The sequence below is a fragment of the Cannabis sativa genome, chromosome 2 (assembly GCF_029168945.1).
Source record: "Cannabis sativa cultivar Pink pepper isolate KNU-18-1 chromosome 2, ASM2916894v1, whole genome shotgun sequence".
Taxonomy (NCBI): domain Eukaryota; kingdom Viridiplantae; phylum Streptophyta; class Magnoliopsida; order Rosales; family Cannabaceae; genus Cannabis; species Cannabis sativa.
In genome coordinates, this window is record NC_083602.1 from 81,662,481 (window position 1) to 81,728,841 (window position 66,361).

General features: G+C 34.4%; 2 protein-coding genes across 2 annotated transcripts; one reads left to right on the forward strand and one right to left on the reverse strand.

Annotated features, from left to right (window-relative positions):
* Positions 1 to 7,851: 7,851 nt before the first annotated feature.
* LOC115720932 (AT-hook motif nuclear-localized protein 23-like) lies at positions 7,852 to 10,523 on the reverse strand. Its single transcript, XM_030650144.2, has one exon. The coding sequence runs from the start codon at positions 9,021 to 9,023 to the stop codon at positions 8,145 to 8,147; it is 879 nt and encodes a 292-aa protein (XP_030506004.1). The 5' UTR covers positions 9,024 to 10,523; the 3' UTR covers positions 7,852 to 8,144.
* A 14,571-nt stretch (positions 10,524 to 25,094) lies between these two features.
* LOC133034545 (uncharacterized) lies at positions 25,095 to 47,942 on the forward strand. The gene is made up of 4 exons (XM_061109649.1): positions 25,095 to 25,380; positions 25,504 to 25,910; positions 26,063 to 26,441; positions 47,389 to 47,942. Exons 1-4 carry the CDS (start codon positions 25,095 to 25,097, stop codon positions 47,940 to 47,942), a joined length of 1,626 nt encoding a protein of 541 aa, XP_060965632.1.
* Positions 47,943 to 66,361: the final 18,419 nt, after the last annotated feature.

The window sequence follows — 66,361 nt, forward strand, 5'->3', positions numbered from 1 at the left end:
TAGTCATTTTATTTTTGGCAATCCCTTTTCTTTATTTATTTATTTTATGGCTGCAAAGGAAAAAAAAAAAAAAACAAACAAAACCCTTATTTAAATAAGTTGCCTTCCAAGGCAAGAAATCACTTTTCTTTTCAAAAAAAAAAACACAACTCCAAGTTTTCTCTTCTTCTCCTTCTGCCGATCACTGTAGGAGCTGGAACCAGGGGAAAAATTCACTTCTTTCCCATCAAATTCTTGAGCTAATCCTAACCCTAGGAGCTAGCTAAGTGGAGGTAAGGTTTCTACTCTTTTCTTGGTTGATTTTCATGAGTTTAGATTAGGTTTTGGTGAGGGTTTTCATATAATTCAGAGCTGGGGTATAAACTGATGATAGGTTAGGTTCTTAGGGTGATTTGGAACTTGTGTGAATAAAGATTGAGGGAGATTAAGGGCTGTGCAACAAAGAGGTGTGAAAAGTGATGTTTTTAATGAAAATTGACAAGTGAGATGTTGATTTTGAGTTACATGATGAATTGTGATTGAATGATATGTTGAATGCATTGTATTTAGTATGTTGAACTGTTCTGGAAGTGCAAATTAGGTATGATTTGGTTTTGGTTCGAGCTGGAGGAGAAAAAACCAGAATTGTTCTGGTCTGGCAGCAACCGGTCGACCGGTTGGTTCTGCTGTATCAGAACCGGTCGACCGGTTACAGCAGGGGAACAATTCTCGGGTTTTTCTCTGATCCGTGTTTAGCTCGGGGTTGAACCTAGTACCTGCCTTTGAATAATTTTGAGTCATTTGAATTATTATATTGATGGTGAAGGCTAAGTCTAATCGGTTTAGAATTAGGGTTTTAATCCGGAATATTATGTTAAGGTATTTATTTGTGTTTCTCAATTGTCGTGACATAGGACCGGGAATTGCCTAGCTTGTTTTTCCACCCAGGTCGGCCATATTCTTGACTTCTGAATTAAGGTAAGAAAAGTGGTAAGCACCGTATGTGGTAAAAAAAATCAATGAATGAATGGAGGTGATTTTGGTTATTAACATGATGTTGCTTAAAGCTTATTAAGCCTAGGTTATTACCTAGGGTTGGAAACGGTTATTACCGTTATGAGTAATTACTCTTGAGACCGCGGTTAGGTCTCTTACTTATCGTTTGCGTTATCGGGCAACGATAGTGACATATTCAGCTCGTATGTAACGAGTGGTAAAAGTGGTACTTTATTAAGTACCAGGAATGTATGATGTTTAAGGAAATGCTTATTATTATTATCGAATAGTGAGTAAACATAATGGCATGAGAATAAGTTGAAAGTTATTTTCTTTCGATTACTGTTTTGATCACTTTCTTGCTGAGTCTCTGTGACTCACTGGTGCTTTATGGTGCAGGTAAAGGAAAAGCTAAAGTCGAACAACCATGAGTTATGGTCGCAGCAGCAATGTACATACCAGCCGCAGGCAGCCCAGTTTACAGGATGCTCTATTTTGATTGTATTTTGGAAAATATAAAGTTTATGTTGTAAAATACTTTGAAATCAGTTTGTAAATATTTTGAAAACAGGGGGACCCCATAAATCATGTTACTTATCTTTTGTTAAATAGTTTAAAGGTTGAGTTTTAACTGTCAAAATTTTTAATTACCCACACTTTTAGTATAATTACATCTTATATAATTATTGGTATTTTAAATAAAGTGCACACACGTGGCGTCCCTGTTGGTCAGGGCGTTACATAGTAGATATGCAGTTCAAAGATCATTAAATTGATTTTTTGAATTATATCCAAACTTACCTCCCCAGAAATTTCGAGTTGCATATTGATGATTAGTTACTAGTCGTTGCCTAATTCCTTCTATGGTAATACAATTTCAGAATGATGTAATGGTTGTATACTTAATGTAAATCATTACTAGATTCATGGATGACCTAATCAAAATCTTAAGAAAAGCTAGAACTGTTAACCATGGTTTGTTAGCTATTCTAAGTGATTAGGGGTGGACTATCCCATAGTCAATAGATAAGAAAGTGTTTGTTCAAACAAATACTACTTTTCTAAGATAATGACTAAGTCTAAAAATCAAGTAGCAAATAAAGGAGATATTTAATTCTTGATTCTAAAAGTGTTCTATCATCTTATATGACATATGATGATTCCACTTCCTCTGTTGTCTTGTCACAACTGAAGAGATCAATACCATTTAGTTTTCTTAGACATAATTCACGGTACCCTGTCGTAGTGGGAGAGTTTCTAAGAACTCACCTTCTTATGACTTGGGAGACACTAGTGATTTAAAATCCATTGCGAGTTTAAACAAGTAATGGATTGTCAAGATAGGAAACTAAGAAGAAAGCCAAGAGAACTATAGTTTGATCCATTCACATGGAATAACCTAAAGTTTTCTATTACAAGGACATAAAAGGAAATTTTTGTTTATAAGTCTATTCAATAAACTTAACAAAACTTCCTGTTCCTAGTATTATAGGTTTGAGTTTATCTAAACCTATGGCTTATGGTATACCTGGTAATTACTTACTCTAATGCAAGCAACTTACTTTAGTAAGATGCTGAAGCATTTTCTTTCTAATGGCAATCTACAGAAGCTTCACAACTTCTTAGGCATAGATTTTATTTATCTAAGGAAAAGTCTCAACTATTCCAGAAAAGATAAAGCCATGAAAGAATTTCTTAAATCAACAGTGAGAGGTCTTAGATATGCTTTTGTATGCCTTAGACTAGACACCTGCTGTTGAGTGGGAGTAATGAGTAAGTATCAGATCAATCTAGGAGAAGAACATTGGAAGACAATCAAGTAAATCTTAAGATTAAGAAGAGGAACTGTATGTTAGTCTATAAGAGTGTGTTTAAAACTCTTAGACTACACCACATCAAATTTCGAAATTTGCCTTTGTGCTAGAAAATCTTTCTGATAAGATGGTGGTTACTCTGGGGGTGAAATAGTTATATTGGAGAAGTGTAAAAACCTATCTGAAGTCTTTAGGTCTACCAGGAAGGGACTGAATGTTAAAGTTACAGGAAAGGTACTTATTCAGTCTAAGGAAAGTTCTATGCATTTTTGGCACCATTCCAAATTCCCTAAACTACTAGTGTTATTTCTCTATTAACTAAAAGTAGTTGCCAAAAGTATCAAAATCCAGTATCCCAAGAGAGTAGACATATAGAGAGGAATTTCACATTATCAATAATTTTGTGTTAAGGAAGAGTAATGGTGGAGAAAAGGTTGTGGTTAATTCAACCTTTCAGATCCTATTACGAGGAGTTTACTACTGCTACACTTGATTTGTATATCGAGGTGTTGAGATTATTTGAAACGCACTTTTTGTTTTATATTAGTGCAAGTGGGAGTTTGTTGGGTTTTATGCCCTAAATAAAACTCATTTCAATATAATCAGATTTACTTATTAATATAGATCAGAAATAACATTTAATGTTGCATGGTTCACATGATTTATTTCATGATTATATGTACATAATATATGAATTCATCTGAAACCCTTTTCACATACTTGATCCTGTTTATTGCGCTGTCAACACATTGGAAAGTAAAGATGACTATGTGAATAAAGTTTCCTAGATTTATCAGACATAGGGTTTTACTGATATGATAATCTACAACAAGAGTTTACTTGCATTTGGAGAAATGCTATGTTCTTTCCAGAGCATTGGTTAAAGTAAAGCTCAGGTTGGATGCATGGAGTATGCATCGAAAGGGACCGATATTGAACTTTGACTTAGATTTATTAAACTTACTGTAATATCTATTCAAGTCAATATCGCCTAGTTGATCCTAGATCAAATGATCTTAATCCTGTTATGATTAGGCTCAATCTCAAGAGGCTATTCGTGTTCTTCGATTTGTTAGTTAAGCCTACTTTTAGGTCAGGGTGATACGTACATTTTGCGAACACGGCAGTGCAATTGAGTGGGAGCGCTAACATAAACATGGAATCTATAGCTTCTATCTGGCGAATAGTAAGTGAAGGATGATCTCCTTCGAGCTTGACCAAACGAAAATAAATGGTGGAGATCTCATTTCACATAAGCTGAAATATCATTTATACGGGGTTAAGTGTTTTAAGGATTAAATACACTGTAGGGTGTAACGGTAATCTAATCCCTTTACAGTGTAAATCATTCATATAGAGGATCATTGATCAAATTAGGATTATAACAATGGATAACTAATGATGTGTCTATATGGTGGAACATATAGAGCATTCTATATACTGAGTCTATGCGTGGATTCAACGAAGAATTAATAAGTTAGTGAATTTTAGTAATAAATTCTTGATCTACGTATTGGAAGCTCGGTTATATAGACCCATGGTCCCCGCACTAGTTGAGATAATATTGCTTGTAAGACTCATGTAATTGGTTTTGATTAATCAATTATAATTCTCAAATTAGACTATGTCTATTTGTGAATTTTTCACTAAGTAAGGGCGAAATTGTAAAGAAAGAGTTTTAGGGGCATATTTGTTAATTATGATACTTTGTATGGTTCAATTAATAAATATGATAAATGACAATATTATTTAATAATTATTTATAGTTATTAAATAGTTAGAATTGGCATTTAAATGGTTGAATTAGAAAATTAGCGTTTTTGAGAAAATCAGATGCAGAAAAGATAAAACTGCAAAATTGCAAAAAGTGAGGCCCAAATCCACTTGTATAGGGCCGGCCACTTTTGTAGGGAATTTAAACTGATATTTTCATTATTTTAATGCCAAATAATTCAAACCTAACCCTAGTGGAATGCTATAAATAGATAGTGAAGGCTTGAGGAAAATTACACTTAAATTTTGTATTTTTCCTTCAGAGAAAAACTTGAGCCTTTCTCTCTCCCTATCTTTAGCCGCCACTTCTTCTTTCTCTTCCCTCTTGAATTTCGAAATTCTTAGTGTGAGAATAGTGCCCACACACAGCAAGTGATTCCTCAATCATAATTTCCAACAAAATTTGTCCACTTAAGTGTACGGCCATGAAGTTTATTTTGCCCAATATTTTATTCTTTTTTAATCCATATAATTCAGCCATAAGCCCTAGTTGAAACACTATAAAAGGAACATGATACTCTCACTCATCCAACTAATGTCAACCTGACTATTCAACCAACCTAGATGAGAGAGTTCCTTCCTTAGTGATTTCACCTCCTTCAATTTTCTTCCTATTTTGACCCATAGTGAAAGAGTGTCATGCCCACACATAGCAAGTTAAGTACTCGATCATAGTGAGTAAGATGGTGGTAACCAAACCCGAAGGAGAAAAAGAGATCCAGGTCCAGATCTTGATAATGCTCTGCTACATAAAGGAATTAAGGGCTAGAGATCTTGAACGGAAGGAGTCATTATATTCTGCTGCAATCAATGTAAGGTTTTCTTAAACCCTTATGTGTTTAATTTCATTATTTTAGAGAATTCATATTTAGGATGTTAATTCAACATACTTGTTAGTAAATCTAGATACGGTAAAATATTCCCAACAGAAGTCACACCATGACCCACAGTAGGTGGCAGTGTATTGGCCTGTTCGGGATTTGTCCCTGGTGGTCCTCTCGTATTCCCAGGTGTTTGTACGTTAGGATCTGTCACCATTGGGTCACTTTGATCGACCAGGCCTCTGCGAGTTTGCAACACCATTCTGTATGCCTATTAAGACATAAGACAAAGAACAAAATTGGGTTTTTGCTCTCAATGAAAGCACCAAAATATTGACCTCGCTTTTACTCTACGACAATGAGTTAATTATTAACCGATTAAGAAATATAATTGAAATAGAGCAAAAATGAATAAGTAATAAAGAACACCAGATTTTAAAGAGGTTCAGCCCCGTTGGTATGATAATAGCCTACTCCCCTTAGATTGTATTAACTCGAGAACAAAGAACAAAGTTTTTTTCTCTCTCAAAGCTCTTACAATGAAATCTCTGAGTAATTCTCTTAGATCTCTTTCTGAAGCAATTCTTTTGATCCCTTTTACAGTGAAGCTAAATCACTATTTATAGGGCCTTAATGCATGAGGGAAGGTTTTTCTTTTGATTACAATATATAAAATAGGAAGGAATATTCATTGCATAATTATGATGCACTAAATAGGAAATTGGAACAAGTTTCCATATTCTTCTGACTCAATCCCACGATTATAGGGATTGTCTTCGTGCTTGGACTTCACGAGATCATTCTAAAGGGAAAGTCAAACTTGCTCCTGCTCGAATAATCCACCTTCCACCTTGCTCGGGTAACAAGCAAATGTATATTATGAAGTCTATTTGGGACATCCATCTCCCTCCAGATGCGAAGAATGTAGGACATGTGTAACTTGTATATTGTGCCACGTTATAGTGTAAAAGCAGGATAACAATATGCTTCTAATAATAATTTGTGCACTTTATTATAACTACACCGTTCTAACTACAAATTAAGAATATTGTATCTATCACTATTATTATTTTTTTGAAATATATGTTTGGACATAATATATTAAATATATTTTGTCAAAATATTTTCTAATATAATCCTTATATAGAGAGATCAATATAAAATACATATAACAATGAAATTCATTTTTCATCGTACATATAAAATATGTATATTTATACAATCATATCTAAAGAGCACATCAATGTAACTGTAATAGCTAAAAAAAAATTCAAAGATCAAAATCTCAAACCTTATTTCAAAAATTAAAAAATAAAATACATTACCTAATTAAAAAAATTGAACATACATGTATTATACGTGCATTGCCTAGTATCTATATATTGTTAATGTTACGTGCAATGCACGTATAATTAGTTTTTTTTAATTAGGTTTAAATAGATGATATTAAGTGCAATATATATATGTTTAATATTTTTAATTAAATAATGTATTTTTTTAATTTTTGAAATGAGATTTAAGATGATAATTTTTTAGATTTTTTTTTACTATTGTGGCAATATTAGTGTATATATGCACCCTATCAATAATTAGTACTTTATATAATCATGATATATCAAGTTTGACTTACCTTACAAATATAGTTTGATTTAAAATACTTTTGAGTTTGATATTAGAAAATAATATTTATATAAATTATATTGTAAGATCATGTGCCTTTAAAAATCATGTGAAATATATCGATTGATTAAATCATAAAAATTATTAAATAATATAAGCACATTAAATAACCAGAAGACAGTTTCAAAAAAAAAAAATATATAACCAGAAGACTTTTTTTTTTTTTTGAAAGAAATATAACGAAGACTAATATAAAATATTTATGATTAAAAATTTCATATATAAAATATCTACAATATTTGAAGTATTTTAAATTTAAATTAAAATTTTCTTAGTACTTTTTTATTTATGAAATTCTACATAAAAATTCTCATTCAAGCAAGTTAAATCGCAACTACTTTAAAAACACAAACAGTAAATTTAAATAAAAATATAAAAAAATAATATATGCAATAATTCTCCTAACTTTTATCTACATACTAATATAAAATTTATAAAAAATATTCATTATATAATAAACAAAAAAAATACAATTAAACTAAAAAATTATGTTTCATAGTCACATCAACTGGGTAATAATTTGATATTCTCGCATTAACTGGTCGTAATTTGATCTTCTCGCGAGTCATAGCTCCGGGTCTGAGATGGCAAAATGGACCCTTCCCGAGGGCTCTCAGTGACCCAACAGCAAAATAACATTAGTAGCTATTTACTACCATCAACGTCCCAATCCTGTCGCTTTCCAGGAAGTAAGAACGAAAGAAGACGCAGGCCTTGGAACCATCAAACGACAACACCAACAAAATATTCACACTAAAACATTCTCTCATATAAAAGAATAATTCAACTATTTATAAGAACATAATAATATAAAGAATATAATGTCATAACTCGAACTATATATTTAAAGAAGCCTAGCCGACGTTTGAAGTTACACTAAATAAACGGTAGTCGACTGTTTGATTGAAATTGTCATTGAGGCAGTACAACCCTAATTCATGAGAAAAGCCCAACTATGAGGAATCTGTGCTTTGTAACGCTAAATTAATCATACCTAAAACGACAAGAAATTTAGTAAGCATAATCAGAAGGACTAATAATAATAATAATAATAATAATATCATTTATTAGTGTTTCTTCTTTAATATGGAGAGCGAGAATTAGGTCCCCAAGGCATGACATCTGGTGAAAGTTGGCAGTTGATTGGAGTTGGGCTAGCCACACCATAGACAGACCCCTCATTAACGGCAACAACTCCAGTACCGACGATGGAACTCTTCACATCCTCATCTCCTTCTTCGTCTTCTTCCGACGGAATCTTGTAAAGGGTAGGTTTAACGAACGTAGCCGCCACAACAACTACAAGACTCGCTGCCACTACCTTCCCACCGATGATGCCTCCGAATACTTGGCCTTGACCTCCAGCAAGGCAAATTCCGAAAGAAGAGGAAGAATACGGCGGAGGCTGTGACGACAACATGGGCTTCGAGCCAGAAGTTCCCATTGCCATGGGAGAAGAAAAAGTACTCAAGAATGTGCCTGACAGCGAGAGCAGACTAAAAGGTCCTTGGAGTGAAAATACCGCCGGAGAGTGAGAAAGGGAGTGGCGGAGGGTGACGCTTGAAATAGAGCCAGATCCGCTGAGAACCGTGATGCCCATTCGGCGCTTTCGGGCGAACTGGACAATCGTGTCCACGACATCGCAACCGGCTTTAATCTCGAGAACAACGGGCTTCATAGCGAAATCGCTGTCTTTGGTTATAACGATTGGGGCCTTAGGCTTATTCTTAGAACCGGGTGGTCTTCCTCTGGGCTTCTTGGATTGCTCGACCGGTGAAGAGAAATCGCCAGCCCCTGAGAACCTCCGGGGCTTAGACGAGGTGGCTGAGCCTCCTCCTCCTGCGCCGCCAGAGAGCGTTCGAATGCTCCCGGGACTGTGGCCGGATGATTCGTCGTCGTCGGAGGTGCGAGAATGAGAGAGGTCTCCGGGTTGGGCAAGTGTCATTGTCGGATTAGCCATGTGTTTGAGGTTTGGGTTGGGAGGCTGAGTGAATAGTGAATAGTGAATTGTGTGAGTGAGGAAGTAGAGTATATAACAAAGGCCAATCCTTATGGGCCCGGCCTTAGTGGGATGGGACCCATAGAAGGTTTCCTAACATATGTCAATCAACACAAATATTCTTGGATTGTGATCCAAAGGCTTAGAAAACTCAAACTTAATTTTTTCACATTGAGTAATTTGCGGCATAAATACTTAAGTTTTATGTCGAGTAGCAGATAAATACCTAAGTCCTATTTTTGGCGGTAAAAATACCTTCCGTCACTACTCTAGAATTTCCGTAGGTACCTCTCCGTTATGTGCCAAGTTAGTGTCCACATATCACATTGTGATTGGTCTAGATAGATTTATTTTTATTTTTTATTTTAAATAATTATTTAATATTTTAAAAATTAATTTTAAAAAATAAAAAAATATTTTTTTTTCCTTTTACTCTCTCTCTCTCTCTCTCTCTCTCTCTCTCTCTCTCTCTCTCTCTCTCTCTCTCTCTCTCTCTCTCGTCTTCTTCCTTCCTTCTTCATCTTCAGTGCTCTCTCTCTCTCATCAAAATCAAAATGAAACCCTCTGCCTTCTCCCTCTCGCCCATGTCTTCTCCCTCAATAGCAGCAAAAATAACAAACAAACTCCCTCACTACACAGACACACTTTTGAATCTAACAACTCCCTTCCACACACAACCAAATAATTTTTTTTTTTTTCATTACACACAACCAAATAAATTTTACAGAAAAACCAACTCAAGAATCCACACAAGCCAGGTCCTTCTTCAAATCCCATAAACCAAAACCCATCATAGAAAACTTATAAGCTTACTCCATGCAAACCTTAAAACTAGTTAAAAACTAAAATCAATTCATACCCACATAACCAAAAAAACCCTAGAACCACAATCCCCCCCCCCCCCACAAAAAAAAAAAAACTTACATATCAGCAGATTCTTGAACCTCCTCTGCAGCAAAGAAGAAAGCATCTTTCTGCCATAGATCAAAGCTATTGGCCACCAACATCTTAAACACAACAGAAGAGAATAGAAACCCAATAAAAATTTCTCCCCAAACGTAGGCAAAAATAGACAAAAGTCGGAAACTTTTTTCACTCAATAACCGTGTTAAATTGTTTATATAACAATCAATGAATGAATCAATAATAACAATAAGCAGATCGGTATGTTGTTAGTCTTAGGAAAGGGGTTTCCTTTTTCGTTGGGTTCGGTGTCTTTCTCTCCCCTCTTTCCCTTCTGAGCCAAGCAATTAGCAAAGAAGGAAAAGGGTTTGAAGAAAGAAAGAAAAAAAAAACTTCACCAGAGAAGAAAGAGAGAAAGACGTAATAGCGATTTTCTTCTTCTTCTTCTTCTCTCTCTGGTTTTTTTTTTCTTTTTTTTTGGTTAAGGCAGAGAAGGCAGGGGCGAGAGGGAGAAGACATGGGCGAGAGGGAGAAGGCAGAGGGTTTCATTTTGATTTTGATGAGAGAGAGAGAGAGCACTGAAGATGAAGAAGGAAGGAAGAAGACGAGAGAGAGAGAGAGAGAGTAAAAGGAAAAAAAAATATTTTTTTAATTTTTAAAATATTAAATAATTATTTAAAATAAAAAATAAAAATAAATCTATCTGGACCAATCACAATGTGCCATGTGCACACTAACTTGGCACATAACGGAGAGGTACCTACGGAAGTTCCAGAGTAGTGACGGAAGGTATTTTTACCGCCAAAAATAGGACTTAGGTATTTATCTGCTACTCGTCATAAAACTTAGGTATTTATGCCGCAAATTACTCTTTCACATTTAACATTTTGTATGATATTTGATATGCCATATTTAAATTTATTAGAGGAAATTGCACTTTATACCCTTTTTATATTATCTTCTTTTATTTTTACCATCTTTTTTAAAATTTATCATTTTTATCTCTTTTTTAAATATTGTACCAATTTTACCTCTGTCACTTGAAGATACTCTCCATGTGACACTCTTATTATGTCAGGGTATTTTAGGTACAATACATAAAAAAAGAGGTATGTTTTAATTAAATATAAAATTAGAGGTAAATTTGATCAATTGATTAAAAAATGTGGTATTTTTCAACTTACTCCAACTTATTATCCATACTCATATTTCATGTTTTTGTTTCTAACTTAATTAGTTTTATTTTTTTTTTTAAGTTTATTTTACATTTACATTTTAAAGTTTTTTTTTTTATTTGGAGAATTTACACCAAATACTAATTTTTTTTTCCAAACATTACATTTATAATTTGAGTTGCTGACTTTTTTCTTTCTTTCTTTCTCTTCTCTCTTTCTAATTTTCTTTTTTATTTTTTTTTTCTCTTTATATATATAAATATATATAATTAGTGTACATTTTTTGTATCTCATTTTTTACAGAAATTAAACTTGTTTTTTTTTTTTATTTAAACTACTATTTGTTTTTTTTTTTGGTTAAAAACTAATTATTTTATCAAAAACAGCAGAAAAAATAAGTTTCATCAACATCATCATGAAAAAAAAACAATATAAAAAATCATAATCTGAAATGAATACAAACTTTAAAAACTAGTTTCATCAACATTGAAAGAAACTAATAATTTCATTAAAAGAATAAAAAAAATAGTTTTTCATCAACAAGATAATGAAAAAAATTACAATCTAAAAATGATACTAACTTTAAAAATCAATTTTATCAATATTAAAATAAACTAATTATTTCATTAAAAGAGGCAAAAAAAAAATAGTTTCATCAATAACATAATGAAAAATACACAATGCCTAATAACTAAACTTTTACAAATAATACTAAATTTAAAAACCAGTTTTGAACATATAAATTTTATATCAATACCTAATAACCAAACTTCTAACTTCATTCTTTATTTTGGCATTTAATTTTTATTTGCTTGCTCAAAAAATAGAATTGATTTAAACATATATTATGTAGCAAATATAACAAAGAAAAACAGAAATTAAAACCAAAGTGAAAAAAAAGAAACAAAGAAAATTAAATAGACAAAAATGCAATAAAAATCACAAAAGAATAACAAAAAAAATAGTGGAATGTGAGAAACCAGTTAGTAAAACAACCAAAATAAAAACAAACAAATAAAAACCATTTTCTTGAAATAATCAAATAAAAAATTGAAACTTAAAACTCTATTATGAACAATAATAAAAAAAATCAGTTACGAACACTAGTTATTTAAAAAAAAAAAAAAACCAGTTATGAAAATAATATGTGTGTCAGAAACTGATTATTTAAAATAAAATAAAACTTGTTGTTTAAATATTATACAATATAATAAAACTGGTTTTATACAAACTAAAAAAAATACAATAATATCATAAAAATAGAGCAACCTCATTACAGAAAAGTTAAAACCTGTGAAAACAGTTTTGACGCTATAAAAAATCATAACAAAATATAAATGTTAATTATAAAGTTAACTGAAACCAGTTTCATTAGACAATCAATTTAAAAAAATACACACACACAAAAATACAAAAAATAAATACTAATCACAAATGTAATAAAAACAACACACCATGCATACCAATATTAAAACAAAATATAAGTGTAAGTTTCGAATCTAGAAACAAAATAATAAAAAAGTAACTTAAAATAAAAATTTTGTAATAACATAATGAAACTATTTTTTATTCTTTTAATGAAATTATTAGTTTCTTTCACTGTTGATGAAACTGATTTTTAAAATTTGTATTATTTTTAGATTATATTTTTTATATTTTTTTTTTCATGATGATGTTGATGAAACTGGTTTTTTTTTTCTGCTGCTTTTAATGAAATAATTAGTTTTTAACAAAAAAACATAGAAAAAAAAAACAAACAGTAGTTTTAATAAAAAACAACTTTAATTTCTTAAAAAAAACATCTACAGTTGAGATCATTTTTTTTTATTTATTTTAGTGTTTTATTTTTCAAAAAAAAAAGAAAAAAAAAATAATAAGAAACACAAATTTAAAGTTTTTTATGGCATTCCTCATGACTTTTTCCCATATTTGTAAGTTTTTTTAAAAAAATGTAATATTTAAGGTAATTAAGTTTTTATGCCATATATATCAAAACATATCTTCATTTTCTCATATTTTTGTAAATAGCCCATTTTTCTTTCTTTTCATCTATGCCAAATTTCTTTCTCTCCTTCTTGAACCTCACTAGGGATATCCAAGCACAAAAAGTCATTCTCACATAGGGTTCTCGTGGAATCTCAGAGAAAAATTCTATTTCTTAATTTCTTTAATTTTATGTTTCCTTATCCCACACCAATAAGGAACACAATATCTCCATGCATGGACCATATTATAATTGATGTTATTTTTGTTAAACAAACTATATATGATCTCGCGTGAAGGAATTGATGAGAAAAATTGATGACGTTAGGGAGTACTAATGTGAAGTGCATCAATAAGTCATGTCCTTTGACATGTTTGTTTTCTCTCTTTTGTAGAGTGTTGATTTGATCAGTTGGGGTTGTTTGTTTTTGTTCTTTGTGATGGCATCAAGTAGTCGTGCTATGGCAGATTTAGAACATAGATGGGATACTATTTGTCTTGAAGAAGAAGAAGAAAGTGAGGAGATTCTGGAGGATGTGGGAGAAGAAAGTCCTGAGTTTGATGTACGGTGGAGTCTTGCAGGGAAACAACACACAGGGAGAATATCTGATTATAAGGTTTTCCAAAATATGATGGCAGATTTATGGAAGCCAGGAAAGGGAATGACGGTGAAAATTCTCGAGCAAAATCGGTTCTTGTTTCAATTCTATCACGAGATCGATATTCAGCGAGTTCTTAATGGTAGTCCTTGGATTTTTGATCGAAAGCACTTGATTTTGAAGAGACTGAAAGCAGGGGATAATCCAAAAACGGTTGAACTCAATACCATTGACATGTAGGTTCAAATCCACGACTTACAATCTCGATTTAAGACAGAACAAGTGGTACATAAAGCTGGAAACTATATTTGTTCATTTCTTAGTTCGGATCCTAATAATGTTCAAAGCATTTGGCGTGACTATCTTCGGGTAAGAGTTTCTATTCCTCTCGACAAACCTTTAAAGAGAAGGATGAATTTAGGAACGTGACGGTGAAGCCTTTTGGGCTAATTTCAAATATGAGAAAGTCCCCACATTTTGTTTCATATGTGGTGTTATGGGACATTCCGAGAATTTCTGTGGTAAGTTATATGTGTTGGAAATTATTTTACCAGGATCTTAGATCTACTCACAAGTATGTTTATTAACATCCTAAATATGAACTTTCTAAAACGATAAATTAAACACATATAAAGTTTAAGAAACCTTACATTAGGTGCAGCGGAATATAATGACTCCTTCCGTTCAGATATCTAGCCCTTGATTCCTTTCTGTAGCAGAGCATTATCAATATCTGAACCTGGATCTCTTTCTCTGAATCTTTGATGCTGAAACTCCTTTGCTGATGATCTTTCTTCACGATCTTCCTCACTATGATTGAGGTATCACTTGATGTGTGTGGGCACTACTCATACACTAAGGAATTTCGAAATTCTAAGAAAGAAGAGAGAGAGTGGTCAGCTAAAGATAGGGAGAGAGAAGGCTCAGTTTTTTCTGATTCAGAAAGTCTGAAGAAAAGTGTAATTTTCATGAAGCCTTCACTATCTATTTATAGCATTCCACTAGGGTTAGATTTGAATTATATGGCATTAAAATAATGAAAAAATCAATCTAAAAAGCTACAAAGGTGGCCGGCCATACCTTTAATGGATTGGGCCTTGGGCTTTGCAATTTTACAATTTTAACACCTTTTGTATCTGATTTTCTCAAAAATGCCAATTTCCTAATTCAATCATTTAAATGCCAATTCTAACTATTTAATAACTATAAATAATTATTAAATAATATTGTCATTTATCATATTTATTAATTGAACCATACAAAGTATCATAATTAACAAATATGCCCCTATAAACTCTTTCTTTACAATTTCGCCCTTACTTAGTGAAAATTTCACAAATAGACATAGTCTAATTTGTGAATTATAATTGATTAATCAAAACCAATTACATGAGTCTTACAAGCAATATTATCTCAACTTGGGGGGGGACCATGGGTCTATATAACCGAGCTTCCAATAAGTAGATCAAGAATTTAGCACTAAAATTCACTAACTTATTAATTCTTCGTTGAATCCACGCATAGAACTCAGAATTGCACTCTCAGTATATAGAATGCTCTATATGTTCCACCATATAGGCACATCATTAGTTATCCATTGTTATAATCCTAATGTGATCAATGATCCTCTATATGAATGATCTACACTGTAAAGGGATTAAATTACCGTTACACCCTACAATGTATTTATTCCTTAAAACACTTGACCCCGTATAAATGATATTTCAGCTTATGTGAAATGAGTACTCCACCATTTATGTTCGTTTGGTCAAGCTCGAAGGAGATCATCCTTTGCTTACTATTCGCCAGATAGAAGCTATAGATTCCATGTTTATGCTAGCGCTCCCACTCAATTGCACTACCGTGTTCCCAAAAAGTACGTATCACCCTGACCAAAAGGTAGGCTTAACTAACAATTCAAGGAACACGAATAGCCTTTCAAGATTGAGCCTAATCATAACAGGATTAAGATCATTTGATCTAGGATCAACTAGGCGATATTGACTTGAATAGATTTTACGGTAAGTTTAATTAAATCTAAGTCAAAGTTCAATATCGGTCCCTTCCGATGCATACTCCATGCATCCAACCTGAGCTTTACTTTAACCAATGCTCTGTAAAGAACATAACACTTCTCCAAATGCAAGTAAACTCTGTTGTAGATTATCATATCAGTAAAACCCTATGTCTGATAAATCTAGGAAACTTTATTCACATAGTCATGTTTACTTTCCAATGTGTTGACGGCACAATAAACAGGATCAAGTATGTGAAAAGGGTTTCAGATGAATTTATACATTATGTACATATAATCATGAAATAAATCATGTGAACCATGCAACATTAAATGTTATTTCTGATCTATATTAATAAGTAAATCTGATTATATTGAAATGAGTTTTATTTAGGGCATAAAACCCAACAAACTCCCACTTGCACTAATATAAAACAAAAAGTGTGTTTCAAATAATCTCAACACCTTGATATACAAATCAAGTGTAGTAGTAGTAAACTCCTCGTAATAGGATCTGAAAGGTTGAATTAACCACAACCTTTCCTCCACCATTACTCTTCCTTTAATCACAAAATCATTGATAATGTGAAATTCCTCTCTATATGTCTACTCTCTTGGGATACTGGATTCTATACCTTTGGCAACTACTTTTAGTTAATCAGGAAATTAACACTAGTAGTTTAAGGCAATTTGGAATGGTGCCAAAGATGTATAGAACTTTCCTTAGACTGAATAAGTACCTTTCCTGCAGCTTTAACATTCAGTCTCTCTCTGGTAGACCTAGAGACTTCAGATAGGTTTTTACACTTCTCCAAAATCAATATTCCACCCCCAGAGTAACCACCATCTTATCAGAAATATTTACTAGCACATAGGCAAATTTCAAAATCTGATATGGTGTAGTCTAAGAGTTTTAAACACACCCTTATAGACTAACATATAGTTCCTCTTCTTAATCTTAAAATTTACTTGATTGTCTTCCAATGTTCTTCTCCTGGATTAATCTGATACCAACTCATTACTCCCACTCAACAGCAGGTGTCTGGTCTAAGGCATACAAAAGCATATCTAAGACCTCTCACTGTTGATATAAGAAATTCTTTCTTGGCTTTATCTTTTCTGGAATAGTTGAAACTTTTCCTTAGATAAATAAAATCTATACCTTAGAAGTTGTTAAGCTTCTATAGATTGCCATTAGAAAGAAAATGCTTCAGCATCTTACTAAAGTAAGTTGCTTGCATTAGAGTAAGTAATTACCAGGTATACCACAAGCCATAGGTTTAGATAAACTCAAACCTATAATATTAGGAACAGGAAGTTTTGTTAAGTCCATTGAATAGACTTATAAACGAAATTTCCTTTTATGTCCTTGTAATAGAAAACTTTAGGTTATTCCATGTGAATGGATTAAACCATAGTTCTATTGGCTTTTCTTCTTAGTTTCTTATCTTGACAATCCATTACTTGTTTAAACTCACAATGGATTTTAATCACTAGTGTCTCCCAAGTCATAAGAAGGTGAATTCCTAGAAATTCTCCCACTACGACAAGGTACCGTGAATTATGTCGAAGAAAACTAAATGGTATTATCCTCTTTGGTTGTGACAAGACAACAGAGGCAGTGGGATCATCATATATTATATAAAATGATAGAACAATTTTGGAATCAAGAATTAAATATCTCCTTTATTTGCTACTTGTTTTTCAGACTTAGTCATTTTCTTAGAAAAGTAGTATTTGTTTGAACAAACACTTTCTTTTCTATTGACTGTGGGATGGTCCACCCCTAATCACTTAGAATAGCTAACAAACCATGGTTAACAGTTCTAGCCTTTCTTAAGATTTTGATTAGGTCATCCATGAATCTAGTAATGATTTACATTAAGTATACAACCATTACATCATTCTGAAATTGTATTACCATAGGAGGATTTAGGCAACGACTAGTAGCTAATCATCAACATGCAACTCGAAATTTCTGGGGAGGTAAGTTTGGATATAATTCAAAAATCAAATTAATGATCTTTGAACTGCATATCAACTAACTATTTCTCCACCCCTATCAGTTCGCAAGATCTTTAACCACTTACCTTAATGGTTTTAACCATTGCTAGAAATTTAAGAAATTTTTCAAACATTTCAAATTTCTTTGCATAAGGTATAATCTAGAGTGATCGTTTTAAGAATACAACGAAAAACTCATATCCACCCCTGAATGTACATCCATCTGCGAATGAGATGAACTACTTTCAGTGGATATAGGCATATTAACTCTTTGCAGAGATTGATCTTGTCAAATCCACTATGAACAAGATACAAATGCCATAGATTAAGAAAAATGTGGTAGTGTCTATGATGACTTAGGTATAGTTACATCAAAGAGTTCTTAGAATACTGCAAGTGGATCCTGGTCACAAAATACCTAACTCATATTCCATACAGTTTTAATCCATTAATAGAAGATGGATATTAAACACTTGAGAAAGTGTAACTGTATTGTATTCTGGAATTAGAAATATAAGAAAATTGTTTGGATTCTAAAATTAAAGTCAAAGACTTAAATTTATACCAAATATAATGAGTAATTCTTTCTTGGACCAGCACTTCTAATACAAACTCTAAGTCAGATTTGCCCATACAAGTAGGAGATTTATAAGATTGAGGTTTTATATCAATTGGGAATAGAATTTCGGGATTATAATCATAAGCGTCATTTAATTTCTTAAGAGAAAATATAATGACATGAAATGATTTATAGACCATTCATCCAATGATATATTATGGAGCTAATTCGAAATGAATAAGCTAAGAGGAATTAGGATAATTTCGTTTATAAATAAGAATCCAACGATGCTTCGATTAGCGAAAGACAAAGTAATCTTATTTGTGTAATCTTCTTGTTTCATATTGTAAAAATACTAGTCCAAGGTGTCATCAATTGATGAACAGCTAGATGTTGCATATACAATATTTATCTTTCGAGGTCTAACACTATTATGTATGTCTAATGGTGAAAATCCACTAGGGATTTATCTCATTAGATAAACAAACATGTTGGACCAACAATGAAGATTCGAAATTAAACTACAACTTAATAACAGAAAATAACATGGTTCAATATAAATTCATACACAATTCAGAAATTATAAGCATATAGTAAGTAGGAATGACAAGTGAAAATACTAAAACATACAATCCTAAATAATTTCCACGGTTTTTCAACAAACTGATACAAGAAAATAGGAATATTTAATGAAAAATTTAAATTAAGCTCCAGAAAGAATCTAGATGGTTATAATTCTATATTTAATTAAATACAAGAAAATACATATAGTTTAGCTTAGAATATAAAATTCCTTAAACTATATTTTTCTTAAATTAATTTCAAAATAAATGAAATTAATTATGTTGCTAATCAATTTTATTAGGTTAAACTAGTTTAATTAACCTAGTACAGTTATTCAAATCAGGCAAATGGGCCTTCACAAATGGGGTGGTTTGTGTGAGGGGGTGCTGGGTTCAGTATGTCGTACCCACTTCTATGGCTCCCAACTCTCACACAAGGCCCAAAAGAGAGAAATTTAACCTTAATAAGAACAACTGTTATTAATTGAATAAGCCCAAAAACTAAATGGGCCTAAATAAAATCTATCAAAAACTATGACATTTTATTTAGCAACATCAACCTATATGCATCTATAATCAAATTAAACACATAGGCTCACACAGGCACACTTTGGATGGGTCCTATCATGTTGCTAGGTCATACACAGATGAAAGAAGATTGTAAATATACCTGTTACAAATTATTATCTTGACCAAGGGAGCCATCAGATCATTAGATCTGGCAGAAAGTAAACATGACTATGTGCAATCAAGTAATAATAGGTTTTGAAAACTTACAAACAAGCTAAAACACATACTCCTGCAACAAGGTTAGTTGGATAGTTGGATGTAGGATTTATTTAATTTTAAATTAAATATTTAATTTCGAAAATATTTAAATAAATAATAGAAAAAAATTTTCGAAAAATTTAAAAAAAAATTTGAAAAATTCGAAATTTTAAAAAAAAATTAATTTAAAATTAAACCTACAATTTTTGAAAAATTAGGTTTCAACCAACCTAAATATCATTTCAAAAATTTGCTAACTACTTTTAAATTTTAAATGTTATTTTATAAATAAAAATTAAATAAAAAATTAGAAAAGATAAATAAATATCTTTTTCAAATTTTAAATGTAATTTAAATAAATAAAATAACAAAATTTAAAAAATTAGCAAAATATCTTACATCTATTTAAAATTACATGATTATAAATATCTTATTTTAAATTTAAATATGGTCAAAATATCTAAAAAGATTTAATTAAAAAATCTTAAAAGATAAGATATTTTAAAATATCTTAAAAGATTTTATAAATATCTTAAGAGATATTATTAAAATATCTTAAAAGATATTATAAATATCTTAAAAGATATTATAAATATCTAAAAAATCTGACCTTAAATTTAAAAAAAATATAATCAAATTTAAAAATAAGATAGATTTTTAAGCAAAAAGATAAATACTAATTCTATTCGAATTCAAATTACACTAATATCTTGAATTAAATTAAAAAAAAATAAACTAATTCAAAATGATAATTAGAATTGAATTAGGAATAGTAATAGTATATATACAAAACCATACAAAAATTTGCAAGTTAATTCCATGAAAAGGTATGAAAAATTGAAGAAAAAGGAAAAAATCCGAAACTGTACGGACAGCCCCGATTTTGTCAAATCTTCAAAAAATCATAACTAATTCAAATAAAATCCAAATTGAGTTCTGTAAAAGGCTAACTTGCTTAATTTTTTCCATACTATCCAATAAAAATAATTCCAGAATCGAAATCACAATTATTTTTCACGAAAATTTCACAAACATCAATCATTCATCAAATAACACTCAATACAACATGATACCATCCAAAGAACATACAAACAATCGTTTTAAAGTCCAAATTTCATGCAAGTAAATCAATTACCATGGCTCTGAGGCCAGTTGTTGGAATTTATTTTACCAGGATCTTAGATCTACTCACAAGTATGTTTATTAACATCCTAAATATGACCTTTCTAAAACGATAAATTAAACACATATAAAGTTTAAGAAACCTTACATTGGGTGCAGCGGAATATAATGACTCCTTCCGTTCAGATATCTAGCCCTTGATTCCTTTCTGTAGCAGAGCATTATCAATATCTGAACCTGGATCTCTTTCTCTGAATCTTTGATGCTGAAACTCTTTTGCTGATGATCTTTCTTCACGATCTTCCTCACTATGATTGAGGTATCACTTGATGTGTGTGGGCACTACTCATACACTAAGGAATTTCGAAATTCTAAGAAAGAAGAGAGAGAGTGGTCAGCTAAAGATAGGGAGAGAGAAGGCTCAGTTTTTTCTGATTCAGAAAGTCTGAAGAAAAGTGTAATTTTCCTGAAGCCTTCACTATCTATTTATAGCATTCCACTAGGGTTAGATTTGAATTATATGGCATTAAAATAATGAAAAAATCAATTTAAAAAAGCTACAAAGGTGGCCGGCCATACCTTTAATGGATTGGGCCTTGGGCTTTGCAATTTTGCAATTTTAACACCTTTTGTATCTGATTTTCTCAAAAATGCCAATTTCCTAATTCAATCATTTAAATGCCAATTCTAACTATTTAATAACTATAAATAATTATTAAATAATATTGTCATTTATCATATTTATTAATTGAACCATACAAAGTATCATAATTAACAAATATGCCCCTATAAACTCTTTCTTTACAATTTCGCCCTTACTTAGTGAAAATTTCACAAATAGACATAGTCTAATTTGTGAATTATAATTGATTAATCAAAACCAATTACATGAGTCTTACAAGCAATATTATCTCAACTTGGGGGGGGGGACCATGGGTCTATATAACCGAGCTTCCAATAAGTAGATCAAGAATTTAGCACTAAAATTCACTAACTTATTAATTCTTCGTTGAATCCACGCATAGAACTCAGAATTGCACTCTCAGTATATAGAATGCTCTATATGTTCCACCATATAGGCCCATCATTAGTTATCCATTGTTATAATCCTAATGTGATCAATGATCCTCTATATGAATGATCTACACTGTAAAGGGATTAAATTACCGTTACACCCTACAATGTATTTATTCCTTAAAACACTTGACCCCGTATAAATGATATTTCAGCTTATGTGAAATGAGTACTCCACCATTTATGTTCGTTTGGTCAAGCTCGAAGGAGATCATCCTTTGCTTACTATTCGCCAGATAGAAGCTATAGATTCCATGTTTATGCTAGCGCTCCCACTCAATTGCACTACCGTGTTCCCAAAAAGTACGTATCACCCTGACCAAAAGGTAGGCTTAACTAACAATTCAAGGAACACGAATAGCCTTTCAAGATTGAGCCTAATCATAACAGGATTAAGATCATTTGATCTAGGATCAACTAGGCGATATTGACTTGAATAGATTTTACGGTAAGTTTAATTAAATCTAAGTCAAAGTTCAATATCGGTCCCTTCCGATGCATACTCCATGCATCCAACCTGAGCTTTACTTTAACCAATGCTCTGGAAAGAACATAACACTTCTCCAAATGCAAGTAAACTCTGTTGTAGATTATCATATCAGTAAAACCCTATGTCTGATAAATCTAGGAAACTTTATTCACATAGTCATGTTTACTTTCCAATGTGTTGACGGCACAATAAACAGGATCAAGTATGTGAAAAGGGTTTCCGATGAATTTATACATTATGTACATATAATCATGAAATAAATCATGTGAACCATGCAACATTAAATGTTATTTCTGATCTATATTAATAAGTAAATCTGATTATATTGAAATGAGTTTTATTTAGGGCATAAAACCCAACAATATGACACTCCCGTAGAAAATATTACGAAACCGTATGGGCTCTTCATGAAAGCTCTACCTAGAAGAAGCAATTTTCTCACTGCTTCTCCATGGCTCCGGCAAAGTGAAGCATCACAGGCGGCTACTGGCGACAAGAATTCCGATGGAGGATTCGAAGTTAATGCTTCCCCTGAAATCAGGCATGATGCTAGGGAGGAAAATATTTGTTGGAATTTATTTTACCATGATCTTATATCTACTCACAAGTATGTTTATTAACACCCTAAATATGAACTTTCTAAAACGATGAGATAAACACGTATAAAGTTTAAGAAACCTTGCATTGGGTGCAACGGAATTAAATGACTCCTTCCGTTCAGATCTCTAACCCTTGTATCCTTTCTGTTGCAGAGTATTATCAAGATCTGAACCTGGATCTCTTTCTCTGAATCCTTGATGCTGAAACTCCTTTGCTGATGATCTTTCTTCACGATCTTCCTCACTATGATTGAGGTATTGCTTGCTGTGTGTGGGCACTACTCTAATCACTAAGGTAATTTTGAAATATGAAGGAAGAAGAGAGAGAGAGAGTGGCGGCCAAGGTAGAGAGAGAAAGGCTCAGGTTTTCTGATTCAGAAGTGTAATTTTTCTGAAGCCTTCACTACCTTTTTATAGCATTCCACTAGGGTTAGGTTTGAATTATTTGGCATTAAAATAATGAAAATATCAGTTTAAAATGCCTACAAAAGTGGCCGGCCATGGCTTGATGGATTTGGGCCTTGCTTTTTGCAATTTTGTAATTTTAACACTTTTGTATCTGACTTTCTCAAAAATGCCAATTTTCTAATTCAACCATTTAAATGCCAATTCTAACTATTTAATAACTATAAATAATTATTAAATAATATTGTCATTTATCATATTTATAAATTGAACCATACAAAGTATCATAATTAACAAATATGCCCCTATTAACTCTTTCTTTACAATTTCGCCCTTACTTATTGAAAATTTCACAAATAGACATAGTCTAATTTGTGAATTATAATTGATTAATCAAAACCAATTACATGAGTCTTACAAACAATATTATCTCAACTAGTGCGGGGACCATGGGTCTATATAACCGAGCTTCCAATAAGTAGATCAAGAATTTAGCACTAAAATTCACTAACTTATTAATTCTTCGTTGAATCCACACATAGAACTTAGAATTGCACTCTCAGTATATAGAATGCTCTATATGTTCCACCATATAGACGCATCATTAGTTATCCATTGTTATAATCCTAATGTGATCAATGATCCTCTATATAAATGATCTACACTGTAAAGGGATTAGATTACCGTAACACCCTACTATGTATTTTATCCTTAAAACACTTGACCCCGTATAAATGATATTTCAGCTTATGTGAAATGAGTACTCCACCATTTATGTTCGTTTGGTCAAGCTCGAAGGAGATCATCCTTTGCTTACTATTCGCCAGATAGAAGCTATAGATTCCATGTTTATGCTAGCGCTCCCACTCAATTGCACTACCGTGTTCCCAAAATGTACGTATCACCCTGACCTAAAAGTAGGCTTAACTAACAAATCAAAGAATACGAATAGCCTTTCAAGATTGAGCCTAATCATAACAGGATTAAGAACATTTGATCTAGGATCAACTTGGCGATATTGACTTGAATAGATTTTACGGTAAGTTTAATTAAATCTAAGTCAAAGTTCAATATCGGTCCCTTCCGATGCATAATCCATGCATCCAACCTGAGCTTTACTTTAACCAATGTTCTGGAAAGAACATAGCATTTCTCCAAATGCAAGTAAACTCTTGTTGTAGATTATCATATCAGTAAAACCCCGTGTGATAAATCTAGGAAACTTTATTCACATAGTCATGTTTACTTTCCAATGTGATGACAACACAATAAACAGGATCAAGTATGTGAAAAGGGTTTAAAATAAATTTATAAATCAAATAGACAAGCAATTGATAAAGTGAACCAAAACATACACAAATGAATGAAAAATACTTCAGTTTCTTTATTGATGTTGAATAAAATAGATTACATTGAAATGGAGTTTTATTTAGGGCATAAAACCTAACAATATTCAACATAATCAATATGGCAATTTGCATTATAATGGGAAGGATGCTGCTCTTGATTTGGGTTTTGTTAATATAAAGTCAAATATGGCTTTAAATGAGCCAGTTATACTGGTCAAAGAGAATACTGCTTTATTCTCCTCTGATATGGAATTATCAATTTCTGAACTTAAAAGGAGGCGCCTTGGGCTAACTAATAACAATGGGCCCACTGAGCCTATAGTGGAGGATATGGAATATGACATAAATGCAAATGGGGAAGAATCAGAGGTAATTTCAAAAAACGGGGAACAGGTGGGTGCTGGTGTCCAAGCCCACCAAACATTATGAGTAGTCTGAGTTGGAACTGTCGTGGGCTTGGGAACCCATGGGCCATTCAGTTCCTGGAAGATATTTGTTTTCAAAAGAAGCCCAAATTCCTTTTCTTGTGTGAAACTCTTTGCACTAAAGAGTTGGTGGACCGTGTACGTGTTATACTTGGCTTTGAGGGGGCTTTTTCTGTTGATGTAAATGGTAGAAAAGGAGGACTTGCTATGTTCTGGAGATTGAATGATGAAGCTAAGATGTTGGGCTTCTCCCAACACCATATCGACTTGGAGGTAAGTATTCAAGGTATGAGAGTGTGGAGGTTAACCGGTTTGTATGGGGAACCTAACCGACAACTGCGGCATAGAACTTAGCAGCTTCTTTGAAATCTTTCTTATGAATCACCACTTCCATGGTGTGTTATTGGAGATTTTAACAATATTGCAAGTAATGACGAGAAGAAAGGAGGCCGCCCATATCCTTCTGCACTAATATCTGGTTTTCAATCAGCCCTTGATGATTGTCATCTTATCGACTTGGAGCTTAGACGTTATCCCTTTACTTGGGAACGCGGAAAAGGTACTGACCATTGCATTGAGATTAGGCTGGACAAAGCTACTGTAACACATGAATGGCTGGATATTTTTAATCACTCGACTCTTACCAATATTGGCTATACCTGTTTTGATCATGCACCTATTTTCTTGCAACCCGAAACCATATCTCAGGCTGCCCCTTTTCACTGCTTTAGATACAAAAATGTATGGTCTCGTGAACCCATTTATTCTCAGTTGATTGAAGATTGCTGGGCTAATTCACAAGGCGTACCTATATCCGTCAGAATTAAAAATTGCTCTGATCAATTGGAAGATTAGGGAAGGGAGAACTTAGGGAACTTCAAGTATCATATTGCTCAAAGTAAAAAGCACATGTCGAGAATGAAAAGCCAGTCAAATTCGTTCTCGTATACTGATTTGAAAGCGAACAGAATAATTATTTTGAGCTTTTGGCTCAGCAAGACATTTACTGGAAACAACGATCGAAACAATTTTGGCTCCACTATGGCGATAAAAATACCAAGTACTTTCATGCTTCTGCAAGTGCTAGGAAAAGAAACAATCAAATCCGTCAACTCCAAAATTCTGATGGTGTTTGGACCGATTGGGAAGCTGGACTTGATCAAGTTATTGTCAATTATTTTATTGATCTTTATACTACTAGTTGTTCGGAAAATGCTTTGGTGATTAGTGAGATTAATTGCATTGTTAGTGGTAGTCAAAATGAAGAGCTTTTGAAACCGGTTTCATGTGAGGAGGTGAAACTTGCTTTGTTCCAAATGCACCCAGATAAAGCTCCTGGTCCTGATTGTTGGGTTTTATGCCCTAAATAAAACTCCATTTCAATGTAATCCACATTATTCAATGTCAATAAAGAAACAGAAGTATTTTTCATTCATTTTTGTATGTTTTGGTTCACCTTATCAATTATTTGTCTATTTGATTTATAAATTCATCCAAACCCTTTTCACATACTTGATCATGTTTATTGTGTTGTCAGCACAGTGGAAAGTAAACATGACTATGTGATTAAAGATTCCTAGATTTATCAGAACACTGGGGTTTTACTGATATGACAATCTACAGTAGAGTTTACTTGCATTTGGAGAAATGCTATGCTCTTTCCAGAACATTGGTTAAAGTAAAGCTTGGGTTGGATGCATGGAGTATGCATCAGAATGGATCGATATTGAACTTTGACATAGATTTATTAAACTTACCGTAATATCTATTCAATTCAATATCACCTAGTTGATCCTAGATCAAATGATCTTAATCCTGATATGATTAGGTTCAATCTCAAGAGTGTTATTCGTGTTCTTTGATTTGTTAGTTAAGCCTACTTTTGAGTCAGGGTAATACGTACATTTTGGGAACACGGTAGTACAATTGAGTGGGAGCGCTAACATAAATATGGAATTTACAGCTTCTATCTGGCGAATAGAAAGTAAAGGATGATTTCCTTCGAGCTTAACCAAACGAAAATAATTGGTGGAGTACTCATTGCACTTAGCTGAAATATCATTTATACGGGGTTAAGTGTTTTAAGGATAAAATACATGTTGGGTTTTGTGCCCTAAATAAAACCCATTACAATCTGATTAGTTATCAATTTAAGAGTTTTGAAGTGGTTTATGTTAACATGTATTTTACATGCTTATGGTTTAATATATATATTCAATATATGCACAAAATTAGTTAAGTCCAGAACATATGTTTATTCACAATTACAGTATTGTCAACACAGTGGAATGTGATTATGATTATATGATTCAAAAGACTAAGTCCTTGTTTGATCAGTGTTATTGGATTTACACTAATGTGATAATCAGCGATGATGTGTACTTACACTTGGAGTAAGTGTTATGTTCTTTCCAGGACATTAGTAAAGTATACTAGTTTCGAATGTATGGAGTATACATTGAACTGGACCGATAGTGCAACTAAGTTAAGATATTACAAACTTACCGTTATATATATCTTTCCAAGTCAGTATCAGTAGTTGATCTTAAGATTAAAAGAATCTAAATCCTGATATGCTTAGGCTCAATCTCAGGAGTGCTATTCATGTTCTTTGATTTATTAGTTAAGCCTACTTTTGGGTCAGGGTGATACGTATATTTTGGGAACATGATAGTATGACTGAGTGGGAGCGCTGAACATAAATATGGAATCTATAGCTTCTACTGGTGTATACAAGTCAAGTGATGATTCCCTTCGAGCTTAGCTAAATAGAAGTAAATGGATGAGCTCTTGTTTCAGTGACTATATTTTAGATCACTAAAACATCATTTACAGGTAGCTAAGTGTTTTAAGGGGCCAAATACATTGAGGGGTGAAAACGGTAAATTTATCCCATCTCGATGTAAATCATCTATATTGAGGATCTTTGATCACATTAAGATTATAACGATGGTTAAATAAGATAGCATATCTATATCGTGAAACATATAGAATGCTCTATATAAGTTTGAGAGTTCAATTCCAAGTTCTAAGAGTGGATTCAACAAGGAATTAATAAGTTAGGGAATTTACTTGGTAAATTCGGTTCAACTTATTGGAAGCTCAGCAATATAGATCCATGGTCCCCATTCTAGTTGAGACCATACTGTTTGTGAGACTCAATAATTGATTTATGATTAATCAATTATAAATTTAAAAGTTAGACTATGTCTAATTTGTGAATTTTCACTAAGCAGGGGTGAAATTGTAAAGAAAAGAGATTCTAGGCTTATTTATTAATTAAGAGACTCTATATGTCTAATTAATAATTATATTAAATGACAATATTATTTAATAATCTATTTTAGTTATTAAATAATTAGTTTTGACATTTAAATGGGTTAGAATTAGAAAATGGCATTTTTGGGAAAATAGAAATAAAATTGTGGAAACTGCAAAATCCAAGTGAGGCCCAATCACACCCATGGCCGGCCACTTGTGTGTGTGTTTCCCAAATATTATTTTCAATTTTAGTGCCAAATAATTACTAACCTAAACCTAGCAGTTATCTATAAATGGAAAGTGATGGCTCACACCAAATAAGACAATTAAGCAATTACTCAGTAATTCAGGAAACTGCCTCTTTCAGAAAGTTGAGCTTCCCTTTTCTCTATATATAGCCACCCATCCCTTCTTCTTCTTCTTGAAATATACACAACAATACAAGAGAAATATAATTTCGAATTCCCTAGTGAGAGAGTAGTGCCCACACACATAAAACAGTACCTCAATCATAGATTGGAAGACTGTGAAGGATCAAATCCAAGAGAAGGACATTCAGACTCAGATCTTGATTATACTCTGCAACAGAAAGGAATCAAGGGTTAGAGATCTGAGTGGAAGGAGACATATTATTCCGCTGCACCCATTGTAAGGTTTCTCATACTTCATATGTGTTTATTTATTATCATTTTAGAAGTTCATATTTAGGTTGTTTATCAACATACTTGTGAGTAGATCTAAGATCCTGGTAAAATTAATTCCAACAACTGGTATCAGAGCCAAGTTAATTGATTTGCTTGCAAGAAATTTGGACTTAAAATGATTTGTTTGTGATTTGGATGGTATCATGTTGTTTTGTGTGTTGTATTGATGATTGATTAATGTTTGTGAAATTCTGGGAAAAAGAATTGAATTTTCGTTTCTGGAATTTTTTTTATTGGATAGTTTTGAAAAAAGTAAGCAATTTACTTTTTTTTACAGAACTCAATTTCGATTTTATTTGAATTAGTTATGAAAATTTGAAAATCGAAAAAAACAGGATGGCGATCACCCTTCCCACGTGCGCGGAATGGCTGCTTGCAGCCTCCCAGCGCCGTGGAAACTCGGCTGCCCTCCCCTTGTGCGCGCGCGTGTGGTATGCTGTGCATACCAACCGTACAGCTTGCTATTTTTTTTTTCATTTTCTTCGATTTTTCATGCTATTTCATGGAATTAACTTCTGATTTTTTGTGTAGTTTTGTATTTTGATTTTTAATTTTCATATTTCAAATCTAATTATCAGAAATAAATTAATTTGATTTTTTAAAATTAATTTTAGATATTAGTGTAATTTGATTTTGAAAATAGGTAAAAATCAATTTTTGCTTACCTCTTTTCTTATTTTTGATTTTTAAAATTTGATTATTTCATCTTAATTTTAAATCTAAGGTCAGATATTAAATTCCTTTTATAAAATATTCTATTTTAAGTAATTTGACCTTATTTAGATTTAAAATAAGTTTACTATAATCATGGTATTCTAAAAGGAAATAAGATATTTTTGCTAACTTTTAAATTTTGTGATTTTTTTCTTAAATTCAATTATAAAATGAGAAAAGGGTATGTATTTATCATTTTTTATTTTATTGAATATTTAATTTATAAAATAACATGAAATTTAAAAGGAGGTTAGCAAATTTTTTTTGAAATGATATTTAGGTTACTTGAAACTTAATTTTTCAAAATTGTAGGTTTAATTTTAAATATTATTTTATTTCATTTAAAAATCCGAATATATTTTATTATTATTTAATTATTTTCAAAATATAATTATTTAAAATTAAATAAATCCTACATCCAACTATCCAATCTAACTTGTTGCAGGAGTATATGTTTTAGATTGTTTGTAAGTTTTTTTCTAAAACCTATTATTGTTTGATCTAAATTGCCATGGTTAACTTGTTGACAGATCCAATGATCTGATTTTAACCCATGGTTCAATTGTCAATAGGTCAAGTAAATAATTTGTAACAGGTAAATTTTACATTCTTCTTTCATCTGTGTATGACCTAGTAACATGATAGGGTCCATCCAAATCTGTGTGTGCCTGTGTGAGCCTATATATTTATTTTATTATAGATGCATATAGGTTGTTGCTAAATAAAATGTCACACCCTGATAGATTTTATTTAGGTCCATTTAGTTTTTGAACCTATTCAATTAATAACAGTTATTTATTTTAAGGTTAAATTCCTCTCTTTTGGGCCTTGTGTGAGAGATGGGGGCCAATAGAAGTGGGTATGACATACTGAACCCAACTCCCCTGTTGAGTTTTATGCCCTAAATAAAACTCATTTCAATATAATCAGATTTACTTATTAATATAGATCAGAAATAACATTTAATGTTGCATGGTTCACATGATTTATTTCATGATTATATGTACATAATGTATAAATTCATCTGAAACCCTTTTCACATACTTGATCCTGTTTATTGTGCTGTCAACACATTGGAAAGTAAACATGACTATGTGAATAAAGTTTCCTAGATTTATCAGACATAGGGTTTTACTGATATGATAATCTACAACAAGAGTTTACTTGCATTTGGAGAAATGCTATGTTCTTTCCAGAGCATTGGTTAAAGTAAAGCTCAGGTTGGATGCATGGAGTATGCATCGGAAGGGACCGATATTGAACTTTGACCTAGATTTATTAAACTTACCGTAATATCTATTCAAGTCAATATCGCCTAGTTGATCCTAGATCAAATGTTCTTAATCCTGTTATGATTAGGCTCAATCTTGAAAGGCTATTCGTGTTCTTTGATTTGTTAGTTAAGCCTACTTTTAGGTCAGGGTGATACGTACATTTTGGAAACACGGTAGTGCAATTGAGTGGGAGCGCTAACATAAACATGGAATCTATAGCTTCTATCTGGCGAATAGTAAGCAAAGGATGATCTCCTTCGAGCTTGACCAAACGAACATAAATGGTGGAGTACTCATTTCACATAAGCTGAAATATCATTTATACGGGGTCAAGTATTTTAAGGATAAAATACATAGTAGGGTGTTACGGTAATCTAATCCCTTTACAGTGTAGATCATTCATATAGAGGATCATTGATCAAATTAGGATTATAACAATGGATAACTAATGATGCGTCTATATGGTGGAACATATAGAGCATTCTATATACTGAGAGTGCAATTCTAAGTTCTATGCGTGGATTCAACGAAGAATTAATAAGTTAGTGAATTTTAGTGCTAAATTCTTGATCTACTTATTGGAAGCTCGGTTATATAGACCCATGGTCCCCGCACTTGTTGAGATAATATTGCTTGTAAGACTCATATAATTAGTTTTGATTAATCAATTGTAATTCTAAAATTAGTTTATGTCTATTTGTGAAATTTTCACTAAGTAAGGGCGAAATTGTAAAGAAAGAGTTTATAGGGGCATATTTGTTAATTATGATACTTTGTATGGTTCAATTAATAAATATGATAAATGAAAATATTATTTAATAATTATTTATAGTTATTAAATAGTTAGAATTGGCATTTAAATTGTTGAATTTGAAAATTTGCCTTTTTGAGAAAATCAGATGCAGAAAAGATAAAACTGCAAAATTGCAAAAAGTGAGGCCCAAATCCACTTGTATAGGGCCGGCCACTTTTGTAGGAAATTTAAACTGATATTTTCATTATTTTAATGCCAAATAATTCAAACCTAACCCTAGTGGAATGCTATAAATAGATAGTGAAGGTTTCAAGAAATTTACACTAAATTTCAACACACTTTCTTCTGACTTTTCATTCAGAAAAAACTGAGCCTCTCTCTCTCCCTATCTTTAGCCGCCACCTTGCTCTCTTCCTTCCCTCTTCAATTTCGAAATTCTTATTGTTAGAATAGTGCCCACACACAGCAAGTGATACCTCAATCATAGTGAGGAAGATCGAAATTATTTATTTAAAATTAAATAAATCTTACATCCAACTATCCAGCTAACCTTGTTGCAGGAGTATGTGTTTTAGCTTGTTTGTAAGTTTTCAAAACCTATTATTGCTTGATTGCAAATAGCCATGGTTAACTTTTTGCCAGATCTAATGATCTGATGGCTCCCTTGGTCAAGTAAATAATTTGTAACAGGTATATTCACAATCTTCTTTCATCTGTGTATGACCTAGCAACATGATAGCACCCATCCAAAGCGTGCTTGTGTGAGCCTATGTATTTAATTTTATTATAGATGCACATAGGTTGTTGTTGCTAAATAAAATGTCATAGTTCTTGATAGATTTTATTTAGGACCATTTAGTTTTTGGGCCTATTCAATTAATAACAGTTGTTCATTTTAAGGTTAAATTCCTCTCTTTTGGGCCTTGTGTGAGAGTTGGGAGCCATAGTAGTGGGTACGACATACTGAACCCAGCACCCCCTCACATGAACCACCCCAATTGTGAAGGCCCATTTGCCTGATTTGAATAACTGTGCTAGGTTAATTAAACTAGTTTAACCTAATAAAATTGATTAGCAACATAATTAATTTCATTTATTTTGAAATTAATTTAAGAAAAATATAGTTTAAAGAATTTTTATTCTAAGCTAAACTATATGTATTTTCTTGTATTTAATTAAATATGGAATTATAACCATCTAGATTCTTTCTGCAGCTTAATTTAAAATTTTCATTAAATATTCCTATTTAAGTTGATATTTAGTTATCTATAACTAACCAACTTAAATCTGAATATCTTTTGGATTTAAAATTTCAAAATTAACTTGAGGAATTTTAGGCATTGGTTATTAAGATTCTTTAGATAGTTTTTTAAGTTAATATCTTTTCGAATATTAACTTAAAATGGAATATTTTTAAATTAAGTGGTTACAACTTAATTTTTGATATTTAATTAAATTTAAATTTGAAAATATTTAAGTTCTAGATTTTTTCTAATACAACTTAAATTAGATATATTTTTAAATTTTGTGGAAAAGATACTTAGTCAAATAAGATATTTTCTAGATAGTTATTTCTATACTACTTATTATTTCTAATATTAAATAGGAAAATATTATACATTGTGAAATTAATTATTTAAATAATTAATTTTGGTACAATTTATTTTAAGTATATTTTTTCCTAGTATTAAACTAGAGATTAATAATTAAGCCTTCTCTACACTTAATTATTTATTTCTTGAATTTAATACATTTAATTAATTTGAAAATTAAATATCTAAGTTGATTTTCATCATGATACTTATATATTTCTTTTTCATGACACTTCATTAAATAGAAAATTATTTTTAGTTGAAATTTATTTTTTCAGCTAAATTTAAATAATTTTCAATATATATATTTTTCCTTTATTTTATTAATCAATTTTCGAAATTGCATTTCTTAAATGCTGGAATTTCGAATTTTATTTGAAAAATAGATTAAAGTTGTAAATTATTTATTTTAATTTTGGACCAACTTAAATCAATGATTTTTTCATTTAATGATTAATTAAAATAAATGAAGTAAAATATATTTTATTAGAAATTTAATTAATTAGTCAAAGAAAAATCTAGATAGGTGATATTTTTGCTTGAAGTATTTTTCTAGTGTATTTAATTAAATAGAAAATTAATATTTAAGTTGATTTTCATCATCATACTTAAATATTTGAAATTTTTCTTATATATATTTAATTAAATAGGAAAATTATATTTTTTGTTGTAAATTAATTTTATTAATTAATTTTGGGCCAACATTAAATTAGAATAATTTTTCCAAGATTAATTTTTTATTTTAACATGTATTTTCGAAAATTGTATCCTTGAATACTTTAATTTTTCGAAATGCAATATATATTTATAGAAAATTAAATTTGAGTTGTAAATTAATTTAAATTAATTTTGTAACAACTTAAATTGAATATTTTTCTAAATATTTATTGGAAATTATTACTAAGATGGAAATAATTCATATTATTTTCATATCCATCTAAGTAAAATTTATAAATATTAAATTAAAATTTATATTTAGAATTTTTCATTCTAAATTGGAAATTTTAATTAAATAAATATATATTTAAAATAAATAGATTAAATAAAGAGAATCAAAGAAAATACAACTCTCTTTAAATAATGAGCTTTATTATTAAGATATTAGATCTCCATTGTTGGTTTTACATCGCGTTTGTTTTAGTGAGTAATCCTCCCTAATGGAGGAACGTTCATTAGCAATTTCGCACCGTTTAATCTTGAAAGATAAGTAGTTTGTAAGTGTTTTATATGGTATGGATCACCCTAATGATGGCGACCATATTTGACATGCAAATTGCGAAACAATGGTGGAAGCTCATAAGATAGAATTGCCTTGACTCTCGCCTAAACGGGACAACGCTGAATTCCAATCTTGATCGAATAAAAGGTTGCTAGAATGTTTAACATTTTAGATGAGCTGACAACTCTATTCAATGGATGGTAGCTTTGACTCTCGCCTAAACGGGACACTGATATCAGTTTGTTGAAAACCTTGGAAATTATTTAGGATTGTATGTTTTAGTATTTTCACTTGTCATTCCTACTTGCTATATGTTTATAATTTTTTAATTGTGTATGAATTTATATTAAACCATGTTATTTTCTGTTATTAAGTTGTAGTTTAATTTCGAATCTTCATTGTTGGTCTAACTTGGTTTGTTTATCTAATGAGATAAATCCCTAGTGGATTTTCACCATTAGACATACATAATAGTGTTAGATCTCGAAAGATAAATATTGTATATGCAACATCTAGTTGTTCATCAATTGATGAAACCTTAGACTAGTATTTTTACGATATGAAACAAGAAGATTGTATAAATAAGATTACTTTGACTTTCGCTAATCGAAGCATTGTTGGATTCTTATTTAACAATGAAATTATCCTAATTCCTCTTAGCTTATTCATTTCGAATTAGCTCAATAACATATCATTGGATGAATGGTCTATAAATCATTTCATGTCATTCTATATTTTCTCTTAAGAAATTAAATGACGCATATGATTATAATCCCGAAATTCTATTCCCAATTGATATAAATCCTCAATCTTAGAAATCTCCTACTTGTATGGGCAAATCTGACTTAGAGTTTATATTAGTAGTGGTGGTCCAAGATAGAATTACTCATTATATTTGGTATAAATTTAAATCATTGACTTTAATTTTAGATTCCAAACTGAAATTTTCTTATATTTCTAATTCCAGGATGCAATACAATTACACCTTCACAAGGGTTTAATATCCATCTTCTATTAATGGATTCAAACTGTATGGAATATGAGTTAGGTATTCTGTGACCAGGATCCACTTGCACTATTCTAAGAATTCTTTGATGTAACTAAACCTAAGTCATCAAAAGACACTACCACATTTTTTTTAATCTATGACATTTGTATCTTGTTCATAGTGGATTTGACAAGATCAATCTCTGCAAAGAGTTAATATGCCTATATCCACTGAAAGTAGTTCATCTCATTCGCAGATGGATGTACATTCAGGGGTGGATATGAGTTTTTCGTTGTATTCTTAAAACGATAACTCTAGATTATACCTTTTAGCAAAGAAATTTGAAATGTTTGAAAAATTTCATTAAGGTAAGTGGTTAAAGATCTTGCGAACTGATAGGGGTGGAGAAATAGGTAGTAGATATGCAGTTCAAAGATCATTAAATTGATTTTTGAATTATATCCGAACTTACCTCCCCAGAAATTTCGAGTTGCATCTTGATGATTAGTTACAAGTCGTTGCCTAAGACCTTCTATGGTAATACAATTTCAGAATGATGTAATGGTTGTATACTTAATGTAAATCATTACTAGATTCATGGATGACCTAATCAAAATCTTAAGAAAAGCTAGAACTGTTAACCATGGTTTGTTAGCTATTCTAAGTGATTAGGGGTGGACCATCCCATAGTCAATAGATAAGAAAGTGTTTATTTAAACAAATACTACTTTTCTAAGATAATGACTAAGTCTTAAAATAAAGGAGATATTTAATTCTTGATTCCAAAAGTGTTCTATCATCTTATTTGACATATGATGATCCCACTACCTCTGTTGTCTTGTCACAACCGAAGAGATCAATACCATTTAGTTTTCTTAGACATAATTCACGGTACCTTGTTGTAGTGGGAGAGTTTCTAGGAACTCACCTTCTCATGACTTGGGAGACACTAGTGATTAAAATCCATTATGAGTTTAAACAAGTAATGGATTGTCAAGATAAGAAACTAAGAAGAAAAGCCAATAGAACTATGGTTTAATCCATTCACATGGAGTAACCTAAACTTTCTATTACAAGGACATAAAAAGGAAATTTCGTGTATGTCTATTCAATGGACTTAACAAAACTTCCTGTTCCTAGTATTATAGGTTTGAGTTTATCTAAACCTATGGCTTGTGGTATACCTGGTAATTACTTACTCTAATGCAAGCAACTTACTTTAGTAAGATGCTGAAGCATTTTCTTTCTAATGGCAATCTATAGAAGCTTCACAACTTCTTAGGCATAGATTTTATTTATCTAAGGAAAAGTCTCAACTATTCCAGAAAAGATAAAGCCATGAAAGAAATTCTTAAATCAACAGTGAGAGGTCTTAGATATGCTTTTGTATGCCTTAGACCAGACACCTGCTGTTGAGTGGGAGTAATGAGTAGGTATCAGATTAATCCAGGAGAAGAACATTGGAAGACAATCAAGTAAATCTTAAGATTAAGAAGAGGAAATATATGTTAGTCTATAAGAGTGTGTTTAAAACTCTTAGACTACACCACACTAGATTTTGAAATTTGCCTTTGTGCTAGAAAATCTTTCTGATAAGATGGTGATTACTCTGGGGGTGGAATAGTGATTTTGGAGAAGTGTAAAAACCTATCTGAAGTCTCTAGGTCTACCAGGAAGGGACTGAATGTTAAAGTTGCAGGAAAGGTACTTATTCAGTCTAAGGAAAGTTCTATACATCTTTGGCACCATTCCAAATTGCCTTAACTACTAGTGTTAATTTCCTGATTAACCAAAAGTAGTTGCCAAAGGTATAGAATCCAGTATCCCAAGAGAGTAGACATATAGAGAGGAATTTCACATTATCAATGATTTTGTGATTAAGGAAGAGTAATAGTGGAGGAAAGGTTGTGGTTAATTCAACCTTTCAGATCCTATTACGAGGAGTTTACTACTACTACACTTGATTTGTATATCAAGGTGTTGAGATTATTTGAAACACACTTTTTGTTTTATATTAGTGCAAGTGGGAGTTTGTTGGGTTTTATGCCCTAAATAAAACTCATTTCAGTATAATCAGATTTACTTATTAATATAGATCAGAAATAACATTTAATGTTGCATGGTTCACATGATTTATTTCATGATTATATGTACATAATGTATAAATTCATCTGAAACCCTTTTCACATACTTGATCCTGTTTATTGTGCCGTCAACACATTGGAAAGTAAACATGACTATGTGAATAAAGTTTCCTAGATTTATCAGACATAGGGTTTTACTGATATGATAATCTACAACAAGAGTTTACTTGCATTTGGAGAAATGCTATGTTCTTTCCAGAGCATTGGTTAAAGTAAAGCTCAGGTTGGATGCATGGAGTATGCATCGGAAGGGACCGATATTGAACTTTGACTTAGATTTATTAAACTTACCGTAATATCTGTTCAAGTCAATATCGCCTAGTTGATCCTAGATCAAATGTTCTTAATCCTGTTATGATTAGGCTCAATCTTGAAAGGCTATTCGTGTTCTTTGATTTGTTAGTTAAGCCTACTTTTAGGTCAGGGTGATACGTACATTTTGGGAACACGGTAGTGCAATTGAGTGGGAGCGCTAACATAAACATGGAATCTATAGCTTCTATCTGGCGAATAGTAAGCAAAGGATGATCTCCTTTGAGCTTGACCAAACGAACATAAATGGTGGAGTACTCATTTCACATAAGCTGAAATATCATTTATACGGGGTCAAGTGTTTTAAGGATAAAATACATAGTAGGGTGTTACGGTAATCTAATCCCTTTACAGTGTAGATCATTCATATAGAGGATCATTGATCAAATTAGGATTATAACAATGGATAACTAATGATGTTTCTATATGGTGGAACATATAGAGCATTCTATATACTAAGAGTGCAATTCTAAGTTCTATGCGTGGATTCAACGAAGAATTAATAAGTTAGTGAATTTTAGTGCTAAATTCTTGATCTACTTATTGGAAGCTCGGTTATATAGACCCATGGTCCCCGAACTAGTTGAGATAATATTGCTTGTGAGACTCATATAATTGGTTTTGATTAATCCATTGTAATTCTAAAATTAGACTATGTCTATTTGTGAAATTTTCACTAAGTAAGGGTGAAATTGTAAAGAAAGAGTTTATAGGGGCATATTTGTTAATTATGATACTTTGTATGGTTCAATTAATAAATATGATAAATGACAATATTATTGAATAATTATTTATAGTTATTAAATAGTTAGAATTGGCATTTAAATGGTTGAATTTGAAAATTGGCGTTTTTGAGAAAATCAGATGCAGAAAAGATAAAACTGCAAAATTGCAAAAAGTGAGGCCCAAATCCACTTGTATAGGGCCGACTACTTTTGTAGGAAATTTAAACTGATATTCTCATTATTTTAATGCCAAATAATTCAAACCTAGCCCTAGTGGATTGTTATAAATAGATAGTGAAGGCTTCAGGAAATTTACACTAAATTTCAACACACTTTCTTCTGACTTTTCATTCAGAAAAAACTGAGCCTCTCTCTCTCCCTATCTTTAGCCGCCACCTTGCTCTCTTCCTTCCCTCTTCAATTTCGAAATTCTTATTGTGAGAATAGTGCCCACATACAGCAAGTGATACCTCAATCATAGTGAGGAAGATCGTGAAGAAAGACATTCACCAAGAAGGAGTTTCTGCATCAAAGATTCAGAGAAAGAGATCTAGGTTCAGATATTGATAATGCTCTGCTATAGAAAGGAATCAAGGGCTAGATATCTGAACGGAAGGAGTCATTTAATTCCGCTGCACCCAATGTAAGGTCTCCTAAACTTTATATGTGTTTATTTCATCGTTTTAGAAAGTTCATATTTAGGGTGTTAATCAACATACTTGTGAGTAGATCTAAGATCCTGGTAAAATAATTTCCAACATCCCCCTCACATGAACTACCCCAATTGTGAAGGCCCATTTGCCTGATTTGAATAACTGTACTAGGTTAATTAAATTAGTTTAACCTGATAAAATTGATTAGCAACATAATTAACTTTTAAAATATATGAAATTCATTTTCATTTTAATATTTTAAAGTTAATTTTAAGAAAAACACTCTTAGTTTAAGATATTATTTCTAGATAAACTATTTGTATTTTTCTTGTATTTAATTAAATAAAGAATTTTAACTAACTAGATTCTTTTTGAAACTTACTTCATTAAATATTCCTATTTAAGTTATAAATTAGTTATTAGTAACTAATTTTCCTTATCAACTTAAATTTGAATATCTTTTGAATTTAATATGAAGTTGAGGAATTCTAGGAATTGGTTATTGAAGATTCTTAAGATATTTTTTAAGTTGATTTTAAACTTAAAATGGAATATTCTGAAATTAGGTGGTTACCACTTAATTTTGATATTTAATTAAATTTTATTTGGAAAATTTTAAGTTGCTCATTTTAGATTCTTTCTATAACAACTTAAATTAGATATTTTCCAAATCTTCAAAAGATACTTAGTTAAATGGAGATATTTTCTAAATAGTTATTTCTATACTAGTTATTATTTATAATATTAAAATAGGAAAATATCATTGATTGTGAAATTTATTTTTTAATAATTAATTTTGGTACAATTCAAGTTAAGAATATTTCTCCTAGTATTAAACTAGAAATCTATAATTAAGCCTTCTCTATACTTAATTATTTATTTCTTGAATTTAATACATTTAATTAAATTGAAAATTAAATATCTAAGTTGATTTTCATCATAATACTTAAATATTGTTATTTTCATGATATTTAATTAAATAGAAAATTATTTTAAGTTAGAAATTTTTTATAACAACTTAAATTTGAATAATTTTCAAAAATATATTTTATTTATTTTATTAATCAATTTTCGAAATTGCATTCGATTATGCAAGAAGATTTTGAATTTATCTTGAAAAATAGATTAAAGTTGTAAATTAATTATTTATTTAATTAATTTTTTGAATCAACTTAAATCAATAATTTTTTCATTTAATGATTAATTTAAAATAAAAGAACTAAAATATATTATTATTAGAAATTGAATTAATTAGTTAAAGAAAATCTAGATAGATAGTATTTATGCTTGAAGTATTTTTTCTAGTAAAGATTAATTTATTTTAAGTATTTCGAGAATTGTATAATTTTATACTTTAATTTTTCGAAATACAATATATATTTTTATAGAAAATTTAAATTTGAGTTGCAAATTAATTTAAATTAATACAACTTAAATTAAATAATTTTCTTAAATTTATTGAAAAATTAATACTAAGATGGAAATAATTCATTTTATTTTCTTAACCATCTAAGTTTAATTTTATAAATATTAAATTAAATTTTATTTAGATTTTTATTCTAAATTTAAAATTTAATTAAATAAATATATATTTAAAATAAATAAATAATAGAAGAAAATACATTTTCAATAATGAGCTTTATTATCATTAAGATATTCGATCTCCATTGTTGGTTTTACATAGCTATTGTTTTAGTGAGTAATCCTCCCTAATGGAGGAACGTTCATTAGCAAGTTAGCACCGTTTAATCTCGAAAGATAAGTATATTTGTAAGTTTTTTTTATATTAGTATTGATCACCCTAATGGTGGCGACTGTATAAGAATTACAAAAGTATGAAACAATGGTGGGAGCTCATGAAATAGGAATGACCTTGACTCTCGCCTAAACGGGACAGCGTCGGATTCTCTTTGCGATCGAATAAAAGGTTGCTAGAATATTTATTACTTTAGATGAGCTAACAACTCTATTCAATGGATGGTAGCTTTGACTCTCGCCTAAACGGGACACTGATATCAGTTTGTTAAAAACCTTAGAAATTATTTAGGATTGTATGTTTTTAGTATTTTCTCTTGTCATTCGTACTTGCTATGTACTAATAATTTCTGAATAAGATTTTGTGTTAAACCATAATTGATTTCTATTCATTATTTTGTAGTATCCTGAATTGCCATGTAAAATCCCATTTTATCACTGTTGACTGAAAATAAGCAAAATGGATCTAACTTCCCTAAATGGAAAGAGAACATTAATATTGCTCTCATAGGTGAAAGTGCCCTGTTTGTGTTGACTGAGTCGTCTCCTGAACAACCGGGTGACAATGCAACCAAAGCTGTTAAAGAGAAGTTCGAGCGTTGGCAGAATGCTAACAACAAAGCTCGATACTTCATGCTTTCCAGCATGGTTGACACCTTGAAAACAAGGTTTGCTAACGTTGTCACGATTGCAGAAATAATGACGCAGTTAACTGAGCTACTCCAGTCTCCCTTTGACGCGACTAAGAAATTCATCAACGCACGGATGGAACCCCATCAGAATGTGTGTGATCACCTTCTCCAAATGGCAAGTTATTTCCAGGAAGCCCAGAATCATGGTGCTGAAATGGATCAGACAACTCAAGTGAGTCTCATCTTGAATAGTCTGACTCCAGCTTTTCTGCCCTATACATCAAATTATGTCATGAATAAGAAGGAACAAGACTTTCACACGTTAGTCAATGACCTTCAGACATATGAAAATTTGATTTGAGGACCCAAGAAGAATGGGAGTAAACCTCAAAATTCTGGAAATGGTAATGGGACGAGTAATCCTGAGGCACACGTTGCCTCTACTTCCAAACCCAAGAATAAGAAGAAGTGGAAAAATACCAAGAAGCGAGCTCAAGCTGTGAAAACAGCTAAGAACAAAAAGGTTGCTGCTTCTGGTGATACACTAAAAAGGAAAGTGTTTCAACTGCAATGAGAAAGGCCATTGGAAACCCCAATGTCCTAAGCTTCTTGCAAAGAAACAAGGTATTTCTTTCTATAAACTGATGTGTTTTAGTGAATTATTATCCATTTGGATTATTAATTATGGACTACTAACCTTGTTTATTTGTTTTTCTCCTTACAGTCCAAGCTGCTTGAACTCAGGTGCTATCTTAGCGAGTTGGTTTTGAAAGCTGGACCAAGGGGTGGAGTTCGTCCAAGATAAAGATGAAGCTCATTTATTTAATTTTGAATAATTGTTTCAATTTTAAAACAATTTGGATTTCAAGTTTGGGATTTTATTCCCTATTCTTTTCTCATGATGTTGCAAATAATTTTTGAATTTATAATTAAGTTTTTTTTTTAAATAAATTGCAATCTATGAGTTGAGCTTCATTACTTTATCTTATACATCAATTACCAATCATTATATTTATTATATTTGTATGTGTATGTGTTTTTATTATTGATACAAATTCTATAGTTATATAAACTCTTTACAGAGTTATTACTACATAAACACTAGAAATTATTTCTATGTTTATGAAGAATTGTTAACTCTAAAACAATTATTAAGAATTTGTTTAATAAAAAGATCTTTTGATCTGATAGGGGTGGAGAAAAGTTCAGAATAATATACAGTTCAACGATCTTTTATATCTAATGAACTCTGGATTATATTCAACTCCACATAATCTCTATAACACTTAGAGAATCATGATATCTACAACCTTTATGGGTGGATCATAATCTCTATATACTTAGGGGTGGATTATATTCCATAGTACTCTTCGTGACACATAATTTTTAAACATGGAAGTAATATAATAAATTAGCTATTATCAGAATAAATCCTTGATCTTGATTATATGTTCCAGTTTAGATTTACTGTTGTAATAGATAATGATACCAATAAAGTTCTTTGATAATGTATCACACTACCTTAATTGAGTGGGAGAATTTTAAAATTCTTTACCCATCTTCATTTGGTTGACACTTGTGATAGGAACTTAAGAACACTATTGATAAAGCAAATCTAACCATTCACGTGGATAGAAATAACTTATCAGAGTTATGAGAATAAGATAGAAGAATTCTTGCATAGTCCATTCGAATGACTTGAGTCAAGATTTCTAATCCTCATAACATTTTATGGTATCTCAATTTGATTGCTTAGTCTCTAGCAAGTATTTTACACTTCAAATACTAGACTGCTATGTTGATGACTTAATCTTAAAGAAACTTACAGTTTCATATTAAGATAATAAGTCACAACAAGATATCCCTCAAAACAATAGTAAGAGGTTGAAAGTAATTTTAAGCAGACACCTATTATTGAGTGGGAGCTCAGATGTAACCAAATGAGGAACATTAGGGGACAGTGAAGAAAGATTTATGAAAGTGACCTATATGTTAGATATTAAGGAACTGTATATTAGTTATCCTAATATCCACACCAATTCATTAAGAATTTGAGATGGTGGTTACTCTGGGGGTGGAGGAGTTATTCTAGAAGAGTGTAAAAACCCATCTATAATAATTCAAGCTCCATCAGAGAAGATATACATAACTTTGTAAATTCAAAATTACCAGAAAGTTATTCTACTGAAGAAAATTCTACACTGCATTATCTCAGTTCCAAATTTTAAAATAGGAGAGATATGTCCTCTGTTTGTTCAGATGTACTTAATAAGCAGTAAGGATTTCAGTATCCCTTGATGAGTAAAGCATATAGTTAAGGATGTTTCATAATGTTTTATGAACCTGGTTCCAGAAATTTGGGTGGATTCAAATATACTACACTTGATCTCTAGATCAAGACAACAGATTGATTAGAATGCACAACTTATTTTATGTTAGTGCAAGTGGGAGTTTGTTGGGTTTTGTGCTATAAATAAAACCCATTACAATCTGATTAGTTATCAATTTAAGAGTTTTGAAGTGGTTTATGTTAACATGTATTTTACATGCTTATGCTTTAATATATATATATTCAATATATGCAAAAAATCAGTTAAGTCCAGAACATATGTTTATTCACAATTACAGTATTGTCAACACAGTGGAATGTGATTGTGATTATATGATTCAAAAGACTAAGTCCCTGTTTCATCAGTGTTTTGGATTTACACTGATGTGATAATCAGTGATGAAGTATACTTACACTTGGAGTAAGTGTTATGTTCTTTCCAGGACATTGGTAAAGTATACTAGTTTCGAATGTATGGAGTATACATTGGACTGGACTGATGTTGAACTTAGACAAGATATTATAAACTTACCGTTGTATCTTTCCAAGTCAACACACTAGTTGATCTCAGATTAAAAGAATCTAAATCCTGATATGCTTAGGCTCAATCTCAGGAGTGCTATTCATGTTCTTTGATTTATTAGTTAAGCCTACTTTTGGGTCAGGGTGATACGTATATTTTGGGAACATGATAGTATGACTGAGTGGGAGCGCTGAACATAAATATGGAATCTATAGCTTCTACTGGTGTATAGAAGTCAAGTGATGATTCCCTTCGAGCTTAGCTAAATAGAAGTAAATGGATGAGCTCTTGTTTCAGTGACTATATCTTAGATCACTAAAACATCATTTACAGGTAGCTAAGTGTTTTAAGGGGCCAAATACATTGAGGGGTGAAAACGGTAAATTTATCCCATCTCGATGTAAATCATCTATATAGAGGATCTTTGATCACATTAAGATTATAACGATGGTTAAATGAGATAGCATATCTATATCGTGAAACATATAGAATGCTCTATATAAGTCTGAGAGTTCAATTCCAAGTTCTAAGAGTGGATTCAACAAGGAATTAATAAGTTAGGGAATTTACTTGGTAAATTCGGTTCAACTTATTGGAAGCTCAGCAATATAGATCCATGGTCCCCATTCTAGTTGAGACCATACTGTTTGTAAGACTCAATAATTGATTTATGATTAATCAATTATAAATCTAAAAGTTAGACTATGTCTAATTTGTGAATTTTCACTAAGCAGGGGTGAAATTGTAAAGAAAAGAGATTCTAGGTTTATTTATTAATTAAGAGACTCTATATGTCTAATTAATAATTATATTAAATGAAAATATTATTTAAAAATCTATTTTAGTTATTAAATAATTAGCTTTGGCATTTAAATGGTTAGAATTAGAAAATTGGCATTTTTGGGAAAATAGAAATAAAATTGTGGAAACTACAAAATCCAAGTGAGGCCCAATCACACCCATGGCCGGCCACTTGTGTGTGTATTTCCCAAATATTATTTTCAATTTTAATGCCAAATAATTACTAACCTAAACCTAGCAGTTATCTATAAATGGAAAGTGATGGCTCACACCAAATAAGGCAATTAAGCAATTACTCAGTAATTCAGGAAACTGCCTCTTTCAGAAAGTTGAGCTTCCCTTTTCTCTATATATAGATGCCCATCTCTTCTTCTTCTTCTTGAAATATACACAACAATACAAGAGAAATACAATTTCGAATTCCCTAGTGAGAGAGTAGTGCCCACACACAGCAAAGAGTACCTCTATCATAGATTGGAAGACTGTGAAGGATCAAATCCAAGAGAAGGACATTTGGACTCAGATCTTGATTATACTCTGCAATAGAAAGGAATCAAGGGTTAGTGATCTGAGTGGAAGGAGACATATTATTCCGCTGCACCCACTGTAAGGTTTCTCATACTTTATATGTGTTTATTTATTATCGTTTTAGAAGTTCATATTTAGGTTGTTTATCAACATACTTGTGAGTAGATCTAAGATCCTGGTAAAATTAATTCCATCAATACATTGTAGGGTGTTACGGTAATTTAATCCCTTTACAGTGTAGATCATCTATATAGAGGATCATTGATCAAATTAAGATTATAACAATGGATAATTAATAGCGTGTCTATATGGTAGAACATATAGAGCGTTCTATATTGCTGAGAGTGCAATTCTAAGTTCTATGCATGGATTCAACGAAGAATTAATAAGTCGGTGAATTTAAGAGGTTAATTCTTGATCTGCTTATTGGAAGCTCAGATATATAGGCCCATGGTCCCTAGACTAGTTGAGACAATACTACTTGTAAGACTCATTTAATTGGTTTTAATTAATCAATTATAATTCTCAAGTTAGACTATGTCTATTTGTGAATTTATCACTTATTAAGGGCGAAACTGTAAAGAAAGAGTTTATAGGGTATATTTATTAATTAAGAGACTTTGATTAGTCTAATTAATAAATATAATAAATGACAATGTTATTTAATAATTAGTTATAGTTATTAAATAGTTAGAATTGACATTTATATGGTTGAATGTGAAAATTGTCAGTTTTTGAGAAAATGGGAAACAGAAATGATAAAATAGGAAAGTTGCAAAAGTGAGGCCTATTTCCAAATTCCTTGGCCGGCCACATGCATGGGTTTTATTATTTTAATGCCAAGTAATTCAACCCTAACCCTGTGTGGTATTCTATAAATAGAAAGTAAAGGCTTCAGGAAACTACACACAACACATTTGCATCTCATTCCTTTCATAGAAATTTCCTGAGTCGCCACCTCTCTCTCTCTTTCTTCTTCTTTGTTTCGAAATCCCTAAGTGATAGAGTAGTGCCCACACACAGCAAGTACTACCTCAATCATAGTGTGGAAGACTGTGAAGAATCCAGTTTCAACAAAGAAGGACATTCAGGCTCAGATCTTGATAATACTCTGCAACAGAAAGGATACAAGGGTTAGAGATCTGAGTGGAAGGAGACATATTATTCCGCTGCACCCAATGTAAGGTTTCTCATACTTTATATGTGTTTACTTATAATCGTTTTAGAAGTTCATATTTTGGTTGTTAGTCAACATACTTGTGAGTAGATCTAAGATCCTGGTAAAATAATTCCAACACTGATGGCATGGGTCCTGGTTTTTTTAACATCACTGGAGTACTGTCGGGTTGGATGTCTTTAAAGCTATTTAAGATTTCTTTGATTCAGGCTCCTTCCCAAAAGAGCTGAATGAAACTAATCTTGTTTTAATCCCTAAAAAGAAGAATGTTGCTACAATGGGCGATTTAAGGCCTATTTCTCTTTGTAATGTCATTTACAAATTGATTCCTAAAGTTCTTGCAAACCGAATGAGAAGTATTATTGATCTTATTATCTCAGATACTCAAAGTGCGTTTATCCCTGGACACCTCATCTCTAATAATATTATGGTTGCTTTTGAAGTCATGAACTATCTCAAACGGAAAACAAAAGGCAAGAAACACTATATGGATCTTAAATTGGACATGAGCAAGGCCTATGATCAGGTTGAGTGGAGTTATCTTCGTGCTGTTATGCTTCAAATGGGATTTGCTGAACGATGGGTAAAGTTGATTATGTTTTGTGTTTCATCAGTAAGCTACTCTATTATGCGTGATGGCCACGGAATGGGACCTATTCTCCCTCCACGAGGCATTTGTCAAGGCGACCCATTATCCACTTATCTCTTTATTATCTGTGCTCATGGCTTCTCTGCTCTTATCAAGAAATTTGAATCTCAATAGCTTTTACAAGGATGTCGTGTGGCTCATGGGGCACCTGCTATTACGCACATGCTCTTTGTTGATGATAGCTATCTATTTTGCCAAGCAACACTCGGTGCATCTGTGGGTATTTTAAATCTGCTTCATGTCTCCGAAAATGCTTCAGGACAGAAAATTAACTTCCACAAGTCGACAATCTTTTTTAGTCCAAATACTATTGCTAAAAGTCAGAATCAAATTTGTGACAGACTCGGAATGCCTAAAGCTTTAGAAGGGAGTCTCTATTTGGGTCTCCCAAACATTGTTGGGCGGAATAAGAATGCATGGAGTATACTTACACCTTGGATAAGTGTTATGTCCTTTCCAGGGCATTGGCAAAGTTTACCAGTATCAGATGTATGGAGTACACATTGGAAGGGACCGATATTGAGGTTTGATTAGATATGATAAATTTACCGTAATATCTATTCAATTCAATATCACCTAGTTGATCCTAGATCAAATGATCTTAATCCTGACATGATTAGGTTCGATCTCAAGAGTGTTATTTGTGTTCTTTAATTTGTTAGTAAAGCCTACTTTTTGGTCAGGGTGACACGTACATTTTGGGAACATAATAGTACAATTGAGTGGGAGCGCTAAACATAGATATGGAATGTATAGCTTCTATAGAAGTGAAACGATGATTTCCTTCATGCTTGGCTGAATAGAGATAAATGATTGAGATCTCATTTTAGTGATTATATTATTTCACTAAAATATCATTTATAGGTGGTCAAGTGTTTTAAGGATAAAATACATTGAAAGGGTGTAACGGTAATTTTATTCCTATGCAATGTAGATCATCTATAGAGGATCATTGATTATTGGGATTATAACAATGGATAATTAATAGCATATCTATATCGTGGAACATATAGAGCATTCTATGTAATTGAGAGTGCAATTCCAAGTTCTATGGTGGATGCAATGAGGAATTAATAAGTTAGTGAATTTACTTGGTAAATTTTAGGTTTGCTTATTGGAAGCTCGGTTATATAGGCCCATGGTCCCCATACTAGTTGAGACAAACTGCTTGTAAGACTCAGTTAATTGGTTTTAGTTAATTAATTATAATTCTAAAATTAGACTATGTCTAGTTTATGAATTTTTCACTGTGTTATGGCTTGATTGTAAAGAAATAGTGTTTTAGGGTTTATTTGTTAATTAAGAGACTTTATGAAGTCTAATTAATAAATATTATAAATGACAATTTTATTTGATTGTTATTTTAATTATTAAATAAATAGTTTTGGCATTTATAGGGTTGAAATTGTAAAAAGTGGTATTTATGAAAAATAGGTAAAATAGTTGGGAAAAATGACAAAACCCAAACTTGAGTGGGGCTCATTTTAGTGGTCGGCCATCAAGTATTTTTTATCCTATTTTTATCATTTTTTTTATTCCTAATAATTCAACCCTAACCCTATTGAAGATAGTATAAAAGGAAGGCTATGGTCTCTTCATTTAAACTAATGCCTCCAAAGTTAAAAACCTAGATGAGACCTCTTCCTTCTTCTTCCTCTTCAATTTCGAAACACTTAGCCTTTCTTACCAAATATTATTCAGCCATCAGTGATTGAGTAAGTTCCCACACACATCAAGTTGGTCCTCAATCATAGTATGTAAGACTGTGAAGAATCCAATCAATAAGAAGGAGAGAAAGAGATCTAGGTTCAGATCTTGATAATGCTCTGCTACAGAAATGAATCAAGGGCTAGAGATCTGAACGGAAGGAGTCATTATATCCCGGTGCAATCAATGTAAGGTTTCTTAAACTTTATATGTGTTTATTTACATTGTTTTAGAAATTTATATTAGGATGTTAAAAATATACATGGTAGTAAATCTAGATCTTGGTAAAATAATTCCAACAACTGGCCTCAGAGCCATGGTAATGATTTACTTTCATGAAATATGAATTAAAACTATCTTTTGTGTTGATTTGGATGGTTTCATGATGGTTTATGTGATTATATGATGAATGTATGTGATTTACGAAATTTTTACATGAAAATAATTTTATTTTCTTTCTAAAAATATTTATTTGGATTCCTTATGAAAAATTAAGCAATTTTTGTTTTTACGGAACTCGATTCTAATAAAAATTGAAAAAGATATGGATTTTTGAAAATCGGGTTGAAAGTGTGTCGAGGGGTGCACGACACACGCACCAGTCACTTGGACAAGGTGCTCGTGCGCGGGCGTGCTTCAGACATCACACTGTCTGAACCTGCTCATGCCCCACCTTCAGACACACACGCCCACGTTTTCAGGCACATAAAGGCTGCATTGCAACCTCCTGCGCACGCGGATGAGGCTACCAACAGCATCCTGCGCGCGCGGATGAGGCTGCACGCAGCCTGTGTGCCCAGCAAGTGTGTTTTGCACCCAAAAATCCGATTTTCATGGAATTTTTTCCCAAATTTCGGATTTTTTAATTTTCAAACCCTAAAATTAAAATAAAATATTATTTTTAATATATTTAAACTTAAATATCATTTTTTAAATTAATTATATTTATTTTATGATATTTTTTAGGTTTAAATTTAAAAATTGATTATTTTATTTTTTAAATTATGGTCAGATTTAAAAATTTATTAGTTTCTTTAATATTTATATATTATTTATTTTAAGGTTAGATATTTTAATATTATATATATTTTAAATTAAAAATATCATTATCTTTTTAATTTAAAATATTATATTAAAATCACCTTATATGATAAATTAAATAATTAATAAATTTGAAATTAACCTAGATATTTTTTATAAATATTCTAACCATAATATTTTTTAAATTCAAAAATTTGTTATTTTGTTAAATATTTAATTATTTATAAATTATAAGTTTCAAAAATGATATTTTACTTATTAAAAATTTATAAATTATATTTTAAATATTTGAATAACTTACATATTTTTGTAGAAATTTTATTAATGCTTAATTTGAGATATTTGATATATAATTAGGATAATTATTATTTATTTATTATTTTATTATTAAAATAATAATTGCCTAACCATATCTATTTTAAAATTAGTTTATTTTATTATTTTAATTTTATTAAATTGTAAGATTAGAAAATGATATTGAAAATGTTATTTTTTAAATCATTTATCTTATTTGATATTTAATTTAATTTGATAAAATAATTCAAATAAACCTAGATATTTTAAATTAGTTTTCATTTTTGAATTTTAAATTTTGATGAGATTTTTAAGGTTGGTTTTAACAACCGTGAATTTTCAAAATTTACTTGGTTAGTTTAAAATAATAATTTAATTATATTAATATTTTATTTTACAATCTGTTACATGGACATTGTTTGTTTATTTATATTGTTTATTCAATTTTTTTTTACAAACCTATTATTTATTTGATCTAAATTGCTATGATTAACTTGTTGACAGATCCAATAATTTGATTTTAATCATAGTCCAATTGTCAATAGATCCTATAAATAATTTGTAATAGGTAAATTTTGTACTTCCTTCATCTGTGTAAACCTAGTAACATAATAGGGTCCATCCAAATCATTTGACCTGTGTGAGCCTATATGTTTACTTTTGGGCTTAGATGCATATAGGAAGCTCATTTAAGTTTTAAGTAATTAAATGGACTAGGTTGCTAAAATAAAATTTCACATAAGTAATTTTATTTAGGCCAAATTAGAATTGGGCTTATTCAATGAATAATAATTATTTATTTAATGGTTAAATTCCTCTCCTTTGGGCCTTGTGTGAGAGTTAGGGGGCCAATAGTAGTGGGTACGACATACTGAACCAAGCCCTCCCTCACATGAACCACCCCAATTGTGAAGGCCCATTTGCCTTATTTAAATAATTGTATTAGGTTAATTATATTGATCTAACCTATTTAAAATTGAATTAGCAACATAATTAACTTTTAAAATATATGAAATTTATTTTTCATTTAATATTTTAAAGTTAATTTTAGAAAAATACTTAGTTAATTGAAATATATTCTAGATAGTTATTTCTAGTAACTAATTATATTTTCAATATTTAATTAGGAAAATATTTTAAGTTGAAAATTAATTATTTATTAATTTTAGATCAACTGAATTAAAAATATTTTTCCTAGTACTAAATTAGATTTAATAATTGACTTTATTTTATACTTGATTTTTAATTCTTATATTTAATACATTTAATTAAATTGAAAATTAAATATTTAAGTTAATTTCATTCTTGATACTTAAATATTATTATTTTTAGAATATTTAATTAAATAGAAAATTATTTTAAGTTGGAAAATTTTAATTTCAGAACAACTTAAATTTGAATAATTTTCAAAATATATTTTATTAATTTTTTTTTAAATTCGAAATTGCATTTTTTATTTAAATAAAGAAAATTTTGAATTTTTCTTAAAAAATAGATTATCGAAAATTATTTATTTTAATTTTAGACCAACTTAAATCATTATATTTTTCATTTAAATGATTAATAAAAATAAATGAACTAAAATATATTATAATTAGAAAATAAATTAATTAGTCAATGAATGTTGTTGACCGAGATTTTCGGCAACTATTAAAATATAATTATAATATTGAGCTGCAAGAAAGTGAGATGAGGATTTTTACGTGGTTGGGGCGTTAATGAGCCTTAGTCCACGAGTCTTTGTTATTAATGGATGTATTTAATACAGATTCCACACTTGAGGGAATGTTACCCTAATAAATACAGAGAATGTTCTTGGTGAGTATTTGCTCTTCTTGCTCATATGCAACCCAAGATTCTCGATCCCATTAAATGAGCTTTGAGGGGGTATTTATAGTGTTTTGGTGGGGTAATCCCTAGAATTGCTCTTACAAACATATCTGTAAGTATCCATAAAGTTGGGTATTCCCAATGAATATACCATGGGTAATGCATGGTCAAATCCCTAGGTGCTATAGGGTTTTTATGAGGAATGTCCTTTTTGCCTTGTGATTGAGGTGACTCTTCGCAGAGTAGCCGTCGCTAGACTTAAATGATCATTACTGTGGCGCTGATGTTTGGGGGTTGTGCCGTCAGACTTTATTGCGTGTTGCAGTCCCAACACGCTTCCTCCCATGCAGCATTAAATGCGACTTGATTGCTCAGGAGAGGCCTGACACATCCCGGAGAGGCTTCATGCTATGCGAGCTTCCGGGAGTACCTTGTACTCCGGGTGCCTCCTCCGGGACTTATGCCCAGGGTGCTTCCTTGTGGCATACAAAGACTTATCAAATACTTACAAGTTATCTGCTCCACGTGTCCCTGTTTAACTAGTCCACGTATTTTGGGCGAAATCAGGGGCAACATTTACCCCCAAGCCTTGTTTACTTGGAAAATAAACCAAGGCTTGCTTAGGTGCCTCCGGTTGACTCCTCGGTTCCCTGGCTCAAGCCCAGAGCGCGTGGGGGCACATTTAATGATGACATTTAATGCAGCGATTCGCTTTTTGCAGAGGTGTCTCCGGCCGCCTCCTCGGTTTCTCGGCACGAGCTTGAGGCGCGTGAGGGTGCGTCTAATGATGGAATTAAATGCAGCGATTCGCTTTTCTGCATAGGTCGATTCGTTTCACGCCCTTTGATTGATGCGGCGCATTAATGGTGTCAGACGGATACTCAAATGTTTCCACCGCCTTTATGGCAACTCAATCTGATCCGTTGATCTTTGGGTATTTGAATCGTGCCTTTCCCCCACCGTATGATTGGTAGGTGGTGACGCTTGTTCCTCATGCACTTTTGCCTATAAAAGCCACCATATTTCCTTCATTTCGGTTACTTTCCATTCCTTGCCATTTTTGCTCGAATTTCCCAGAGAGAAAATTCTTCAAAAACAGCACGAACCTTCTTAACACTTCGCCATTTTTTCCAGTTGTTCCTTGTTTGCTATCGTCAGTCCTTCTCGACTTTACTCGACCAAACTCAGGACCCCCAGTTCAACACTTTACTGTAAGTTTCTTGCATCCTTTGGTAATGACATGCTTTTACTTGCTTTGTTTGTTTTCTCTGGGTTCGCATTTTGAGATTTCTGGGCATGCAAGTGTTTAGGTTCTTCAGGTGTTCTGTTTTGTGTTTATTGCTTTAGTTGTAGGATCGCCATTATCATGCCTCTGTTATTATCGTGCATTTTCGTTGAAGGAAACCATATGTTCTTCGTTCAACGGTTGCTTAGGGCATAGAATGGGGTCTTTTTCCTTCTGTTTCTCTTACTGTGTAAAACCACTTTCTGCAATTTTACTGCACCCGACACTTGTTTAGGGAATCTTTCTAGGGTTTCCCATGTGACACGTGTCCGGAGGGGGCCTCTTTCCAGCGGTTAGGGGACCCCCACTCCCTTTTTCTTGACTTAGGGTTTGGTATGGGACCTAACTGCTGAAATTTTCTCTTTCTTTTTTTTTTGTTTTTCGCAGAATACAAAATGTCTGCCTCTGGTTCGAAATCTTCGAAGAAGAGCGGGAAACGCGTGGCCACTCTGGAGGAGGTTTCCCTAGGACCCGTTGCCCAGGAGGGGTACAAATCCCGAGCGACCGGGTGGGAAGCGGCTGAGCTTCATTCCACCCTAACCTGTCCTCACCAGCTGGAGAACATTATAGACGTTGGTGGGATCAAACCTTCCACTTCAGGGACCTATCACCGGCCACCTCGCGACTCGGAGACGCCTAATCACAATTACGACGGCTTCGGGGCCTGGAGCCAGACACACCTGATGGCCGGTGCCATGCTCCCGCTTCAAGATTATTTTGTTAATTTCCTTGTATTTGTCGGCCTTGCGCCATACCAACTCATTCCTCAAGCTTATCGCCTGCTTGCAGGCTTATTTATTTTTTATGCCACCCGCGGATGGGGATCTCCTAACCCGGCGGAAATTTAATATTTTTATGAACTTGTATCCGTCCCCAAGAAAGGGGACAAACTTAAGGACGGTTTCTATGGGTTCCGGATCCGTCCCACTAACGAGGGGGTGGTTCCGTATAATAGGCAGACTCACGTTAAGGAGTATCGCCATCGCTTTTTCTTTTCCTCCGGGTTCAGGGCCGTGGACCACCCGGAGCTCCTTACTGAGTGGGTGAGGATCCCACCTTATCAGCGGACGGCCCCTACTCAGACCTTCCTTCGGAGGGCCCAAGCCTTTGCCTCCTACGACCGCGCCGATCTCGATGTCGGGGGTTTGGTCACCACGGAGAACTGCAGGAAGGCCAAACTTATCCGTCCTCATCAATCCGTGGAGGACTCCAACCTCTCACGGGTCATCTGTCCCAACGTAAGGGCGCCGGTTGCGGAGAAGGCCTTCCGGGATGAGCTTATCGCCACGGCAGAGAAAAAGTACCAAGATTATCTCTACCGGAAGGCCCAGGAGAAGGCATACTCTCAGGCCCAGGCTGCCTCTGGGAGGGGACTTCGCGTGGGGAGCCCGGTGGTGCGAAGGAGCCAGGCGATTGCCGGGAAGTCCGAGGCTAAATTTTTTGACAAGATTCTTCAAGAAGAGATTGGGGGTCGTCCTGCCAGGAGGCCCCTTCGTATTGAGGATTCTTCGGAGAGGCAAACCCCCCGGCCACAGCCTTCGGTCCCAGAGCCAAACTCGGGGGCTCCTGGTGCTAGCACCTCCGGTGCCGGCGGTAAGTCTCCTTTGATAATTCGTTATGTTCCTTCCGTTGGTGAATACGCCAGTCATAGGCCTGTAGGGTTCGACGAGCGTCTTCATAGGTTTAGGATGCCATCGACCCGGTGGGGGGATCGTTTGAAGGAATTTTATTTTTCAAACTTAGGAGATTTCCTAGGTCGGTCCTGGATGGGCTCAAGCCCTCCGGAACCTATTCCCTTAGGTCCTTCAGCTTACATAACGTCCAGCTGGTTCCGGCCCTCGGACAGTTATCTCGGAGATGATGCTGCCAGCATTAAAGTTCAGGACTTTGCTAGGGCCGAATTAGGAAGTTCGGGTAGGAGTAGCTTATTTGTTGTATCTTGTATAAGCGGTTCCCCACGGACATCTAATACTTGCTTTTTTTTTTTGTGAAACAGGTGTCTCCATGGATGCCATCTTGGAACAGCTTGCTGGAGTTCACACTCCCGTGGCTCCTCCGGCCTTTACCTCTTCCCCCCGGCCCCTTCCCTGAAGGTCTCTTCCAGCGTTCCCCCCGGCACTATTGATTTAGTGGATGACGAGGAGGTGCTTCCGGGAGAAGGCCAAGGGAAGCAGTGGGACTTCTCCGAGGAAGTCGCTGAGGGTACGGGAGAGCCCCGAGCCCTTCTGGAGGAAGCTGAAGAAGGCGACGAGGAGCCTGAGGTGGCTCTGATTCGTAAGCGCAAGGACAAAATGATTGCCCAGGACGAGCCCAAGAAGCCTCGGAGAGCTGACACTCCCGCCCATGGACTTGACGGCGGGGTCTCCCCTATGGAAGAAAATCCTGCTCCTCCCAACATCGTGCTTACTCCGGTCCCGGGGGATGAGGTGAGACAAGAGCTTCGGATAGCCAAGCATAACTATGCCATGGACGAGTACTCCCGAGGGTACGCCGAGGTGGAAGCCCTTAGGAGGGTTCTGCGGGCTGAGGTTGAGGCGAGCATCAACCACCCGGAGTACCAGGATCCGTGGGACCTTAACCTGGACCCCCTATCGGACTGGTTCCGTCGCTTCCTTGGGCCCACCTTGGCTCCTTTTGCCGCGGAGATGACTGGCGAGTTCGCTTCTCAGCTCACTCGATGCACGCCTAAGCGGTTCGCCACTTGTGCTTCCCTGAACTCTATCTTCCAGGTCCAGGACCTCAGCCATTCTCTCACTGTGGTAAGTACTTCGCAATTTTGCTTTTCCTTTTATTTTTCTTCTTGAGAAACTCTTCTTTCTTACACTTGTATTATTGTTCAGCTTGCTGCTGAGGCTGGCCGCCTCTCCAAGAACATCATAAATCATGGCTTCGTTCTGTTCGACTTTGGGGACATGAACGATGTCAGGAAGGTCCTTCAGGACCTCACAGCGGAGAGACAGATCTACCAGGAGGCTGCCGAGCGCTAGGAGGCGGCTGCCAAGGCCAAGGAAGAGGAGGCCAAACGGAGGGAGGCTCAGGCGGAGGCCATGATCCGGGACGAGGCCCAGCGGAGGGACAGGATGGAAGCCCAACACCAGGAGGAACTGAGGGCTCAAAGCGAGGCTGCTGATAAGGCCAGGCGAGACCTCCGGGAGGCCAGGGAGGCTTTGGATGAAATGGTCGCCAAGGTGAGATCCTTAGAGGAAACTCACCAGGCAAACATAGAGTCCAAGGCCGCTCTAGCTGCGGAGCTGAAGGAGCTCAGGGACTTCAAAGAGCAATCCATCAAGAAGGCCAAAAGAGCCGAGCTCCTTTCTCCTGTTTCCTGCGCCCGGTGTCCGAAGCGCTTTGACGATGGAGTCTACATGGCTTGGTCCACCAACGACCAAAATATCAAGCTTACTTTTTATCCCAAACCCGAGGAAATGATTGCCAAATTCCGAGAAAAGAAGAAGCAGCTTGATGTCGTGTTAGAGGCACGTATCGGACCTCGCCTTCCTCCGCGCGCTGACTGAGCTGCTGTACAACCGACCCAGTATAACCAAGATTCCACCCGCTTCTTTTATTATTCTCTTTTTTTTTTTGTACATATTTGCTGCTGCCTTAGAACAATATATAGGTAGCAGTTTTTATTCGAAGGGGAGACAATTATATTTTAAGGCCTATCCCCGGGCCATTTATATGTATATGACCTGCCCTTTGGGCCAGGATATTTTATATGTGATCTTTCTTTTGCCACATACTTATGTTTTTTTTTTTAACCTGTCCTTTGGATCAGGGTTCTTATACTTATGCTTTTTATTTTTGTGCATACTTTTGACCTGCCCTTTGGGTCAGGATATTTTACTTACTTTGTTTTTCTGTTTGTCCGTGCGGTACACCCTAGTACCCCCCTGAGTGGCATAGAAACTTTGTTTTTAAGGCACTCAGTTCTATTTCATATGTAGAGGAGGTATACATTTGGACGGTACAAACCCTTTGAACAAAGTCTAAGTTTTATTTCGCTACTGGTAATATTTTCTGAGGTGATCGGCATTCCAGGCTCTTGGGACGGTGGTTCCGTCCATTCTTTTTAGTTTGTAAGTGCCGGAACCGATCTCGTCCTCGATCTCATATGGTCCTTCCCAATTTGGCCCAAGTACCCCCACTCCGGGTTCTTGGGTGGCTGGGAAAACCCTTCTTAGGACCATATCCCCAATAGCGAATTTTCTGTTTTTAACCTTAGAGTTAAAATACTTGGTCACCTTCTTTTGATAAGCAGCCATCCGTATTTGAGACTCATCCCGGAGTTCTTCGACTTGATCCAAAGCTTCTTGGAGCAGTGCCTGATTAGCGGCAGGATCGTAAGTCGTCCTCCTGTGGGATGGGAATAATGTTTCTACCGGGACCATTGCTTCACAACCGTACGCCATTGAGAAAGGCGAGTGGCCGGTTGTGGTTCTGGGGGTCGTCCGGTAGGCCCATAATACCCTTGGCAATTCTTCAGGCCAGTTATTTTTGCAGGCCAGCAGCTTCTTCTTCAAGGTGACCTTTAGGATTTTATTGACCGCTTCCGCCTGGCCGTTTGTTTGAGGCCTGGCTACCGCGGAGAAGCTTTTCACTACTCCGTGTTGGTTGCAGAAGTCAGTAAATTCCTCGCAATCAAATTGCTTTCCATTGTCTGAGACTATTTTGTGAGGCAAGCCGTATCGACACACTATGTTTTTGATAACAAAGTCCAATGCCTTCTTGGCAGTTAAAGTCTTCATAGGCTCAGCCTCCGTCCATTTGGTGAAGTAGTCTACTGCTACTATTGCATACTTTACCCCTCCTTTTCCTGTAGGAAGAGACCCGATGAGATCTATTCCCCAGACCGCGAAGGGCCAGGGACTGGTCATCAGGGTGATCTCGTTTAGAGGAGCTCTCGGTATGTTCGCGTACCTTTGGCACGAGTCACACTTTTGGACATAGTCTATACAATCTTTTTTCATTGTTGGCCAGAAGTACCCTTGCCTCAATATTTTCTTTGAGAGGCTGGGTCCCCCCGTATGATCTCCACAGAACCCTTCATGGACCTCTAGCATGATTTGTCTAGCTTCAGGGTCCGAAACACCCCTTAAATAAGGCATGCTGAGTCCTCTCCGGTAGAGAATTTGGTCCATCATTACATAATGATGAGCCTGATACTGAATCTTTCGAGACAGTGCCCTCTCTTGGGGCAACTCACCTGTGGTTATGTATTTTATGATGGGGACCATCCAGCTGGGTTCTTGCCCAACCGTTAGTGTGGTCTCTTTTATTTTGATGCTTGGCTTTGCCAAGCGTTCCACTGGTACTACCCCCAGCTCTTCGATTTCGCTATCCGAGGCTAACTTAGCTAGACAGTCCGCGTGAGCGTTCTTTTCTCGGGGGATTCTTTCTATTTTATAGTCCGCAAACTCGTGGAGCAGTTCTCGGACTATTGTTACGTATGCAGCCATCCGCTCGCCGGGAGTTTGGTATTCTCCGGATACCTGGTTTACGACCAGTTGAGAGTCACTGTAGACTTCCACTCTTTTGGCTCCTACAGCTTTTGCCAATTTCAGCCCTGCTATCAGGGCTTCATATTCGACCTCATTGTTTGAAGCTGTGAAGTCAAATCGGAGTGCCGCCTGGAGCCGTAGTCCAGTTGGTGATATCATAGCTACTCCGGCTCCTGAACCGTTCTCATTAGAAGCTCCGTCTACAAATACCCTCCAGGTGGGGATTGGTGGTACCGGCGTATTTGCTGTTGCCTCGGCTTCATTGCATTCGATAATGAAGTCTGCCAAGGCTTGGCCTTTTATGGAAATCCGGGGGACGTAGTGTAAGTCGAATTGACTTAGCTCCATCGCCCACTTGAGGAGTCTTCCGGACGCTTCAGGCTTCTGGAGAACTTGCTGGAGCGGATGATTGGTTAGGATCTTGATTGGATGGGCTTGGAAGTATGGCCTTAACTTCCTTGACGCCATCAGGAGGCAAAATACAAATTTTTCGATGACCGGGTACCTTGTCTCGGCCCCTATCATGCGCTTGCTGACATAGTACACGGGATGCTGGGTTTTCTCTTCCTCCCGGACCAGGGCAGCGCTGACCGCGTGCTCGGAGACGGCCAAGTAAAGAAACAAGTCTTCTCCAAGGACGGGTTTCGATAGGATAGGAGGTTTGGCCATGTGGTCTTTTAACCGCTTGAACGCCTCCTCGCATTCGTCCGACCATTCGAACTTTTGGCATTTCTTTAACACGTTGAAGAAGGGTATGCACTTGTCCGTGGATCGTGAGATAAAACGACTCAATGCGGCTACCTTTCCGGTCAAGCTCTGCACGTCTTTATGCTTTTTGGGGGATGGCATATCCAGGAGAGCCTGGATTTTCTCCGGGTTTGCTTCAATCCCCCTTTGGCTGACTATGAAACCCAGGAATTTTCCTGACTTGACCCCAAAGGTGCATTTTTTTGGGTTGAGTTTCATACCGTATCTCCGGACGACTTCAAAACATTCTTCTAAGTCGCTTGCATGGCTGTTGCATGCTTTGGATTTGACGAGCATGTCGTCTACGTACACCTCCATGTTTCGTCCCAGGAGGCTTTTAAACATCAGGTTAACCATTCTTTGATAGGTTGCTCCGGCGTTTTTCAGTCCGAAAGGCATGACTAGGTAGCAGTATACCCCCTTATCGGTCCTGAAGCTAGTGCATTCCTGGTCTGCCGTATGCATTTTTATTTGATTGTACCCAGCATAAGCATCCATGAAAGATAACAGTTTAAATCTGGAAGTGGCGTCTACCATTTGATCGATCCTGGGTAGCGGGAAGCAGTCCTTTGGACAAGCTTTGTTTAGATCAGTGAAGTCTATACAAACTCGCCAAGTCCCGTTCGGCTTGGGCACCAGGACCGGATTGGCCAGCCATTCCGGATAGTATATGTCGCGGATCATGCTGCTGGACAAAAGTTTGTCCACCTCTTTCTCTAAGGCCTCGGCTTTCACCGAGTCGAGCGGGCGTCTCTTTCGCTGTACAGGAGGCATGTCCGGGTTGACATTGAGTACATGTGTGATGACATGAGGGCTTATGCCGGTCATGTCTTCTTGGCGCCATGCAAAGATGTCAATGGCGCCCTTCAGTGTTTTATTATTTTGTCCTTTTCCTCCGGGTCCAGGTTCTTCCCTATCCAGAGTACTTTGGTGGAGTCGTCGTCGCACACTGGTATTTCTTCGACGTCCTCCATTGGTTCCACGACCCTTTCGGATCCTATGCGAGGATCCAACTCATCCTCTTCAGCCTTCTCTATCTCAGGGGACTCCCGGACCATAAGTACGGGTAGGTGGGTGGCAACATTGTAACATTGCCTGGCTTCCCCCTGATTTCCCCTCACAGTTCCGACTCCAGCTTCCTGGGTAGGGAATTCTAGGCACAGATGTCGGATTGAAGTGATTGCACCAAAGTCCACTAGGGCCGGCCGGCCGAGGATCGCGTTGTAGGCTGTCGGACAGTCTACCACCACGAAGGTGCAATATTTAAATGTGCTCTGGGGGGTATCCGGGCACAGAGTAACCGGGAGCCTTACTTTTCCCATCGGGATAAGCGTCGTCCCGTTAAACCCCGTGAGCTGCGACCCACTAGGCGAGAGGTCCCGGTCGGTCAACCCTATCGCAGTGAAGGCTTCTTTGAAGAGCAGGTTCACGGAACTCCCATTGTCAATTAAGACCCTGGCCACCACCTTATTTGCGATGGGGGTCTCTATGACCAGCGGGTCGTGATGAGGAAAACGCACCGTCTTGGTATCTTCTTCCGTGAACGTGATGGGTTGGTCCATCAGCCGAGGCCTTTGAGCTGGGAGTTGAGTAACTTCCCATATCTCATTGTGCTTCGCGGCCTCGGCGTATCGTTTTCGCTCCTTACGAGTGTTCCCTCCGATATGGGGACCTCCGGAGATCATGGCTACCCGCCCATTAGGCCGGGGCGGTAGCCCGAGAATATGCTGGGCGTCACCTGCGGGAGCAGCTGGAGCCAATACTCCTGCTGTACCCCCTGGTGTTCCTTGGGGCATACCCCCAGCCACCTGCCCCGGATTAAGGTGGGGCAACCTATTTTTGATCCACTCATAGAGGTGGCCCAAACGGATTAGATTTTCAATCTCGTCTTTGAGATTCTTACACTCATTGGTGCTATGACCAATGTCGTTGTGGTACTCGCATCTTTTGCTCGGATCTCTCCGGGAGCTGTCTTTGTACAATGGCTGTGGTCTCCGGTAGTGCGTATTTTGCCTAGTGGCAAAGTATACACCTTCCTGAGAGTCCGATAGCTCCGTGTACTGAGTATATTGGGGTGTGTACCCCTTCTTCTGGCACTTCTCTCCCGTTCGGGTGCTGCCTTTGGAGGACCTTTTGCTCCTTAATCCCTGGGTAGGGCCTGTTAGGCTAGCAGTCGGGGCAGCCTATGAAGGAGCTTGTCCATTCATCCCGGACGGGTTGCCATAATGAGAAGATGCTGGCGCCAAAGCTTGGCCCTGGCTATACCCGGGGGTAGCAGAGAACTGTATGCCACTCACTTGTGGAGTCGCGGTCGGGGCAGTACCCGAGGGCGATACTCCGGGCATGTACCCTGCTATCCCGGTGGGATAATAGCCTCCATAAGCCACGATCTGGGCTTCTTCGAGGTTGATATACTTTTGGACTCTTTTCTGGAAGTCCTGGAGGCTAGCAGCCCCTTCTTGCTGCAACTCATTCCAGAAGGGAGTCCCAGTGCGGATTCCTGCTTGGAGAAGTGCAAGCTGCTGTCCGTCATCAACCTTCTTGGTCTTCGAGGCTTCCTCTCGGAACCTCTTGATGTAATTCTTCAAGGTCTCAGTGGGCAGCTGCTTGATATTGGTCAAGGCACTAACCTCCAAGTTAACCTTTTTGGCGGCGACAAACTGTCTCCGGAAGTTGGTCTCGAGTTTGTTCCAACAGCCCACGGATCCTGGTTCCAGCTTTTTGAACCATTCCTCCGCTGACCCACTCTGAGTGAGTGGGAAGCACAGACATTTGGCATCATTGCTGACCCGCATGACCGGCATGACACGGTTGAACCGCGACAGGTGGTCACTGGGATCGGAGTTCCCGGTATATGCCGCCATTTCGGGCATCTTGAAGTTTTTAGGGAGCTCCGCCTCCAGGATGTGCTTGGCACATGGCTCCCGATCCTCGCTGTCCGAATCGGAGTCGTCTCCCTTCTGCCTCCGGGAGACTCGAGCAATGTCTTTTCGAAGTATGGCGAGTTCCGCCATAATCCCTTCGTTTAACGTACCCGAGGAAACCACGGGCCCGTATCTTTTTTGGTCAAGGTGGTCCCGGAGGTCACCTTGATTCCCATTAATTTGATTTCTCAGATCAATGGGAGGGCATCTCTGTCCCCTGCTCCCTCTACCCCTGGTTCCTGGTGCACAGAAACGCTTTTCCGGTCCCCTCGATCCTGAGGGCCAAGACTCCCGTTTTGGGGCTTGCCCCTCTGCGGACCTTTCCCTTTAGGGAAATCTGAGCGGACCCTTCGCGAATCCTGCACCTTTTTCTTTCGGCCAGGGGTAGAAGTAGGGTTTTTTGTCTGATTTTCCTCAGCAGGGTACCTTATAGGGCTAGGTTCCCTAGATTTCGGCTGCTGGGAATTAGGCAAAGACGTCGCTGGCTCCCTGTTGAGCCCAGCGGTCATTGCCTTGGGGTGCACGTGAATGCCAGCTGCCTCCATGGCTTTCTCCATGGCTAGCATCACTTCCTGCATTTTCTGGTTTTGCGCTTTCTGAGCTTCGATCTCGGCTTCATGATCGATAGCTTTTTGTTTGAGAAGCACCAGCTCTGAGTAACTTCCTTCGTCATAGGCATACTCGTCGAGGTTCCCCTCGTAGTCCTCGTCGGGGACTATTTCTTCTTCTTCCTCGGACTCCTCTGCTGCTCTTGAGGCTACATCTTCCTCATTTGGATCTTGAGCATCTTCCAGAGGGCAAGGCTGACGTGTACTTCTTGTCTCGACCATTTTTGTGAAGTCAAATGCTCGTTATGTAGCAGCTTTCCTCAGCTCTCAATGAAAGCACCAAAATGTTGACCGAGATTTTCGGCAACTATTAAAATATAATTATAATATTGAGCTGCAAGAAAGTGAGATGAGGATTTTTACGTGGTTGGGGCGTTAATGAGCCTTAGTCCACGAGTCTTTGTTATTAATGGATGTATTTAATACAGATTCCACACTTGAGGGAATGTTACCCTAATAAATACAGAGAATGTTCTTGGTGGGTATTTGCTCTTCTTGCTCATATGCAACCCAAGATTCTCGATCCCATTAAATGAGCTTTGAGGGTGTATTTATAGTGTTTTGGTGGGGTAATCCCTAGAATTGCTCTTACAAACATATCTGTAAGTATCCATAAAGTTGGGTATTCCCAATGAATATACCATGGGTAATGCATGGTCAAATCCCTAGGTGCTGTAGGGTTTTTATAAGGAATGTCCTTTTTGCCTTGTGATTGACGTGACTCTTCGCAGAGTAGCCGTCGCTAGACTTAAATGATCATTACTGTGGCGCTGCTGTTTGGGGGTTGTGCTGTCAGACTTTATTGCGTGTTGCAGTCCCAACACGCTTCCTCCCATGCAGCATTAAATGCGACTTGATTGCTCAGGAGAGGCCTGACACATCCCGGAGAGGCTTCATGCTATGCGAGCTTCCGGGAGTACCTTGTACTCCGGGTGCCTCCTCCGGGACTTATGCCCAGGGTGCTTCCTTGTGGCGTACAAAGACTTATCAAATACTTACAAGTTATCTGCTCCACGTGTCCCTGTTTAACTGGTCCACGTATTTTGGGCGAAATCAGGGGCAACAAATGTCTAGATAGTTATTGTTTGTTTGCTTGAAGTATTTTTCTAGTTATATTTAATTAAATAGAAAATTAATATTTAAGTTGATTCTAATCATGATACTTAAATATTTGATAATTTTCTTAAATATTTAATTAAATAGAAAAATTATATTTGCGTTGAAAATTAATTTTGGATCAACATAAATTAGAATAATTTTTCAAGGATTTATTTTATTTTATTTTAAGAAATTTCGAAAATGTATTTATTCTTTAAATACATTGGATTTCGAATTTTGCTATATATATTTATAGAAAATTAAATTGAGTTGGAAATTATTTTTTTAATTTTGGATCAACTTAAATTGAATAATTTTTGAAATATTTAATGAAAATTATTACTAAGATGGAAAATAATTTAATTTATTTTCAGATCAATCTAAGTATAATTTTATAAATATTAAATTAAAATTTATATTTAGATTTTTTTTTCTAAATTGGAAATTTTAATTAAATAAATATATATTTAAAATAAATAGCTTAAAATAAATATTAGAATGAAAATACAACTCCTTAAAAATAATGAGCTTTAGTTATAAGGATATTCGATCTCCATTGTTGGTCCAACATGGTTAATTTGTTTTCAATATAACCTCGAGACGCTAGACTTTGTCCCCCTAATGGATGGTTATTCGTTGAAGCATTTAACACCGTAACGATCTCTTATGATAAGTATTTTGTAAGTTTTCGTCTCTATTAGTCTCTCCCCTGCGGTGACTACTTAGAGATAAATTTACGAAGTATGAAACAATGGTTGAAGCTCATAAAATAATAATAACCTTGACTCTCGTCTACCGGGACAACGTTGGATTCTTATTTTGATCGAATAAAAGGTTGCTAGAATGTTTACCATTTTAGATGAGCTGACAACTCTATTCAATGAATGATTACTTTGACTCTCGTCTACCGGGACACTGTATCAGTTTGTTGGAAACCTTGGAAATTATTTAAGATATGATAGTTTTGTATTTTCACATGTCTTTGTTATTTGCTAAATGCTTAATAATTTCTGAATTGTGTGTGAATTTATATTGAACCATGTTATTTTCTGTTATTAATTGTAGTTGTAAATTTCGTGTAAAATAAGAATAACTTTGACTCTCGCTTACCGGGACATCGTTGGATTCTTATCCTTTACTTATTCCTCTTAGCTTATTCATTTTGAATGTTCTTACATAGTATATCATTGGATGAATGGTTTATAAATCATCTGCTTATAATGACATTCTATTTTCTTTTATGAAATTGAATGGCAGAGATGACTATAATCCCGACATTCTATCCCGAAATGATATAATCCTTGATCTTAGAATCTCCTACTTATATATGCTTACTTTAGGCAAATTAGACTTAGAGTTAGATTAGTAGTGGTGGTCCAAGCTAGAATCAAAACTCATTGTTCATTAGTATAAATTTAAGTCTTTGACTTTAAATTTTAGATTCCAAATAATTTTTTTTTTATATTTTTGTTTCCAGAATACAATACAGTTCAACTTT

Excerpts from the sequence above, each read along its gene's own strand:
- LOC115720932 (XM_030650144.2), bottom strand. The coding sequence starts at position 9,023 with ATGGCTAATCCGACAATGACACTTGCCCAACCCGGAGACCTCTCTCAT.
- LOC133034545 (XM_061109649.1), top strand. The coding sequence starts at position 25,095 with ATGAGTAGTCTGAGTTGGAACTGTCGTGGGCTTGGGAACCCATGGGCC. Across the intron at positions 25,911-26,062 it reads CACAAGGCGTACCTATATCC|AATAATTATTTTGAGCTTTT; the intron begins GTCAGAATTAAA and ends GAAAGCGAACAG. Across the intron at positions 26,442-47,388 it reads TAAAGCTCCTGGTCCTGATT|GCTCCTTCCCAAAAGAGCTG; the intron begins GTTGGGTTTTAT and ends TCTTTGATTCAG.